This window comes from Uranotaenia lowii, chromosome 3, assembly GCF_029784155.1.
Source record: "Uranotaenia lowii strain MFRU-FL chromosome 3, ASM2978415v1, whole genome shotgun sequence".
NCBI classification, from domain to species: Eukaryota; Metazoa; Arthropoda; class Insecta; order Diptera; family Culicidae; genus Uranotaenia; species Uranotaenia lowii.
This window is the reverse complement of record NC_073693.1, coordinates 331,875,812-331,947,900: the sequence shown is the minus strand read 5'-3', so window position 1 is coordinate 331,947,900 and position 72,089 is coordinate 331,875,812.

Genomic DNA, 72,089 nt, shown 5'->3' with positions numbered 1-72,089 from the left:
GGAGATCCTACCTAGTTATGTGTGTGCTCGTAGTGCTACCGGTAAACAACTGCAACTTCAACCAATAGTGCAGGTGTGTCAAGTAGCATAGCAAAGTAAAAATAATAACGCGGGGTAATACCACAATAGATCAACTTAATGGTCGCAGTGGACTCTCTCCCCAACAGGAAAAAAAAAACCCCTCCCTATAGTCAGATCTTCCTGAAACTTGGCATGTGACCTTTTGGTAAGCTAATAAATAATTTTGACTTGGTGCGAGTGAGATTTATCATGTTTCATTCTTCCTATACTATGATAAATGTACTGCGGTTCGTTAAATTATTAAAAACTACAAAAATTACAGCTATGGTAAAGTAGCCATAACTTCTTCAAATTTCAACCTATTTAAATAAATAACCACTTGAAATCTTTGTTTTGAATTGACATTTAAGCGCCAAAGAAAATCAGATTTTTTAAATGCTACCATTGAGTCAAAAACTTTCGTTGAAACAAAATTTTCTCTAAAAAAAATCGTTTTTTATATTTTTTTCCCTCATAAAGTCACTAATATCAACAATACTGTTGGTCAAACGCAAAAACAGTGTTCAGAAGATCGATAGAAAATTTATTTACCTTTAATATTCAAAAAAGTGATTTCAAATTACTGTTATGCCGTCCGAGATATTTTAATCTAAGTACAAGAACTTTTTTTAATTTTTCCGAAATTTCATGTTTGGAGCATAACTCAAAAACGGCTCTACTGAGATTTTTTTGAATTTCATTTTCGGATTCAGCGCCCGATTTTACATTAAAAATGTTGGTCAGTTAATCAAGTTCACAATTTTTTTAAAATTTTGTAAACTAGTGTTATTAATTTTGATCCACTTGGCAAATAAGGAACAAAATGACATGACAAAAAAAAACGAACATAATCAACAAAACAAAAAAAAATTGCTAAATACATAAAAAAACATGATAAGAAAAAATTAAGAATGACTAAAAATGATCAAAAAATGACTTAAAATTATGCAAATGATAAGAATTTTTTTTGTAGAAAAAAATAAGAAAAAATGGTTGATAAAAAAGGCGTTTGATTTTGGCAACATTAGATTTGGCAACACAAAATATTCGGGTGTGTTGTCAAAATCGAACGGAATCTGTTATACCTTTGGCATTCCGGCTTTTAATGAAAATTGAAGTAGAATCGTTAGACAGAGATGAATGTATTGATAGGGGCACAGAGCACAGACATACAAGCTAGCCCTCGACACTTGTGTAAAATATCCAACGACCGTTTTGACCCAAAAGGGAACTGTCAAAGCCAAACTGAGAAAAAAATTTTTGGTCAGTTTTGAACAGTCGTATGAACTGTTTGGCTTGTTTCAAGAAAATCGTTTTTGAACTTTCGTAAAATTTTTGTCACGTTGCATAATGGAAAAACATCTTAAAATTTAATCCCTTTTTCCTTCAAACTAGTACTAAATTTTGAACAATGGGATGCAAAAGTGATTCTCGAAAGTAACCCGCTTTGTGATGTCTAGAATTGGTTCTAATGGGTAAGACAGATCGTAAAGAATGTACCTAATTGACTGGATATAGCCGATTCGTTCTCTGACTATAAACGTCCAAGAAGTGCAAAAATTTATTCCTAAACTGTTAGTTATTTTGACTGCCTCAGTAGTGGGAAAATAAAGGGAAAGAAATTCTGTCTAATCAAAAGTAACTCTTATTGCATTTATCTAGTAAAAAAATGATCCCGTCTATTTAGAGCGGCATTAGTTTATTATTAATGTGTTCATATACGACAAGCCTTTTCGAAAACTGGCACTTGAAAATTTGATGTGATAGATAGATAGACTGCTTCAAGTCAATTTTTAACGTATTTTTTGGATGCCAGCATTTGAAATTTTACACACTTTTTTGAAGATTTTTTGTTCGAGCTTGTACGTCTGTTCTCTGTGATAGGGAGAATTATTCTGCAAGATTTAAGAGATAGAAATTGAGATTTTTTTCGGGTTTCAAGGAGGAAAAGGTGTTCGTTTCGAGTGGTCTTTGGTTATTTGGAATAAATCAGTTTTTCATTCAACTAAGAGGTTCTTAACCCATAGGTTTTTATCTTATAAATATAAAAAAAAGATCTTAACAAAACAAGAAACAAGCCAAACGACGTATCCCCTAGTTACGACCCTGTCGATCGCTGTTTAACCGTCAGGAGTCTTTGAACTGGATAGAATCAGGGCAATGTACTCTTACCGTTTTCTCACAGACTTGTTTGATTAGGTACCTTCTTTGCTTTACGATCTTCTGCCCCTCGGATGAGCAAAAATCTTCCAGAGTTGGCAATAAAACGGTGTCATTCTCAAGCAGGGAGACTTGTTGTCGAAGCTCTTTTCCACACTTTTCCGTTTCATCGATTTACTTTCGCTATTGGAACTACTACAATAAATCGATACAAGTCGTTCGTCGCTACCTTTCGTGCATACTTAAGTGAGATGGATAACAATAACTCCGGGAGAATCGGAATGAGTAACCATGTCAAACATCAGGGGACACCGGATGATTTCGGAAATATAAATTCTGTTGTTGCTGTTTTTACGGCATCTTCCTAAGAAGCAAAAACAAAGATTCCAACTTCCCCCCCCCCATTGATTGGCGGATATTGGATATTGGAAGGTAGAGATAAATAAAAAAAACACATGAAACGTGAGCAACATGACTCACTCATGTAGTAGGAAGATTGGACTTGATTTTTTCAGATAAAGGGATACGCATCGTTGTCGCAGGATATGTGCTACGGTTGATTGATAATGGCTAATGAAACAATTACTTCTAATTCGTTGGGCAAAATAATTTGGGTCGAACGACGTATTTTTCATTGATGTAAAGTAAAAAAATCCCCAGAATTGTTTACTAAAATCTGAATTACTTAGCTTACTTAATTCTATTTTGCCATCATACAGTGAAATATGACACCTTCTCATTGAAGAATTTAGTTATGTATAAAAAAATACAAAAGAGCCAAAAATATAAAAATACAACTCACATCAAAATCTATTTTTTTAACAAAATTTATTCTAGAGTTTTGGCAACAATGAATTATACAAAATTTATTCCGTTGTCAATAATATTTGTATTTCAAACTCTGTATAATTAAACTTCTGTTAAAAAAAAACAAATAAATGCTCATTAATATGGTGGGAGGGGGTTTAGTTGTAAACCACATGAGGGTCCAAAAAAGCAACCGAGGTATTCTACTCTACACTCAAACAAATTCATAAACAAGTTATGATAATAGAGTAAAGTTATTTAAGAGTAACAATCTAGACTAAAAACTAATGCCAAAACCTCAAAAACCCATCCTCAGATCAAATTTCTGCTACAGTTTTTTCAAAATTTTCTCACTAATTCATAGAAGGTCTGAATATTAAATTTTAAGTTAAACCCATTTCAGAGGTTCCATTTTCCCTTTATCAAATTGTATTTCTATTATCGTATTTCTGATTCTGTATACAGTTTAGGATTCGTGATTTTCAGCTCGCATAATCATAAGAAATTAGAAATGAAAAGCTGCTTTGAGATCCTGGTTCAAATTTGATTTAACATTTCATACCAAATTTGAATAATGTTTTTCGCAAATCATATGTATTTTCAATATTTTGAAAATAGTTATACTTATATGAGAAAAAAGAATTTTGTTTTATATTCGAAGTTCTTAGACTGAATTCATACATTGAAAGCTTCTAAATGGCGATACAAAATTGAAAAACTCAGATTCAAATGCATCTGGCTCTAAAACTTGGCTCATAAAATTCTCATCTGGAATTAAGATACGGTAATCACATTTTTTGTACATTTTAGAAATCGTATAGAAATTGGAAAATAGATTCTAAGTTCAACTTTTGAAATCAAGTTCAGAATTTAGATTCAGAATGCAGATTCAAAATTCAGAAAAATGGTTTAGCTTGTAAATGAATTTTTCAATCAACATTAAATTGTTAAGAAATTCAAGAGAACATGAACTTAAAAACTTGCTTGTCTATTCAATTTCCAGATGCTAAATTTTTATTTTATCAAAATTAGTTTGTACACACAATTCAGCTAAAAATCACAAATATAAAGAAGAGTTTTAGTTTATTTTCTAAGTTTTGTTTTATGTAAAAAATATCCTAATTTTAGTTAAAAAAATCATCCACAGGATTTTTACTATGGAATTGATTCTTTATGAAAAATATTTGCTGTTAAAGAAACATGTACCTGATCTTCACCAAAAAAATCTGCAGAAAATTCTATATTTTCTCGGTGTATTGCTTAACATAATTATTATTGCAGTATTTTAATGCCAACATTCAAACTAAAATCATAAATTTGGTTCAATTTTTTTGGGGGGCAAAAACTATAGATAAAAATCAATTACCGAACATCCGCTTCTCCTCCCCTCATGGATTGGTTCTTCATACGGCCCTGGCTTTATGTCAACATACCGTTTGGTTTTGATTGTTTGTGACGTTATTTTCCACTTATCACAACTACAAAAAAATTAGTTATGTAACTGGATTGTTTAAAAAAATAACCAAACGAAACGGAATTGCTAGCATTTTTCTTAAAGAAACACTTTTCTAGAAATGGAAAATTAAGGCTGAATTGGCCGACCAATTTTTTTTTAAATTTTTGTCGGATTGTTCTTTATTATAATTTTTGTAATTACAATGTTAAAACCACATTTTTTAAAGTGAAACTAAAAAAATGCTATGTCCAACAACTGCGAACACTTTTTCCAGTGTGTTCCGTATTAAAAATAGCTTTACTCGGCCTTGCTCGAGATCTCATTACGGTTCAAATCCATATCAAAAGTCCTATTTTTTGTGAATTCATTGCATGCTGTTATTTTTCAACCAGAATTTTAAGTAAGTACATGTTTTTTTTCCTATAAAGACTAGACCAAAAACGAAAAACGATAGATATAATATTGCTGGAGATGATCAACGTTTTTATTTCTGTTAAAACTAGTTTATCCCCTGTGTGCGCTGCATAAAAAACCCATTTAGGAAAAACTAAAATTAAAGGGTATAGAATTTTTTTTTAAATAAACTCATTGTCTTCTGCCCTGAAACTGTTTAAACTATTTTTATCTCTGTAATAAAGAGGATGCTAAACTTAAACTTTGCTTTCTAGTTGAATCTAGTTTAATCATTGCCGAAAAGTCCAAAAGTTCAAGCATATCGGTATCGATTTTTGAAAATGGCGTATGCGCCAATTGTAAACAAATCCAGTTACTAGCATAAACGTACCGTCAAACGAGGCATCATGCAAAAGCAGGGTTGGATGCAACATTTGTATACCACAACACTCGTTCATTTTTTATTTCAATATACTGTAATAAAGTTATCATTGAATGAATTAATAGAATGAATGTATAATAGAATATTTTGTTGTATTTTTTTACCCCTAAATGTATGCAGCAGATTTACACTTTTTTCTTAAAATCATTTTTGACAGAGAAAATGTAAAATTTAATTTTAAGAAAACCAAAAATTAATGCAATTGGTGCTTTATGCGTTATGACATCACAAATGTATCAAAAACTTTAAATTTTCAAACATTTTCATTAACTACAGAGTTTGTTGCAACTTAATTCTTTTTCTTAGTAGGGTGAAAATCGCATGTTTTTGTAAATTTAAAAGTAACTGGTAAAACCAATAATTTTTCTAACTACGTCAGTTTGGTGTCCCATCAACCTTAAAAATTTTGATGTACAAGAGGTATGATTTTCTGTAAGCATTAAGATTTTAGAAGCCATTGAAGTTAAAAAATGTTGCATGTTGCCCCAGTTGACGGTATTAAACTTTGTATTTTACATCTAAAAATATGATCCTTTTTAATTTTTTTAAGTCCCTTGTATTTAAATTTGATTTTTTTAAAAAGGTTTAAAATTTTTTTTATGAGTGTGCAATCGCGATGCTCTTTGCGCCATCTTGCTCTTTGCGCCCGGGGCGAAAAGTAGGGTCTTTGCGTGGATGTGACTCCCAGTGTATTTGATATTCCTAACACAAACAATTTTTTTTTTTCATTATTTATACCCCTTGATCTTTGCAACATCGTTAGCAGGGTTTCAAGTACAAGCATGGAATGAACCATGACTGCACGTTATTTAACACTAAACATACCGACACTTTGTATATACCATTTTATAACGCCGGAGGTCAAATGACCCCTAACACTTTTTCCGCTAAAAAAGAAAATTGTTTTTTGAAAGTTAACACTTATGATTCTGAATTTTTTATGGTTATAATTTCAAAATATAATTTTTGACTGAATTTATGAATAAACAACAATTGCTAAGCTTCCAAATGAAACCTTCAGATCAGCAATAAAATGATAGATGAGAAAGATATGAACGAGATAAATTTGCATCTTTTCAAAAAAATGATCCCAAACTTTTGGCCGATTCACCATACTAAGGGGTGATCCCAAACTTTTGGACGATAACTTAAGTTTCTATTTTATTAATCAAAAGTACATTCTTAAATTTTTGCACAATTTTTTTATTGTGTTTTGAAAAGTAAAGAATAAGGATCCTAATGCAACTCAAATTTTGAAATTTGGTCCACCCTATCCTGAGATGACTGGCTTCGAATATTGAGTGTGATTTTTTGAAAATGTTCTAACTTTAGGTTTAATTTAGGGTACAAAACTAAAACTTCATTTCTGGGCAAAATACCTCCGAAATAGCTATTACTCATTATCTTTCAGATGAGATCAGAAGATTTGCAATATGTTCTAAGACGGCGGAGATATGAACGATCAAAATTTGCATGATTTTTAGCGGGTGATCCCAAACTTTTGGCCGGCAGTGTATGTTTGTTTGTTTGTCCTCTATAGACTCAGCCGTCTTATGACCTAGAGAGCTGAAATTTGGCATGGATACTCATTAGCATGGATACTCATTAGCAATGATGAAAAATGTGTTTAGATCTTCGGATGGCCCCTTTTGAAGGGGGTCGTCCATACATGACAAATATTGTTTTAGCGATATTGGCGTTATTATACGTTGGATTGTGATGAAAATCAGCACATAAGTGTTTTGAGGGACAAGCAATCAATTCCAGGTTTCAAATTTAGGATCAGGGGTAGGCCAAAAAAATGTCCATGTCAACCTTTTGATGTTTTTGAAATGTTGACGTTATTATACATAGGGTTGAGATGAAAAATTCCACATTGGAGTTTTGAGGGACGCTCTATAGCTTTCAGGTTTCAAATTTTGAATTAGGAGTCGCTGAAAGGGGTCGTCCATATTATCTGTTCACAGTTTTTGCGATATTGTCTTGATTGTGCATAGGACTGTAATGAAAATTGGCAGATGGGAGTTTCACAGTAAAGGTAATTGATTCAAGGGGTCAAGTTTTGAATCAGTGTCCGAAAAAGAGGTCGTTCATGTTAGTTATTAACTGTTTCGCGATATTGTCGTGATTATGCATCGAATTGAGATGAAAATCTGCACATGGGTGTTTTGAAGGACGAGCAATTAATTTTAATTATCGAATTTTTAGTGAGGGTCCAACCAAAGGGGTCGTCCATATGAATTTTTCACTATCTTTGCGATATTGAGGCTAATACACATTGGATTGTGATGAAAATTTGCACATGTGAGTTTTAAGGGACGAGTAATTGATTTCTGGTCGTAATTTTGGGTCGGCGATCGGTAAAAGGGGTCGCCAATATTAATTGTTCACTGTTTTTGATATATTGTCGTAATAACGCATCAGATTGTGATCAATATTTGTACACTGGAGGTTTGCAAGACAATTTCAATTGATTTCAGGTGCTCAATTTTGGATCAGGGATCGGAAAAAAGGGTTATTCATATGAAATATTAACTGTTATCGCGATATTGTCATGATTATACATCGGATTGTGATGAAAACATATACATGGGAGTTTTACAGCACGGGCAATTGATGTCAGAAGTCTAATTTTGGGGCAGGGGTCTGCAAAAAGGGTCATTCCTATTAATCGTTTGATGTTTCTGCAATAATTACCTTACTATGCATCGAATCGAGACGGAAATTCATACAAAAGAGCTTTACAAAATGAACAATCGAGTCCTGGTTTCAAATTCTGAATCACAGGACAAAAATGGGACGTCATATAAACTGCTTAAAGTTTTTGCAGTAATATCGTTTTTATGCATTATGCAATCGAATCATGATTTCATAAGTAACAATATGTTTGACATTCAATCCTTTTATAGATCAATATTTAAACTTCTAGTTGCCGGTAAGTTTTCTTTTTCTAAATTTTTATACACAGTCACTTTTGTGTGAGCCACGTCACACCCATGTAACTTATCGAAAATCCTTTCTATACGCTCAGTGCTGCTCCCTTCTGAGTGGGGGTATCATAACAGGCGGCGAAAATAGCTTGTACACCCTCTTTACTACCTAATAGTTCGAGTCTTTGATAACGTAAACTTCAAAAAAGGTTAAAAAAAATCAAAGTAGCCGTTGTTTGAATTCGTTTTGGTAGCATAAATTTCAAGAAGTCATTCAACCAAAATGGGCCGCAAAAACTGTGCAGTTGTTGGATGTTATGCTTTCAAATCCGGAATAGCAAAGAAAACATTCTTTCGTGCATCTGGTAAAGGCAGGTAAGTGTTCTATTTTCAAAATTGATAAGATTCGGTTACATTGAATGATCTCGAACATTTCAGATCATTTGAGTGCTGGAAAAAGTTTAGCGGCAATCTAGACATGAAGCCTCACCACTTAATCTGCGAGAATCATTTCTCAGAGGATGATTTTATGATTTTTAGCCTAATTCAAAATGCGAAACCAACACTTAATGGCCCGAAGATTTTTGAAAACGTATTCGAAACCAAAGATTTTCCACCAGTTTTACCGGATGCTAGTGATATTCCTCGCGAAGTCGAAAGCTACCATGGTAAGATATTTTCGAAAATTTTAACGTTTTGAATGTATCCTTATTTCCTTGAAAACCACTTACTTAGAACGGTACACAGTATGTACCTGAATGGTTTTCCCTGATATTAATGTTTTTACAAAGTTTGAAGTTTGAATTTTGAGAGCCCCAGAAGGCCCACTAAGGTAAATTATTAATGTTCTGTTTAAAGATAAAAGATCAATTGATAAAAAAAGAAAAAACAAAATAACTGAGAAATCAAAAAAATTGAACATTAAAAAACTATGTACATCTATTATATAAGTATATTTAAGTATTGTTTATTTATTAGGTTAATTAGTTTTAACATTATTTGAATAAATAATTTGTAAATTTTGACAAAAACTAAAAAATGTTTGTTTTATTTGATTCTGCATATTAAATACTTTTCTTCTTCTACAAACCACGATAGTTTCGAAAAAGTTTAATGATAGTTTTTAATCCAGACAATCTTATTTCAATTTAATTGATTAACAGATTTTCAATTAACTCAACGAAATAATCAAAAATATTCTTCAGCTTGTAAAGCATGTAGATGTCGCTATTGTACTGACTGCCAACCATAATAACTTTGAATGCGATTTGTTTTCCCAAGACACACTTTGGTATCCTTAGTAACATGGTTGAGTTTTGTTGCCCCAACTCTTTAGATGGCGTTGCGAACATCGAATATCCATATAGAAGAATATATGTTCGCGGCAAAGCCCACTTCTTTATCTTGAAGTGACGGTATCTTTGGCCACGTGCACGTGAGTTTGAAACTATTCGGAGTGCTGTGATTGAAAGTAAATTATCCGCCCAGAAATTTGGTTCTGTTGTGATTTCTCTCAAACTCCCAACGGCCAAAAAATTCTTAACTCGCGCAATGAGGAATTAAAAAAAAAAGGTTTTTTTTCTTTAAAAAACAGTTAAGACATAGATTTTAAATTAAATTTTCTTTCAAATTCAATTGTTATAAATTATATCTTAAGTAAGAAATTCACGTTAAAACTGAAAGCAGATGATTAATGGGGCGCTTTGAAGGTAATATAATTTATGTATCACTATTATAAGGATTAAATTTTTGAAAAAAAAAAAATCCTTTCGAACTGTAAATAAACCTCGAAAGGTTTTATGTTCGATTAATGTTTTTCGTTTCTCTTTTTTATTTTCAAGAGCGAGTAAAGGCGCTTTATCCTTGGTCGATGACCTGAAATGATTATACACTGAAATCCAAAACAACCAAGAAAAATAATTCTTAGAATTTCTAAATCCTTTCATTGATCACTTAATATTTTTTAAATGAATTTATTCGTTAGTTTTGTGATTTCTGTGTACAAAATAAATCATTTCCAGCCGCAGGAGAAAGGTCCTAGTTATTGGTGAAGTTGCTTCACATTAGCATGGATTTTTCATCAAGGAGCATTTTTCTTAGCATGCTTCCAACGATATTGCCCATTTGAAACGTATGGTACTGGTGGTCCACGTTTCTTCTGTTCCTGTGTTCCAGATGTCTCTGCGTTCTCTGCTCCATGGTAGGCCCAACCATTTTATGTTTTTGAACATTTTAATGTTGTTATGTTAAAATGATGAAAGGCATAAACAAAGACAAGAAGAATAATAACGTACTCTTATTATTCTTTGGGACTCAGACATAAGTTCTGGCTGTGGAAGTACGATTAGTGATTAGTGATTAGTGATTATGCAATCGAATCATGATTTCATTTTAATCGTTTCATATTTTTTGCAATAATTGCGTGATTATGCATCCGAACAAGCTAAAAATTCGTGCACGGGGGATTGATAGACTATCCATACGAGTTAACATTAGTTTTGGCATAACTTATGTAATCACAAAGCTTAAAATACAGAGAAATCAAATTTAGATATAAAGTTTAAGTAAATAATAAGAAACCATATTTTTATTGCAATGCGGAACTACAGCTGCAGCTCTCATTTTAAAGTTTTTGCTTCTGAATTATGATGAGGCTTGCTTTTAAATAATGCATACAAAAATCAACATTTAAACAAATTTACAAATGACATTTATTTTTGAAAACTGTAGCAAAGAACATCGGGTCAGCTAGTAAATTTGTAGAAATGTGGTGCAGGTTAAAATACACTATTATCGAAGCCCACCTCACTGGCGACATGTTTGCGTATCACAGGCAAAATAAAAAATTGCGTTCATTCCTTCAGAGATTTTATTGTTAAACATTTTAAAGAAAAAGGACTACAATTTATTGTTTTTTTAACTCAATGTAAAAATTTCCTCTCACGTTAATCGTATGTTAATTGAAAGTAAAGAGCACTCTCAGAAAGCCTTTCTTTGAATCCGCGTTCCTATTTTCAATCGATTTCGTTCTACCACCCATTGAGCGTTCCTTCTCATACGTGACATTTGCCAAAGTCATCAACACATTACAAGCTAGGTACACAGCACCCACTTGGCGACTTTCAAGATTTGACCCCGTCTCGGGCTGCCGTTGATGATATACAACAAGCCACTTGGCACATGACGCTTCTTGAACAGGCCTTTGTACCACTCCGGAGCTGGAAGCTGAAGAATGAAATCTTTCGCCATTCCACCGGGATCCTTGACTGGTCTTTGTTCCGTTCGGATGTAACGATTGCACTCCCGGAGGCACTGGGATTAAGTGTTTGAAGCTGCTCTGAAGACTTCAAATGAAATTCAGAATAATCCATTTGAAACAGACGTTGTTTAAAAACAATCATCAAAAATTAAAAAAAAAACTCAAACATACTAACCCCAGCGAAGTCGAATTTTTATTTTTTTAAATTGACAATAAAAAAAATAGAAATTTAAATTATTAAAATTAAATTTAAGTTTTGACTTAACTTCTATTGATATCCAATAAAATTGATTCTCCTCAATTGACAGTTTAGACCCCATAAACAGTCCATCGAAAAAGCACATTATGATCTATTTTCCCAGTACAAAAAGTAGGTAAAATTCACGAGTGGAAGCTATTCCGATGAATCCAACAGAGCAAATCGCTAACCTTTAAGCCATTGCCAAGATCAACAGCAAGGTCACGACCTACGAAGGGGGTGGGAAGATCCGACCCTTTCAGTGCCGTGTTCCCACCAATTATGACTACACACTATTAGTAGGAGTTGGGGGAGTTCCATCTAGACGATGGGAAAAAATGAGAACGAGATGAATCCCCTGATGACAAATGGGGTCACCATCATCAGCATAAAGCTATCCTCCCCACTACGAAGGAAACCTGGGGCCAGACATAAATTGAATCCAGTTGCATACATTGCTAAGGGGGTTGGAGGTTGCTAATGACAAAAGCATTAGGGGAAATGGTTCAATTTTTGTAAGGGAAAAAGTTATTTTTGGTTTTGAACAGCTTATCGACGTTCTAGACTTGCAATAGATCAATTAAAAATCACTTGAAACCGGATTTTTTTCTTTTAGGAATAAACTGTCCAGTGTTAATAAAAGCCATTTTTATTGTGCACCGAATGTTCTGAAAAGAAGAATCGGCCGCAAATAAAACATTCCCGTCATGTCACGTTCCGTTTGGATCGTAAACGGTCGGCAGATAACGAGCAGAGCATTAACGTCAGATAGTCAGTCATTCACAGTCAGCAGCAGCAGCAGTGATCCTTCTTCCAGTTGCGGCTCTGGGAAATGGGTGCTCCTCACCGATGCCACCGATGATGATGATGGACCATTTTGCTTCACCGGCGATATGATAAGATTAAAACCAAAGCAAAGGTATATATTTATGCACGGAGTTGACCACGATGAACGGCGGAATGGAATTATTGCTAGATCTCTTCTCGGAGGAATTGAATTGGTTTCAATCAAGAGAGGGGAGGGGGCGTCCATAATTTACGAAAACTTTCAAAGGTTGATATTTCGTCAATTCGGATTTTTTTTTAAATTTTCCATCAAAAACACAGTACACCTACACCGCATCCATTTGGAGAATTGAGTCCCCAGAGTCTCTAATATAATGCAATTATAGACCAGCCCTCGATGTATTTACAACCTACTTATCCTCTAGAGAGTTAAGATCCGGCATCTCATCGTGTAGAAAGAGGTCCTCATTTTAGCGCAACTACTTGCTTTGCGAAACAGGTCCAAGAAGTCCAGAGACACAAAACGAGTTGTCGACGATACCTTTTCGGTCGCACACGCGAGTCAGGGGACAAGACCCCATGAACCACGTGTAAAACTCCTCCAATCCCTCTAGTGTTGACTTATAGGTCACCACTCTGCGCAACTACTCAATTGCCTGAAACGCAAATAAAGCTGTCGACCGAACTTATCCAGCCGTACACGCGATTTGGGCGCATCAATTCCTGATACGCGTGTCGAACCCTGACACCTCCGGCACTCCAGTGTGCCTCGTCTGACACCTCTTGTGCCTGCACATCTCTAAGTGTTGACATTCAGGTAGTTACCACTTTGCGCAACTACTCATTTAACGGGTCGGGTCTTGGAGGTGCCGAAACGTAAAACGAGTTGTCGATCACACCCCCTTCGGTCACATTAGCAGTTCAGAGACATGACCCCCCAAAAGCTTGTCGGGCTCTCACCGCTCACACCCGACTACTGGTACCCGACCTGGTCCGCGCAGATTTGGCAGATCCATCGACGGCCTCTAGTGGTTTTCTTGGTAGTTCTCTAAGCCGTAAATCTGCAATTGTCAACCCAGAGCTGCTCTAGTACCTTCCGAACCCGATAGGCAAACTCCAACTTCTCCATATAAACAACGAAATATGAAAAAATTGGCTCAATATCAGATCGGTGGAATGAAGGCTTAGTCAAAACCAGAACAAAACCAACACGCCTTAGTCAACTACAGTCTCATAACCTTTTTCGACTGCATGGGCAATCTCCTCTAAAAATGGTCAATCGACGACTACTTTTCTTTCTAGAATCCAAAGTTTAGACCGGTTCAGAATTTCAGAGATGCCATTCTCTACCGAGAAAGACGGAGAACGGAGAATAAAACACCCCCGTGCGATAGCTGCAAATCACCCGGGTGAGAGTTTTTGTTTCTCTCCACACATTATTCGCACCCCGGTTTCGAAAGCCACACACACCTAATTTCAATAGCTCCGGCGTGCGACAATTTGTCACCGTAGAGCACCCCGGTGAAAACACAGAACCGACTGGTTCAAGCCACAAAAAAGCAAAGACAAAAACAAACACGATGGTGTGCATAATAATAGCATCAACAAACAATGAATGTTTCGGGCCAGTGGTTCAGCTTCTATGTATTGGTAAACGCAACAAGCCAAGTCAGCTGCCGTCGCTGTTGCTCTCCGTGGTGAAAACATTTTTTCACTGTAGTGTGTGTTTGCTCTGTCGTGTTGTTTTTCAGATTCTCTACAGATGTTCGGTTAAAAATCTCTGCGGTGCGTTTCAGAGAATCTCTACCGAGAATCGAAAACCGAGCACTTCGGTCATTCTCTGTAGAGAAATTGCAAGCCTGCAGAATTTTGTCCACCGGACCCGGTTTTCGCCCAGATTTTTATTGTCTACGAAACTGCTCTCCTCTCCATACATCGAATCGCATTTCGGAGCTCTCCAATGCATTCTTTGCTTCTTCCATTATCGCCAACTGACTTAGCGAAATGTTGGATACACGAAGTTTTGGCCTTTTTCCGAAGAGATGCTTCTCATTTTTATGAAAAATATGAAAATTGGAGCTCAAGATACAAAAAGTTTAAAGTTAAACTGCCAAACTTTAGTGTACTGCTAGGTCATGATCAAATATCCGCGGTTTTGGCCCATAAACCACGTTTGCTGATATTCTTTTGGTATTTCGTCCTTGGTTTTGTGAACATTGGGTTCTTAACTTTGTTTCAAGATTTAAAAGCTACATTGATATCGTAATGTTTGAAATTTCTTAGCTTAGCTTAGTTGACTACTCATATCCACCTTAAATCATTGAACTTAAAGTGCTTATCATTCATTTTAAAATTCAGATAACATATTTGATAAGACTTTGTTCAACTTACGCACTTCAAACTCCAAGACCGCTGGCGTGGCTAAGCAGAACAAGTTCTACCTCGCCTACCTCTACCTACACCGTGATTGATCGAGGCGATCAGCTTTGTGCAAGGAACAAAATAATGGTGCTTGGGACTAGCAGATCATTCACAACAAATCTCATGCTTTCCCTTTGAAAATGATCAATAACAGCGCTGGCCACGTCCTTGTGGATAAAGGAAGAATTGTTAGTAGAATACTTCATAGGAACAATTAACAACCTTTTGTCTCTTTATATTCCAAAGATTAATTTTGAAAAATTCATAAACAATTGTAAGTCAATATCACCAACTATAGAAACCGTCTATACGTCAGCGAATCTATATTCATTTATCCATGTAAAGGGTTTTGTTATTAGGGAAAAGGTTATAGATCAGGATCCATTTTGGTTAATGGTACGATCGAGTTTTCCTACACCTCCTATGCTCCTAGATTTTTCTTAAGGAAACTCCTATTTCTAAATTTGAGGCAGTGGAAAAAAGTTTCATAGTAAAGTTTAAAAAAATGTATAAATTTTCTTTAAACTGACTTATTTTCCTAATTCTTGCTCCTGATACACTAATGTGTTTTCAAAAACGATCCTTTAGTTTGAAGATACTTCTATCAAACTTCGAAATTTTAAAGTTATTATAGTTGTGTTAATGGATGTAGTGATTTTCCTTTTCGTACCTTTTAATTTTAATTTGTTATGTAGGTTGTGATTACTGAATAAGATCGTTTTTGTAAACACATCAGTGCAAATCAACTCTTTGCCTCAGTTTGGTTTCGCGATTGCACGAAAAAAAAAACAAATCTACCAAAAAAGTTAGTAGTTCATAGTACAAAAAAAAATACCAAAAATCACAGCAAGTGACAAGAATGACAATAAAAGCAAAAAAAAATAAAAACAAAATCACAAATTTGATCAAAATATTTAAAAAAATGACAATATGTCGAAAACTACAAAAATGATCAACATGGCAAAAAATGTAGAAACGTACAAAAAGAAAATTCAAGTAGGTTTAGAATGCTCCCATATACTAAAATACAATTTTTTAAATCTTAAAACATACAAAATCAAGAAAAATAGCCATATTTCCATACAGTGATTTCAACGCATGGTCATAATCGTTAGAATTCACGATTCAACAATGAGCAACACTTTTACAGTCCTAGATTGGAGTGACTAAATTTTTTTCGAAATGTTAAACCTCCCGTCCACAGCTAATTTTATTATTTTATTTTTAGAAAGATTTTCTGGATAGCTGGTCTTTGCCAGATTTAGTCTTTAAATTATGAAGCTTTTGGCGAGGCGCGACTAAAGTCCTACAGTAAAAGTGCGGCAGACTGAATTTCTCATCGATTTGGCAGCACTGAAAAAGCTTCTGTACATAGATTACAATACTTCCCACGAATTTGAAACGGCAAAAATGGTTATGCTCGATTGGAACGACTTTTGACAGTTCGATTGGAACTCCGCGGTGACAGTCTGCCGCACTTTTATTTTAGGGCTTTAGGCGTGACTGGCAAGGAATATTTAAATAAGGTAGTGTCGAGAGCCATATTGGATTTTTTTTGTGACGTCACAAAAACGATTGTATCGAAAATTTACGTGAGAATGGTAGAAATTAAAAAAAAAAAACACATTTTAAAACGAAATCGAATTCCAATTTCATTTTGATTTTGTTGTAAGGCCTCTATTTCACTATGTTATGAAGTTTTTTGGTCCTTTGAAGATTGCATAATGTTTTTTTTTCATAATTTATTAATAATAGCAATGTCGCCTTGATGCTAAAACGTGCAAAAATGAAGAAAATATCAGCTTCGAAAAGGTCTAGCTGGTAAATATTGAGTGTTCAACTGATTGTAATGATTTTAATCCAACCGGTTTAACATATACAATTCTTATGTAGAACAATTAACATCTATTCATGATTGTTAACTCAGTTTACTAAAATGCCAAGAAAAGTTTGTGGTTTTGTATAAAAAATTGGATTTTGATCACTCAATTGGAATTAGGGGCTTAAACTGCACTGACTTGAACATTTTCATGGAAGACTTCGAACTAATTTTAAAGTTTTGCAAATTTCAGTGGTGAAAATCCACAATTTTTTCGATCTTCGATGGTCTTTTTTAAAGAAATATTATTCGGAAATGCAACTTTTTTTTGCACTCATCTTGAAGAGCAAGAACCCTTCTACAATAACATGTTTTCAAAGTGGAAAATTTCCAGCAGATTCTTCGAATTATCATCGAAAAAGAAAAATTTCCTAGTTAATTAACAGATTTTTCGTGATTGTGACGTCTCAGCCTGTACCAATACTAGAGCAGGGTTGCCTTGGCACTACTTTATTTAAATATTCCTTGCGTGACTGGTAGCTTTTCTTGTACATAAACTTGTATGCAAGTTTCAATGAAATTTGCTTCATGAAATGTTTAATAGCAAATATTTCATGCCATTCTTGAGCTACCGCTACTCAAAATCTAGTTTAAGCTAAATTATAGATTTATGTAAAATATATCTAGGATATATCTACAGACTTCAATCATAATTAGGGAGATAAAATTAAGGATAATTGTAACCACTTATCTTTCGATCCGGATATTAATGTAAAGAGCTCCTAGAAGACATTCCTATTCTCAACGGCAGCTGGAGACTAAAAGTTAGGTCAGGATGGTCCTCGGGCGTAACTTCAGTCCTCTTCACTTTGGAATTTTAATTTTTTAAACCGAAATGAATGCTATTTATTGCTAATTATTTCACTGAAATCTCACTTTCTTATCTACAAAAACTAATGAGGATTCAAGCGGACCTAAAATATTCACTTTAAAACCTGTTCAACGCTTAAATAAAATAAAAATTAGAAAGGCGCGAAAATTATGAAACTTCCAAATGTGCAAAAAAAAAACTATTCAAGAAAACCAAGTGAAAAAAAACGCGGCGTCTGAAAAATCATGTCCGTTCCCGAGCACGGCTTGCTGCGACTCCTATCGTATTGTAAAAAAATTTCTGGCTAAATTCTCACCTCTACCTGCACAGTACGGAGTTCAAGTTTTATTTAATTGAAGGTCCATTGAAGAGGAGCGAAACGCTAAAAGTAGCTCGTTTGGACCAAGTGATATGTAAATTTGTTTTATTTGGCACCGAAAAAATTCTTTGAAAAAAAACTAATTGTTTCAACAATTCACCGTAGCAATAGTTCTCTTTGCCGCTAGTAGTATTTGTGTCATAATCCAGGGTGTTCCACTAAAACTTTTTTAAATTTGGGAAAATAATTGGATTTGTATCACATATGGCTAAAAAAGTTTTGTTTTCTAAAGCCTAGTCCACACTAGGCAACTTGGACTGCGATTTCGGTTGCTGAGACTTGTTTATGTTGGCGCCTTATTTATCCTATAATATTTTGAAAAGCCTATTTTATTTAAACAAGTTTATTTTTTTTATTCTAGTTTGTAGTGGTAATTCAGGCAAAATTTTTTTCGAGAAATGATCAATTCATTTGAAGAAAATTCTGGGGAATGGTTTATTTTGCCGAAAATCTTTGGGGAAATAGGATACAACACAAATTTATACGTATTAAAGAGATTCCGGTAAATGGTTTTCCGGTAAATGATATAGGCCGGAAATGGAATTCCGGTAAATAGTTCAGTCCGGTAAACAGTATACAACCGTTGTTATTATTGACTTTTCTATCAGTCGACTGACTTTGACAAAACAGACCTATAAAATCTATCCCAGTCAAATAACACATGTGATCAGTTTAAGTTTTTTTTTGTTTCGATTATAGTCGTTTTACCATCTTTATGGCATTCGCGACTTTATCAACGTCGCGGTTGGCGGACAGTTATTGAAAAACTAATCCTGTTCAACTGTGTTCGATGTTCACTCTTGGGCTCGAACTCACGAACATCGGATCAGTTTAAGTACATAACATTATTCTGTTTGATGGAGATCTTAGTTAGAAAACCATCATACAACGTAATTCAATAATACTTAGCAGTTTACTCTGTATCATAAGACTGTTTTATTTCACCTAGCCGGAGGTCATGAGGTCGAGTCTTGGTCACGGTATACATAGTACTCTTTCTGTGGGCTGGTGGTGTTAGCATTAGTAAGATGCTAGCCATTTACATCCCTGAAAGATGTACGCTTTAGTCTCAAGTAGAAATTAGATCTCTTCAAAGAAACATGAAGTTTCACTGAGATCCTATAAGTGTGTGTTCGTTTTTTTAAGTAATAATTGTAGCTTTATTAACGCCAGCGCCACTTCGTAAGAACTATAGCATTAATCTTCATAAAAAGCTAAAGCGCAAGACTCTAAAAAGCTGAAATTTGGCACGTCATCATGACTGATTTTTTAAATCTTCGATAAAATCATTATGCTGTAAAATTTTTGTTATCCATAGCTTTTATAAAGCTGTATAGCAAAATTCGGCTTTTTCTAGTTTAGCCCTTTTACTCAATACCCATATTGTGGGGGTTTCAAGCGATTATCAGTATTTATTATACTCGGACTTGTACTGCACAGTGAGATTCAATATAACAAAAAAAAAACATTACTGAAATAAAGGCCCTAGTAGCTCTAAAATAACGTTGTGATCATGTGTTATACACACCATCGTTCGCTTTGTTTTAAACAAATCTTCTAAGCCAATAATAAAACATCAGTCATCATTTAGGGATGCTCCCTCGTCTCAGTTGCAGAAAGCTACAGCCTCCGGCCAACCGAAGGTTCATCGCTGATATCACCAGGGAATTTAAGCTCGGTAGGATTATCCGATGATTATATTCATCTGCAACTTTTTCATGGGCAGCGCCCAACTTTGTTGGCCTTCGGCCGAGGGAATGGCAAAAGTGGCCGGCCAGAATTGGCAGAAGGTATCCTACTTTCCGTGGATTACCGGATACGATGCCACATGGCCGCTACGTGGAAATCAATCCTAAATAATGCTACGGTAGGCTGTACTGTGTGATTAGATTGATTGTAGAAGGTTATCATTTTTATTCATCTCATTTCCTATTTTTTGTTTAGGACCAAAACTGCGACAAAGTTGACCTCATTCGCGAAGAAGTTGTTTTTTATTATAAAATGCCATGTTTTCTTTTAAAGGGCGATTATTAGCTACTCGTTTTGTTTTCTAGAGTGCTGTTAATATTTAGCCTTCCGCAATCATGGTCATTACTAGCCGTTCAGCTAGATTTATGACTCAATTTAGGTCACATATTATGTCTCACTAAGATTAGTCTTTATCGGCTCGCAATCTTATAATGGATATTACGATGAAGTAACTCACAGTTGATTTTAAAAAAAGGAAGCAGTTTTGCACAAAACATTTGAGAAAATTTAAAATTATGCATCTCATCGCTTTTTAAAACTGTTTACTATGTAAAGTAATCATCAGCACGTATCGTTTAGGCAGGAGTTGGAGGAGTCAAAAGTTAAACGAGAAAATGTTGCTTTTAGATCATATTTCTTCACCTTGAGCAACTGTAACCTAACTCTTCTAAAGAAAATGCAAACGAACGGTGTCGCCATTATTTACCTGAGTTTTAAATGACATCGTTAAAAAACGTAATTTATTTTGATAACCATCCGCGGCAAGCATAAACACGTGCCCCGTACTTGCTTACTCCAACATGCACGAGGCTCCAAGTCCTTTTTCTAGCATCCCAGGCCCATGGAACATCTCATCACTTTCTCAATTCATCCGTCGTATGCGGCCGTATTTTTTCCCTCTTCTCACCACGGCTTAATAAATAAGCATGAAAAGTTACAACGAAAAGTCATCATCAGTGAGCTGGAAATTCGTCTGCTGCCAATGTCTACGAGCGAACTGAGAAAATCCACAGCTGCGAAGGCGGCAAGTTGTTGCTGTCATCGTCACCCAGAAGCAGAAGCGTGTCGTGCTCCTGTTCTGTCGTCGTTTAGTAGACACCACATCTCCCCCCTGAGCTTCCCAGCATGCGAGACGCGGTAGATCTCTTCTTCAATCAACCACACAGAGCTTCCGCGGGCGAGAGCATGAAGCCCATCAACCGCAAAGCCTATCATGAGCTACACGGAATAATCTACATATAGTTAGAGCAGCGACAGACAGAGAGCCTTAGAAGAGCCCAAATTAGATAGGAGACGTGATCGAGTTGATAAATCGTTGAGCCGCACGCCGCGTGACACAAAACGCTTGACAGCTACCGGAAAATCGAAAAGCGCAAAACCGCAAGTTGAAAGCATCGACGACCCTTCAAAGTGGCACGTGACAATGAAGGTGATATCAGTTCTTTTGATGCAAATATTTGCATGGCAATTTAGAGAAAATCTAACAAGTGGATGATAAAACCGTAGTCAAAATTGTCAAAATTGTCAAAATTGTCAAAATTGTCAAAATTGTCAAAATTGTCAAAACTGTCAAAACTGTCAAAATTGTCAAAATTGACAAAATTGTCCAAATTGTCAAAATGGTCAAAACTGTCAAAATTGTCAAAATTGTCAAAATTGTCAAAATTGTCAAAATTGTCAAAATTGTCAAAATTGTCAAAATTGTCAAAATTGTCAAAATTGTCAAAATTGTCAAAATTGTAAAAATTGTCAAAATTGTCAAAATTGTCAAAATTGTCAAAATTGTCAAAATTGTCAAAATTGTCAAAATTGTCAAAATTGTCAAAATTGTCAAAATTGTCAAAATTGTCAAAATTGTCAAAATTGTCAAAATTGTCAAAATTGTCAAAATTGTCAAAATTGTCAAAATTGTCAAAATTGTCAAAATTGTCAAAATTGTCAAAATTGTCAAAATTGTCAAAATTGTCAAAATTGTCAAAATTGTCAAAATTGTCAAAATTGTCAAAATTGTCAAAATGGTCAAAATTGTCAAAATTGTCAAAATTGTCAAAATTGTCAAAATTGTCAAAATTGTCAAAATTGTCAAAATTGTCAAAATTGTCAAAATTGTCAAAATTGTCAAAATTGTCAAAATTGTCAAAATTGTCAAAATTGTCAAAATTGTCAAAATTGTCAAAATTGTCAAAATTGTCAAAATTGTCAAAATTGTCAAAATTGTCAAAATTGTCAAAATGGTCAAAATTGTCAAAATTGTCAAAATTGTCAAAATTGTCAAAATTGTCAAAATTGTCAAAATTGTCAAAATTGTCAAAATTGTCAAAATTGTCAAAATTGTCAAAATTGTCAAAATTGTCAAAATTGTCAAAATTGTCAAAATTGTCAAAATTGTCAAAATTGTCAAAAATGTCAAAATTGTCAAAATTGTCAAAATTGTCAAAATTGTCAAAATTGTCAAAATTGTCAAAATTGTCAAAATTGTCAAAATTGTCAAAATTGTCAAAATTGTCAAAATTGTCAAAATTGTCCAAATTGTCCAAATTGTCCAAATTGTCAAAAGTGTCAAAATTGTCAAAATTTTCAAAATTGCAAAAACTGTCAAAATTGTCAATATTGTCAAAATTGTCAAAATTGTCAAAATTGTCAAAATTGTCAAAATTGTCAAAATTGTCAAAATTGTCAAAATTGTCAAAATTGTCAAAATTGTCAAAATTGTCAAAATTGTCAAAATTGTCAAAATTGTCAAAATTGTCAAAATTGTCAAAATTGTCAAAATTGTCAAAATTGTCAAAATTGTCAAAATTGTCAAAATTGTCAAAATTGTCAAAATTGTCAAAATTGTCAAAATTGTCAAAATTGTTAAAATCGTCAAAATTGTCAAAATTGTCAAAATTGTCAAAATTGTCAAAATTGTCAAAATTGTCAAAATTGTCAAAATTGTCAAAATTGTCAAAATTGTCAAAATTGTCAAAATTGTCAAAATTGTCAAAATTGTCAAAATTGTCAAAATTGTCGAAATTGTCAAAATTGTCAAAATTGTCAAAATTGTCAAAATTGTCAAAATTGTCAAAATTGTCAAAATTGTCAAAATTGTCAAAATTGTCAAAATTGTCAAAATTGTCAAAATTGTCAAAATTGTCCAAATTGTCAAAATTGTCAAAATTGTCAAAATTGTCAAAATTGTCAAAATTGTCAAAATTGTCAAAATTGTCAAAATTGTCAAAATTGTCAAAATTGTCAAAATTGTCAAAATTGTCAAAATTGTCAAAATTGTCAAAATTGTCAAAATTATCAAAATTGTCAAAATTGTCAAAATTGTCAAAATTGTCAAAATTGTCCAAATTGTCAAAATTGTCAAAATTGTCAAAATTGTCAAAATTGTCAAAATTGTCAAAATTGTCAAATTGTCAAATTGCCAAATTGTCAAAATTTTCAAAATAGTTTAAACTGTCAAAATTGTCAATATTGTCAAAATTGTCAAAATTGTCAAAATTGTCAAAATTGTCAAAATTGTCAAAATTGTCAAAATTGTCAAAATTGTCAAAATTGTCAAAATTGTCAAAATTGTCAAAATTGTCAAAATTGTCAAAATTGTCAAAATTGTCAAAATTGTCAAAATTATCAAAATTGTCAAAATTGTCAAAATTGTCAAAATTGTCAAAATTGTCAAAATTGTCAAAATTGTCAAAATTGTCAAAATTGTCAAAATTGTCAAAATTGTCAAAATTGTCAAAATTGTCAAAATTGTCAAAATTGTCAAAATTGTCAAAATTGTCCAAAATAGTCAAAAATGTCAAAAATGTCAAAATTATCAAAAGTGTCCAAATTGTCAAAATTGTCAAAATTGTCAAAATTGTCAAAATTGTCCAAATTGTCAAAATTGTCAAAATTGTCAAAATTGTCAAAATTGTCAAAATTGTCAAAATTGTCAAAATTGTCAAAATTGTCAAAATTGTCAAAATTATCAAAATTGTCAAAATGGTCCAAATTGTCAAAATTGTCAAAATTGTCAAAATTGTCAAAATTGTCAAAATTGTCAAAATTGTCAAAATTGTCAAAATTGTCAAAATTGTCAAAATTGTCAAAATTGTCAAAATTGTCAAAATTGTCAAAATTGTCAAAATTGTCAAAATTGTCAAAATTGTCCAAATTGTCAAAATTGTCAAAATTGTCAAAATTGTCAAAATTGTCAAAATTGTCAAAATTGTCAAAATTGTCAAAATTGTCAAAATTGTCAAAATTGTCAAAATTGTCAAAATTGTCCAAAATTGTCAAAAATGTCAAAAATGTCAAAATTATTAAAAGTGTCCAAATTGTCAAAATTGTCAAAATTGTCAAAAATGGCAAAATTAGCAAAATTGTCAAAATGACAAAAATGACAAAAATGACAAAAATGACAAAAATGACAAAAATGACAAAAATGACAAAAATGACAAAAATTACAAAAATGACAAAAATGACAAAAATGACAAAAATGACAAAAATGACAAAAATGACAAAAATGACAAAAATGACAAAAATGACAAAAATGACAAAAATGACAAAAATGACAAAAATGACAAAAATGACAAAAATGACAAAAATGACAAAAATGACAAAAATGACAAAAATGACAAAAATGACAAAAATGACAAAAATGACAAAAATGACAAAAATGACAAAAATGACAAAAATGACAAAAATGACAAAAATGACAAAAATGACAAAAATGACAAAAATGACAAAAATGACAAAAATGACAAAAATGACAAAAATGACAAAAATGACAAAAATGACAAAAATGACAAAAATGACAAAAATGACAAAAATGACAAAAATGACAAAAATGACAAAAATGACAAAAATGACAAAAATGACAAAAATGACAAAAATGACAAAAATGACAAAAATGACAAAAATGACAAAAATGACAAAAATGACAAAAATGACAAAAATGACAAAAATGACAAAAATGACAAAAATGACAAAAATGACAAAAATGACAAAAATGACAAAAATGACAAAAATGACAAAAATGACAAAAATGACAAAAATGACAAAAATGACAAAAATGACAAAAATGACAAAAATGACAAAAATGACAAAAATGACAAAAATGACAAAAATGACAAAAATGACAAAAATGACAAAAATGACAAAAATGACAAAAATGACAAAAATGACAAAAATGACAAAAATGACAAAAATGACAAAAATGACAAAAATGACAAAAATGACAAAAATGACAAAAATGACAAAAATGACAAAAATGACAAAAATGACAAAAATGACAAAAATGACAAAAATGACAAAAATGACAAAAATGACAAAAATGACAAAAATGACAAAAATGACAAAAATGACAAAAATGACAAAAATGACAAAAATGACAAAAATGACAAAAATGACAAAAATGACAAAAATGACAAAAATGACAAAAATGACAAAAATGACAAAAATGACAAAAATGACAAAAATGACAAAAATGACAAAAATGACAAAAATGACAAAAATGACAAAAATGACAAAAATGACAAAAATGACAAAAATGACAAAAATGACAAAAATGACAAAAATGACAAAAATGACAAAAATGACAAAAATGACAAAAATGACAAAAATGACAAAAATGACAAAAATGACAAAAATGACAAAAATGACAAAAATGACAAAAATGACAAAAATGACAAAAATGACAAAAATGACAAAAATGACAAAAATGACAAAAATGACAAAAATGACAAAAATGACAAAAATGACAAAAATGACAAAAATGACAAAAATGACAAAAATGACAAAAATGACAAAAATGACAAAAATGACAAAAATGACAAAAATGACAAAAATGACAAAAATGACAAAAATGACAAAAATGACAAAAATGACAAAAATGACAAAAATGACAAAAATGACAAAAATGACAAAAATGACAAAAATGACAAAAATGACAAAAATGACAAAAATGACAAAAATGACAAAAATGACAAAAATGACAAAAATGACAAAAATGACAAAAATGACAAAAATGACAAAAATGACAAAAATGACAAAAATGACAAAAATGACAAAAATGACAAAAATGACAAAAATGACAAAAATGACAAAAATGACAAAAATGACAAAAATGACAAAAATGACAAAAATGACAAAAATGACAAAAATGACAAAAATGACAAAAATGACAAAAATGACAAAAATGACAAAAATGACAAAAATGACAAAAATGACAAAAATGACAAAAATGACAAAAATGACAAAAATGACAAAAATGACAAAAATGACAAAAATGACAAAAATGACAAAAATGACAAAAATGACAAAAATGACAAAAATGACAAAAATGACAAAAATGACAAAAATGACAAAAATGACAAAAATGACAAAAATGACAAAAATGACAAAAATGACAAAAATGACAAAAATGACAAAAATGACAAAAATGACAAAAATGACAAAAATGACAAAAATGACAAAAATGACAAAAATGACAAAAATGACAAAAATGACAAAAATGACAAAAATGACAAAAATGACAAAAATGACAAAAATGACAAAAATGACAAAAATGACAAAAATGACAAAAATGACAAAAATGACAAAAATGACAAAAATGACAAAAATGACAAAAATGACAAAAATGACAAAAATGACAAAAATGACAAAAATGACAAAAATGACAAAAATGACAAAAATGACAAAAATGACAAAAATGACAAAAATGACAAAAATGACAAAAATGACAAAAATGACAAAAATGACAAAAATGACAAAAATGACAAAAATGACAAAAATGACAAAAATGACAAAAATGACAAAAATGACAAAAATGACAAAAATGACAAAAATGACAAAAATGACAAAAATGACAAAAATGACAAAAATGACAAAAATGACAAAAATGACAAAAATGACAAAAATGACAAAAATGACAAAAATGACAAAAATGACAAAAATGACAAAAATGACAAAAATGACAAAAATGACAAAAATGACAAAAATGACAAAAATGACAAAAATGACAAAAATGACAAAAATGACAAAAATGACAAAAATGACAAAAATGACAAAAATGACAAAAATGACAAAAATGACAAAAATGACAAAAATGACAAAAATGACAAAAATGACAAAAATGACAAAAATGACAAAAATGACAAAAATGACAAAAATGACAAAAATGACAAAAATGACAAAAATGACAAAAATGACAAAAATGACAAAAATGACAAAAATGACAAAAATGACAAAAATGACAAAAATGACAAAAATGACAAAAATGACAAAAATGACAAAAATGACAAAAATGACAAAAATGACAAAAATGACAAAAATGACAAAAATGACAAAAATGACAAAAATGACAAAAATGACAAAAATGACAAAAATGACAAAAATGACAAAAATGACAAAAATGACAAAAATGACAAAAATGACAAAAATGACAAAAATGACAAAAATGACAAAAATGACAAAAATGACAAAAATGACAAAAATGACAAAAATGACAAAAATGACAAAAATGACAAAAATGACAAAAATGACAAAAATGACAAAAATGACAAAAATGACAAAAATGACAAAAATGACAAAAATGACAAAAATGACAAAAATGACAAAAATGACAAAAATGACAAAAATGACAAAAATGACAAAAATGACAAAAATGACAAAAATGACAAAAATGACAAAAATGACAAAAATGACAAAAATGACAAAAATGACAAAAATGACAAAAATGACAAAAATGACAAAAATGACAAAAATGACAAAAATGACAAAAATGACAAAAATGACAAAAATGACAAAAATGACAAAAATGACAAAAATGACAAAAATGACAAAAATGACAAAAATGACTAAAAATGACAAAAATGACAAAAATGACAAAAATGACAAAAATGACAAAAATGACAAAAATGACAAAAATGACAAAAATGACAAAAATGACAAAAATGACAAAAATGACAAAAATGACAAAAATGACAAAAATGACAAAAATGACAAAAATGACAAAAATGACAAAAATGACAAAAATGACAAAAATGACAAAAATGACAAAAATGACAAAAATGACAAAAATGACAAAAATGACAAAAATGACAAAAATGACAAAAATGACAAAAATGACAAAAATGACAAAAATGACAAAAATGACAAAAATGACAAAAATGACAAAAATGACAAAAATGACAAAAATGACAAAAATGACAAAAATGACAAAAATGACAAAAATGACAAAAATGACAAAAATGACAAAAATGACAAAAATGACAAAAATGACAAAAATGACAAAAATGACAAAAATGACAAAAATGACAAAAATGACAAAAATGACAAAAATGACAAAAATGACAAAAATGACAAAAATGACAAAAATGACAAAAATGACAAAAATGACAAAAATGACAAAAATGACAAAAATGACAAAAATGACAAAAATGACAAAAATGACAAAAATGACAAAAATGACAAAAATGACAAAAATGACAAAAATGACAAAAATGACAAAAATGACAAAAATGACAAAAATGACAAAAATGACAAAAATGACAAAAATGACAAAAATGACAAAAATGACAAAAATGACAAAAATGACAAAAATGACAAAAATGACAAAAATGACAAAAATGACAAAAATGACAAAAATGACAAAAATGACAAAAATGACAAAAATGACAAAAATGACAAAAATGACAAAAATGACAAAAATGACAAAAATGACAAAAATGACAAAAATGACAAAAATGACAAAAATGACAAAAATGACAAAAATGACAAAAATGACAAAAATGACAAAAATGACAAAAATGACAAAAATGACAAAAATGACAAAAATGACAAAAATGACAAAAATGACAAAAATGACAAAAATGACAAAAATGACAAAAATGACAAAAATGACAAAAATGCCAAAAATGACAAAAATGCCAAAAATGACAAAAATGACAAAAATGACAAAAATGACAAAAATGACAAAAATGACAAAAATGACAAAAATGACAAAAATGACAAAAATGACAAAAATGACAAAAATGACAAAAATGACAAAAATGACAAAAATGACAAAAATGACAAAAATGACAAAAATGACAAAAATGACAAAAATGACAAAAATGACAAAAATGACAAAAATGACAAAAATGACAAAAATGACAAAAATGACAAAAATGACAAAAATGACAAAAATGACAAAAATGACAAAAATGACAAAAATGACAAAAATGACAAAAATGACAAAAATGACAAAAATGACAAAAATGACAAAAATGACAAAAATGACAAAAATGACAAAAATGACAAAAATGACAAAAATGACAAAAATGACAAAAATGACAAAAATGACAAAAATGACAAAAATGACAAAAATGACAAAAATGACAAAAATGACAAAAATGACAAAAATGACAAAAATGACAAAAATGACAAAAATGACAAGATTGTTTCAAATTGTCAACATTTTCAAAATTTCCAAAATTTTCAAAATTTTCAAAGTTTTTAAAATTTTTAGAGTTTTCAAAATTCTTAAACTTTCAAAATTTTCAAAATCTTGAAAAAACTAACAAAATTTTCAAAATTTCCAAAATTTTTAAAATTTGCATAATTGACAAAATTGTCAAAATAGTCAAGAATAACAAAAACTTCTTAGACTTTTTTTTCAACATTGTGTCAAAAATGCATGGAATCTATGTCATGATTTTCGTATGATTTTATATTTAAAAATGTTTGAAGCACACTAGAAAACCCGCTTCGAAACTAGCAAGCTAACAACCTAAGAAAGGTTCAATAGCCTTGCTTCGGTTGGAGATTCAATAATCTATTCTTTGAGGTGGCATGGCTTGGAACGGCTTGACTGAGGTAGCGAACTTTTCCCCGGAGGGCATCAGGCGAAAGCTCATTCTCCTCCTGGTTCCATCCATGAGATGTTGTGGCAGCCCCACTATTTATAGACTCATAATTTAGTCGGTACATCGGATATTTATCATTACTCCCCGGTTGTATTTAGCGCTCGGGGTTTTTTTTCTCTATACTTCATGCACAAGATCCCCATCAAAGCGGTCCATCTTACTCGGCGACCTGAAGGAGGTAGAACTCACCGGCTGGGGGTCATGATCGTCGAGAAACGTTCCAGCCCTCCTAGCCTAGGCCTAGCAGATGTGCACAGATTCCCGCCATTGATGATCGTCGGGACTCGAATAGAAAAGTGGTGCGGCCAACCGAGAGGGAACGCTAAAAATGGTCAATTATGTGTGGTCTTTCGACGGCGAGTGCCATTGTAAAGTCAATCGAGTGCCGCACCGCGCCGCCCTCCCGAGAAATGAAAAACGAGAAAAGCATTGAATCAAGCCGCCCGCCCATCTATGTTGTTTTGTTGTGACCATTCGCTGCTACGGTACGATCCAGGCCGATGATGAACTCCCATAGATTGTGAAAGTGCTCTCCACATTGAGATAAGAGTTGTTTCTGCTGCTGCTGCTCCTGGACGAGTTATGGTCAACGGTTTAAAAATAGCTCCCCGGACCAAGCAGGATTCAATCCGTTCACCATCCGGGGCTCCCGTATAACTATTTGCTGGGGTCAACGACGGCTAGCCGGCTGGCTTAGAAGAAAAAAATCTCACCAAAGCAGAATCGCGCATGATAAACTAGCATCCGCCGGGGCCAAACAGAAGCAGCTACTTCTTCTTCGGCCGGACGGACGTCATATACAAGTTCAAATAGCATCGGCCGACCGGATACCTGAGAGCAAGATTCCGACAAAATAAATTGCTGATTAGAGTCACTCCCTCCCGTGCGATGGTCCTATCTTGCGATCTCCGAAAGGGAGCTCCAATGATTTTTTTTAAAGTCATTGTGCCGCTCGACCTTTTTTCCAGAGGGTACTTCTGATGCATTTGTTAGCTTCTGCAGAGTACTTTGGCGTTAATGTTCAATTTTCTGCGGAAGTTTATCAGACCCGTTGCATCAGTGTCAATAACTCATCTTGAAGCTCAAATCATTAAAACGCCAAAGAGTTATTTTAATTCATATGGTTTCTATCAAAAGTTTGCATAGTCAATTGACGCATACTTTTCTCGCATGTAAAATGTAAGTATAACGGTTCTTTTTCTTGTGGAATCTCGAGAGCCATGTTTTAGAATTTTCTCGAGATTAATGCATTTTTATGTCAGGAATTCACAATTAGATTGCATTCTTCTCTAGCTAATGCATTACTGACATTCTCGATCTCTAGTTACTTGAGAGCTCAGTTATTCTAGCGATTGCTATCGCTGATGTTCAGAGCAAGGTGGCCAATGTGCTTGATTTTTCAGGATTTGCTTGATTTTTCGAGGTCCATCCTGATAACCTGATAAGCCTCAGTTTTATCCCGATTTTCGGAAAGAAGCCTGATTTTGCCTGATTTAGTTATCTTCAGGGAAAACTTTTTATGGACCTTAGGCTTACATCCTACTGATCCCGATTTATAAAATTGTTACGGAATCCGAAAGAAATGACCGACCTGAACCTTTGGCGACGACTTTTAGCATGAAAACACGGACACGAATTGGAACTTGTAACGTTTCAACCCTTGCCCAACAAGGCAAGCTGGCTCAACTTTCTAGAGAAGCTAACCGTCTCAAGCTTGAAATTCTGGGACTTAGCGTTGTCCGTTGGCCTAACGCTGGAGAACACAAGACCCAGTCCTGGCAAGTACTGCTTTACTCTGGCATACGATGAGAACACGCCAACTGGATGCAGGGTATCCTCGTAAAGGTCCCGAAGAAAGGAGACCGGACAGAGTGCGGTAACTGGCGAGCCATAAGTATTCTGCAAAGTGGTCCTGAACAGGATCCAGGAGAAAATCGACGCTACACTCCGATGGTAACCAGCTGGGTCGATCCTGTGTGGACCACATCACAACGCTACGAATCATTCTGGAACAAATCAACGAATTCCTGGACTCTCTTTTGCTGGTGTTCGTTGATTTCAAAAAAGCATTTGACGACTTAACCATAAAAACATCTGAGCGGCTCTAAGGCGACGAGGAGTCCCAGAGAAACTAGTCCATCTCATCGAAGCACAGTACGAGACATTTTCGTGCAAGGTCTTGCACGACGGTGTCTTATCCGATCCAATCCCGGTAACTACTGGAGTAAGACAAGGATGCATCTTATCACCGCTACTTTTTTCTAATCGTAAGGAATGAGATCGGATATGCAGAGCAAACTCGACGACCTTACCGAAAGCTCAAGGTGGCTCCAGGGCAGCAGGTCTTAAAGTGCAAATATGCGAAGAGAACCAAACAAAACCTGCAAGTATTTGTAAACCACTGCCTGTGGAATATCATCCGCGCTTGGTGGCCTGGCAACTGGATCTCGAATGAGGAACTACATCGCCGGTATCATCAAAGGGCGCTAGAAATCGAGATTCGGGAACGTAAGTGAAATGGATTGGGCACACGCTGCGGAAAGATGAAAACGAGATTTGCAGAGAGGCGCTAGATTGGAATCCAGAAGGACAACGAAGAAGAGGCAGACCCAGAAACTCGTGGCGGTGAAGCCTAGCCGCTGAAATCCGAACTGTCGACGAGAATCTTGACTGGGACCAGGTGAAGACGCTGGCCCCGGATCGTCAACAGTGGAGGTCTTTTACCACGGCCCTATGCACCGGAGGATCAGCGCGGGAACATTAAGTAAGTAAGTTAGCTGCGAGACCTGGAGAACAGGTTATTCGCTTCCCATTCGGCACCACGGGGAGGTTGAGATAGGAGTTGTGCTCGGCTCCCATTTTAGCCAACGAAGATGACGTGATCTTAAACCTCGGCGGATTGTTTCAGGACGATTCTTCAAGTATTGGAGGAAAAGCCGACGCTGCTTGGGTTTCATAACTGGGACGCAACGATCTTGGCACTTGGGAGGCCTCAAAGCCCCACGATTCAGTCGAGCAGTTTCCAGCCAGCGTCTTCAGCCGTCCCAGCCCTAAGTTCGATAGTGGCAATGAGATCCTCCAGTCTACTTTTCCAGTCAAGTACTCATATTCTTCTGGAACACTTTCTCTGTGTGATGAAATTTCGTCTTACTCCATCAGTTTCTTCTATCAGAATATCGGCGGTGTGTAAATTCGTGTGTTGTCGATTACCTGCTTGCTACATCGTGCTCCAGCTATGACATCATCGCCTTCACTGAAACATGGCTGAACGACCGCACGCTTTCCAGTCAGATTATCAGTCCGGACTACGGAGTCTTCCGATGCGACCGTAGTCCATTAAACAGCCAAAAGTCAACTGGAGGTGGAGTGTTACTTGATGTTAAATCTGATCTCCCATCTATGCTAATCGAAGACATATCCTGGGAAGATTTAGAACTTTTATGGGCCCGCATCAATCTCGGTAACCGGAAACTTTACCTGTGCGTAGTGTACGTGCCTTCCGATCGTTCCGGAGACCAGGTGTTAGCTAAATCTTTCTCGCGCTGCCTCACCAAAGTTAGCTCTATGTGCTCTCCCGAAGATGACATACTCGTTATTGGTGTAGCTATCTCCCTGTGTAGCTATCTCCCTCATTCTGGATTCTATCAATTGGGAAAATGAACTAGTTTTCTCTGATCCTAACGCAGCTGCCGAAAAATTTTCGAATATTCTTAAATACACCATCGATCGCCATGTGCCAAAACGCAGCGTTGATGGTAATCTACGAACTCCCTGCGGCGACAGAAAACTGCTAAAAAGTGCGCTCTCCGAAACTACAATAAGCACAAGTGCCTGAACACGAAAGAGAAATACCGCAAACTGAACTCTGCTTATACGAAAGCCAGCAAACGTTGCTACCTAGCATATCTGAACCGGTTACAACAAAATTTCAAGAGTAGTCTGAAGTCTTTCTGGAAATATGTCAAAAACCAGCGAAAAGAATCCGGACTTCCGTCCCACATGTACCTGGACGGCGATATTGCTAGCACTGACCCTGGAATCTGTAATCTATTCACAGAGAAATTTGCGAGCATTTTCACAACCGGGTCCATTTCTGCAGAACAACTGACCAGGGCTGTGAGTAATGTCCCATGCTCTTCTCTAAATTGTATTCTTGTCGATGCAGCTATTTTAAGAGCAACCGCCAAACTCAAAAACTCATTTCGATCCGTGTTAGTCGTTCAGAACGGTTGTGTTTCTCGTGCAAGTATCGTGTATCGTGCAAGTGAAGAACTGATTCGAGACTGTCCGTTGTATCCGGATGTGGACGCCGTGAGGACGGTTTGGCAGGGGTACGTTTTTATCCTTTCTCCTGATAAGAAAAAGTTAATTGCGCGAGTGAATTAATACAATTAATTATCAACATCGAGTGTCGCTGACTTTTTAGTGGATCATCATCATTGTCATCACCCAGCCGAAGACAATAGCCCCAATAGTCGCCAGTCAAGTCAACACAAAAGGCCACGTTTGTTGGCGGTGGTTGGTATAGGGTGTATCCAAAGTTTTACAGATTTGGTTTTTTTTTTGTTACTTTGTTTTTTTTTGCTTCTTGTTTCTTCTTATTTCATCCTTGATTTTATAATTACTTTAATTTTTGTTTTTTATTAATATTTCCTAAGGTTTAGTTCTCCGCTTGTACCCATTAGCTCGGAAAGTTTCCGGCTAATGGTTGACGATGGCGAGGGAGGCAAAGAACCTCCCATCAGGGAAGAACATATTTCGAAGGAAAATGATCCCGACGAAACAGACCTCGAAAACATAGTCCATGTGCCTATGTACGTTTCGGACACCGAAAACTCCCCCGTTCCCTCTCCTCAGTATGTATGTATGTATGTAGATAATCCACCATGGGTGCACGGATTCACCGCAGTTTCGCCAACGTATGCGCTAAATTGCATTCTTTAGATTATTAGTTCGGCCAATCTTCAATGCAAAATACCACATACCCGACACCATGGCTTCGTTTGAACTGTCATGTAATGAATGTAATTCGTGTATGTGTATGTCTTATTTGTAGAACAAGCAAACAGTTTCGCAACCGTATAAAATTCGTAACATTTTCAGTGTTATAAATCTTTGACAGGTATTCCGCATGCGTGTAGATACCTGCCCAGCTGGCAACTGATTGAACGTTCTTATATAATATAGTCAATAAATGAAATAGTTATACAATAGAATAACCTTACCTTTATACCCATCTTACCTCAAAACACTCTAAGCTTACCTTTAGCTGTAACCGATCTATTCAGTATCATAACCATATTAACTTGCATATGATCTAAAATAAACAATTTTTATACTATTAAAAAATTGCGAAGCAAAATATTTGAACAAAGTATCGAAAATGATAAATTCAGTTTAAGTACAAAAAACTAAGAACAGTAAACATGACCACGCCCTACAAATAATCCTTCTGGGAAGTTATATTGTCAAAAAAAAGGAATAAAATAAAATGTTATTATCAATGTTTGCATTACGTTGGCGTTGTACATGCTTTAGGAACTAAGAAATTGAACTACATGAAATTTAGAAGTTAATATCAATATAAATAAAAATTAAACAGTGAGGCTCGATGAAAGAGAATCTGCATGTACTAATAACTGAAACTATACCACAGAGACTCCCCCGTTCCCTCTCCTCAGCCCTATATTTTACCAGTTTCACCGAAACCCTTTACATTCGGTAACTCTTCATCCCCGCCAATGATTGGAAATAACCCCTCAACATCTAACTCCTCTCTTGAAAAAGCCAACGAGCTGCTTGAAGCTGCCCCTCGCCGTCGGGTTTACCAAGCTGAATCGAAGGGACCTTGGGTGGTTTACATCCGGTCCAAAACTAATGGGAAATCACCCAATGTGATTTCAATTGCACGGGACCTTGATCGATCTTACCCTTCCGTAATAAGCTACCAGCCTATGAGACCGCACAAGATGCGCATTGTTGTTGGTAGCTTGAAGGAAGCAAATGCCATTGCTTGTAACCCGAAGTTTACGATCGAATACCGCGTTTACGTTCCCGCTCGTGACGTGGAAATCGACGGAGTGGTAACGGAAGAGGGTTTGACCGTCGATGATCTGGTGAAGTCCGGGGTTGGCCGATTCAAAGACCCTGGTCTTCCGACGGTCAAGGTGTTGGACGCGCGTCAACTGAAGTCAGCATCTGGCGAGGGGGAAAAACGGAAGTTTTCCCTGTCGAACTCTTTTCGGGTTACCTTTTCCGGCACTGCACTTCCTGATTACGTTGCGATCGGGAAGGTTCGTCTACCTGTGAGACTTTATGTGCCTTCGGTCATGTTCTGCCAGAAGTGCAAGCAGTTGGATCATACGGCCGCCTATTGCTGCAATCAGGCACGCTGCTCTAAGTGCGGGGAGAAGCATGCGGAGGCTTCGTGTACAACACAAGCAGCAAGCAGGTGCTTGTATTGCACTGGTGAAGCCTCTCATGCTCTCTCGGCGTGTCCGAAGTACATATCGCGCCGGGAAAAAATCAAGACTTCTTTGAAAAATCGTGTAAAAATGTCCTATAGAGACATGGTTCTGAAGTCTTTGCCAATCGTCTCAGAGAACCAGTTTGACCTTCTAAGCGAGAATGAGTCCGAAGGGGAGGATTCATGTGAAGGGACATCAACTGGGCCATTTTTTAATAATAATGTTTCACAGGCTCCAAAAAGGAAACGCACCACTAAAACACAAACCACATTGGCTGCCAGTAAAATTAAAATTAAAAGAAATCCTCAAAGTGGAAATAGTAATTCTTCCCCTCCTATTCAGAGTCCTCCGGGCTTTAATCCGTCCCCGAAGGACTTCCCTCCACTTTCTGGAAAGTCGAAACCCCAGGCCTTCCTTCAGAATTCAGGCCCATCAGCAGCTAACATGAATGCAACAATTCCCAGAGAAACTGCATCTGATCCATCATCGAATAGTTTTCCCAGCTTTTCGGCTGATGGTAAGATGAAATTCTCGGAAATTGTTGCATTTATCCTGGACTTTTTCAGCGTACCAGCAGGTTGGAGGACTATGATTAATATGTTTATACCCCTTTTGAGAGAATTTTTGAAAAAGAAAGCTCTCACCATGACCCTCATCGCAGAAGCAATTTCTTTCGATGGATAATTCATCCAATGAGGGGAGAGAAATTGCTTCTGTATTGCAATGGAACTGCAGAAGTATTTTACCAAAATTAGACTCATTTAAAGTATTGGTACACAATTTGAATTGTGATGTGTTCGCCTTATGCGAAACTTGGCTCTCTCCAAACGTAGATTTCTCCTTCCAAAGCCACAACATTATTCGCCTGGATCGTGATGGTCAAAGAGGGGGCGGCGTTCTTTTGGGGATCAAGAAATGCCACTCTTTCTATCGTATTCCACTACAACCATCTCCAGGTATTGAAGTCGTTAGTTGCCAAGCTAGAATATAAGGTCAAGACCTTTGTCTAGCCTCGGTTTATATTCCGCCATCTTCAAGCGTGAGCCGGAACCAACTGGCGAATTTTATTTCACTTTTCCCAGAACCCCGGCTAGTTCTGGGAGATTTTAATTCCCATGGCGTGGGCTGGGGTAGCTCACGTGATGATGATCGTGCAAACATTATTTATGAGCTGCGCGACGACTTCAACATGACTGTCTTAAACAATGGGGAAGTGACTCGAATTAATGGATCCCAATCACAGCATAGTATTTTAGACCTTTCTTTAGCTTCTTCCTCTCTGAGCTTGGATTGTACGTGGAAGGTAATCCAGGACCCCCAGGGAAGCGATCATTTGCCTATCAATATTTCTATTACCAGTGGTAGTAGTCCACCCGAAGAAATCAATATTCCTTATGACCTCACAAGGAATATAGATTGGAAAAAGTATGCATCATGTATCATTGAAGCCATCGACTCAACGGATGAACTGCCTCCGGAGGCAGAGTACAGTTTCATTTCCGGGACAATTGTAGACTGTGCAATCGGGGCACAGATCAGACGGATTGACAATTCGACGATACAGAAACGGCCTCCCACTCCGTGGTGGGATGGAGACTGCTCACGTTCGCGAGGAGAAAAGTGCAAGGCGTTTGTCGAGTTTCGCAGAACTGAATTACCAGAGAAGTTCCAACGTTACTTGGCCTTGGAACGGAAGTTCAAGAACTTGATCAGGGGCAAGAAACGTGGGTACTGGCGGCGATTCGTGGATGGGTTATCTCGAGAAACGTCTCTGCACACGCTTTGGAGAACAGCACGAAACATGCGAAATCACACACCTTCGAACGAAAGTGAGGAAAACTCGAGTCGATGGCTGATACAGTTCGCGAAAAAGGTCTGCCCGGACGCAGCACCAGCTCAGAAAAACTATCGGGATACAGAGAATAGTTCTGAAACGGAGGATCAATTCTCGATGGTCGAACTTTCACTTGCGCTCTGGTCTTGCAACAATTCAGCTCCCGGACTGGATAGGATTAAATTCGACTTGTTGAAGAATCTGCCAGACTCTGCTAAAAAACGTTTATTGAATTTATTCAATAAGTGTTTGGAACTGAACATTGTTCCGCATGACTGGAGACAAGTGAAAGTCATAGCCATCCAAAAACCGGGAAAACCAGCTTCTGAGTACAATTCGTATAGGCCGATTGCTATGCTCTCGTGTCTCCGGAAATTGCTCGAAAAAATGATTCTCTTTCGGCTGGACAAATGGGTTGAATCAAACAATCTGTTGTCAAGTACACAATTTGGATTTCGTAGAGGCAAGGGTACGAACGACTGTCTAGCATTACTTTCCTCAGACATTCAATTGGCGTTTGCCCAAAAAGAGCAGATGGGGGCAGTATTTCTGGACATCAAAGGGGCATTCGATTCGGTGTCCATAGAAGTGCTATCTAGTAATCTTAACTCTTGCGGACTTTCATCAATATTGAATAATTTTCTTTATAACCTGTTGTCTGAAAAAATCATGCATTTTAGTCATGGAGAAACCAACGTTGAACGAATAAGTTACATGGGTCTACCCCAAGGCTCATGTTTAAGCCCCCTGCTATACAACTTTTATGTCCGAGAAATCGATGCTTGTATGGCACAAAATTGCACGCTTAGACAGCTTGCGGATGACTGTGTTGTTCATATCACAGGTAAAAAAGGCACTCAAATTAAACCTCCGTTACAAGAAACTCTTAATAATTTATCATATTGGGCCAGGAATCTAGGCATCGAGTTTTCGCCTAGTAAAACCGAGTTAGTTGTTTTTTCAAGGAAGTATTCCCCTCCTAAAATAGAGCTCCTTATGATGGGTAGAACTCTAACTCAATCACTTAGTTTTAAATATTTGGGTGTCTGGTTCGACTCTAAATGCCTCTGGGGAAAACATATTAGGTACTTGACACAAAAATGCCAAAAGAGAATCAATTTTCTTCGAACGATTACTGGAACCTGGTGGGGTGCTCATCCACAGGACCTCATCAGGTTATACCAAACAACGATACTGTCGGTCATAGAATACGGAAGCTTTTGCTTTGGGTCCGCCGCGGATACCCACTTGATTAAACTAGAACGAATACAGTATCGTTGTTTGCGTATTGCCATGGGTTGTATGCAGTCGACACATACGATGTGTCTCGAAGTACTGGCGGGAGTAATGCCGTTGAAAAATCGGTTCTTCGATTTATCGCTACGTTTCCTAATTCGAAGTGTTACTATGAATCCTTTGGTGATAGAAAATTTGGAAAGGCTTATGAATATTAATCCGCAAGTAAAATATGTCAATAATTATAAAACTTTTAGGCAATTAGAAATAAATCCTTCTTTATTAAATTCGGACACGAGTCACTTTTACCCGATTAGCAGTTCCTTAATAAAATTCGATCTGTCCATGACCGCTGACATCCGTGGAATACCAGATCACGTCCGACCCAACATCATTCCTTCAATCTTTGCTTCAAAGGTACGTGAAATTGATCCTTTAAAAATGTTCTTTACTGATGGTTCTAGAATCGACAACGCGACTGGCTTCGCAGTGTATAATGAGGGCTTTGAAGCTTCGTTCAAGCTTCGAGAGCCATGCTCCGTTTACACTGCTGAGCTAGCCGCTATTTACTGCACCTTGGAACACATTCGCACACTGCCCGTAGACCACTATTTCATCTATTCGGATAGTCTCAGCTCCGTTGAGGCGATTCGATCGATGAAACTGATGAAGCGCTCTTCCCATTTTTTGCTGGAAATTTCAGGGATATTGGGCGCTTTGATCGAAAATTCGTACAGGATTACCTTAGCTTGGATCCCGTCTCATTGTCTTATACAAGGCAATGAGAAGGCGGACTCATTGGCTAAGGTGGGCGCGTTACAAGGTGAAATCTTTGAGAGGATTATAACTTACAATGAATACTTTTCAATACCTCGCACTTTAGCGATTAACGCTTGGCAGTCTAGCTGGGATAATGGCACAAAGGGACGTTGGCTCCATACGATTATCCCTAAGGTTCCGACGAAGGCATGGTTTAAGCATTTTAACTTGAGTCGCGACTTCATTCGCGTGATTTCTCGGCTCATGTCAAATCACTGCCGGCTTGACGCGCATTGGTTTCGTATACAACTAGCTACAAGCAATGTTTGTGTTTGTGGGGATGGCTACCACGACATTGATCATGTTGTGTGGACGTGTGAACGGTTCGATCGATCGAGGGCTTGGCTACTGGATACCCTTAGGGCCCGACGTAAACCACCTGGTGTTCCAATTCGAGACATCTTGGCAAACTTAGATTTAGAATATTTGTACCCCATCTACAAATATCTCAAACTGTCTGACTTGGTCGTCTAGTCCTCCTACCTTTTTTACCACTCCACCGACCCCCACCCCCCCTGTATTTGTACCCTATTAATGTTTTCTTTGTCTAATTGATAGAGTAATCTTCCATCCGATGGGTTCGACAAACTCCACCAAAAGGCTGGCCAGGAAGACGACTACCTGGGGTAGCTACTGCAACCGCAGCTACAGAATGCCACCACCGAACGCAGATGGAAAATAGTTTTATAGTAAACCCTACACGTCCCCCTTTCCTCTTCCAAACTAGAGTCAAAGCTAACGTTGAGTCGCCGCGACTATTACGGCTCCCCCTCTACTAACATAGATTAATAAGTGATCCACTCGGCAAAATGAAACTTTTTAAGTAAAATGCCTTAATAAACATACCTTTGATTAAAAAAAAAACAAACTCAAAAACTCTATTTCTAAGGACCCGGATGGAATACCAGCTACTTTTTTAAAACGGTTTATGCCTCATCTGCTAACACCTATGAGGCATATCTTTCAAGCATCGCTGGACGGCGCAATCTTCCCCGCTTTGTGGAAAGAATCATATATGTTTCCTGTTTACAAAAAGGGAGATAGGAAAGATATTAACAATTACCGTGGTATCTCAGCTCTGTGTGCTGTGTATTGCAAAACTGTTTGAGCTGGTTGTGTTGGATCCCATTTTTTCATTCTGCAAGCACCACTTTCCAAACGATCAGCACAGTTTCATGCCTAAACGATCAACTACCACAAATTTACTGACGTTCACATCTTTTGTACAAGAAAGCTAAGCCATGAAGACCCAAACCGATGCTATTTATACAGATTTATCTGCTGCATTTGATAAAGTGGGATTGCTCTCGCAAAGCTAGGTCGCTTAGGCTTCTGTGGATTTTACTGGAGTGGTTTCGAAGTTACTCAACGGGACAAAAGTTGTCCGTTCGTACTGGAGAATCCTTCTCGAGACAGGTTCTCGGCTGTTCCGGAGTGCCGCAAGGACGCCATTTAGGACCAATAATTTTTGTCATCTATTTCAATGATGTTCTCTCGCTTCTCGATGGCCCAAAACTCGCTTATGCCGATAATTTGAAACTGCATCACACCATCAATGGTAAAAACGACATCGATTTCCTGCAACGGCAGTTCAACATTTTTGCTGACTGGTGCGACAACAACTGCCTGCCCCCTTTTTATGCGGAGTACATTCTCAGTATAAATCCTTGAATACAAAATGCAGTTGCACAGTTGAGTACAGTTGAACATTATCCACCATTCGACAATTTTCGGCAATTTTCTAGCATTGTTTTTTTCTTTCAAACTTAGTAGATTAACAGCGATATTTTACTCCGAGAGTTTTAAAACAGGATGAGGAGTATACAGAACTATGTAAAAAAGATTGTTAATGTATTGGAGCATCATTCTCATTTTCAAATAACAAATTAACAGTACTCATGCACCTATTCGAATCACCAAAAAATTCGAACCAAAAGGATACTTTTTGGATTCCATTAAACCAGTGGTTTTCAAAGTGGTCTCTACCGCCCCCTTGGGGGCGTTGAAAGCTTCCAGGGGGGCGGTGAGCTCAATGTTGGAATTTGGGGGGCGTTGGAAGGGCTCAGGGGGGCGGTGAGGTCGTGATCCACATTTTCACAAATCACGATACAACATAGATTTGGAATAATAACGAGTAAGTTCGATGCAAAAAATGAAATTACTTTACAAAACTAGACATCAGGTTGGAGACTAAAATATTTATGATTTCACATAGCTGCAAGCAAATTTTTTGTTCCATAGTATCTCAATTATTATTTTTTAATGCCACTAAAAGATTTTTTTAACTTGTCACTGATTTTGTATATGCTCTACATGTTGATTTTGATTGATAAGAATATTTTGGGTTATACAAGAACAAGAATAATTTTAGATGGCAATGCTTGATAATCTTTAAAGTGTATTGTCTAAAAAAATCTGATAAACAGAAAATACCTTCGAAAAAATTTGTATTCAAAGGCGTTATATGTGATTTAGTGATGGTTATTTTTGAAAGAAATTGTGTAAGAATTATTTTAGATCAGAGAATTTTTATTTAAAGTTCTAATGCAAATTAATGATAAATAGTTTTTTTTACCAAAATTTAAGATATATAATTTGATGTCAAACTTATTAATAAGTTTATGTAAGTGTCCAGTAAACTTTACATAGAATTAAGTGTTTATTGGAGGTTTGAAGCAATATGAGGCCCTTGGAACCAAATAAGTATAAGTTAAGGTAGCCAGATTGCCCGGATATTTATTGCAAAATTCGTCGAAAGTTCGGTCCGGCTCGGTTGCTCGGAATTTTTCACTTCATTTGCCAAAACAAACAAAATAAAAACAAATTGTGTTGTGAAAATTTTTATTTATGATTCCGAAAAGAAATTTTTTGAACAAATTTTAAGGAAATAACCATGAAAAGTTTTTTGAATGCCTGAATAAAAACTTTTGATAAAATATGACAAAAATAAGTTTTTTTTTTGATATTTTGTTAAGAAATTTCTGGGTTTTGAGAAAATTTGCCTGGATATTATCCGGATTCTTGGTCGACAATTTTGAAATCAAAGGCCCGGATTTTACCAGGATTTTAGATAAAATATGCTGGGAAAATTCTGTCAACCTTAGTATAAGTGAATCAAAGCAAATTTCGAGAAAACACGCTTCTAATTTGTTATGTTCAGTAATTTTCCATATATTTAAAAAAAATGCTCTTTTCTTTCGAACAAAATAGTATGCAATTAAAATTCTTAAAATCTGAAAAATCATGAAATATAGTTCGAAATATAAGAATCGTTTGACATTATTAAATCAAAATCGACCATTTTTACACTTATAATACCTTTTTGGATCTGAGGGCCTCATATAAATTTGAATGAATTTTGAGTTAAGCATTACAACAACATCAAGCTAAAAGCTAATGGCTTTTTAACGATCCCAATTTTCATTTTTTCAATAGATTTTCTGAAAATTTGCTCAGGGGGGCGTTAAGCTCGAAAATTTTGCAAAAGGGGGCGGTAAGTGAAAAAAGTTTGAAAACCACTGCATTAAACTAATCTGTGGGATAATTTTCAAAACCGACTGTCTTTACTATACTTATTTTCTCTTTGAGCACTTTGAACTTTTGAAAATAACGAATATTCTTCCATAGACGAGCCAGCCGAAGGCTGGAAGTCTCTAACATAAAGACAATAAACAACGAATATGCTGATACTACAGTTGCGATTGCCTAAATATTAGAGGTATAGCTTTAAAATTGGCATACACCCTGTAAATTTCATTATGTCAAGAAAAAACTTCTTAATTGATTGACCTATCCTCAAAGCAGCTGCAGTGATTTATTTAACAAACCACATCATGTGCATGTATCGGATTGCCCAACGGTGTTTCTCAAATTCCAAACAATTTTCCTGTCCGTCCCTTCGGACTAAAACGGATCCCATAAATAGCGAGCTAGCGGAACGGCTTCCTATAAATGGGCGAATATGTAAATCCACCGGGCGGAGCGCGAGCAATTCTCAAACACCAAATCTCCGGTGCCATCCCAGGGACCAAAGAAGGAATGCGCTATTTTTTCCAAGGAATCCTCCTCAGCCACATTCATATTCATGCATAGGTATATCGGAAATCTCAACTTTTGCATTCGTATCACAGTGCAAGAATCTCCTCTCCCTGGCACTGCTATCTTGCTTGGTTCTTGAACTTTACCTACTGCCAGCTCGCTTCTGTGAGGGTGCCTTCCTTTCGTCTTCCAAGATTTTATGAAGGAACCAACCGAAAGGCGCACATAATATATGTAAATTTGTCCCAGGGTTTCGGTTTTTCCGTTCCGTGCTCGTCGTAATATAGCTATACTCACTATCTTCTCCTGGAGTATAGGTACCTTTCAAGTGTATCTACACCTATATCTCCAAAGTCGGGGCTCAGTGTAACTTGATTTGAGGAAGTTGGAAGAATTTTGAATCGGAAGCCACCAGTCAAGGCAAGAAGACAGCAGCGGCAACGACGACGGTTTTGGAATAAGTCTACGTCTCGGTGCCTTGCCATTTCCTCAGACGCCCGGAAGACTCCAATGAATGCGGCGCACGAACGGAATTCAAAATGCTGATTTTACCACCGCTTGCAACTGGTTATTACTCATCTTCTGTGTTGCTTTTATCCCCGAAGAAAAGTAATCGATCAAATGTTTCTTAAATTTAATTTATTTATTTGGATAGTGTTTGATGAGTTTTAGATACTAAACGACTTTTAAAAAATCTACAGATCTGTATTAAATTTAAACCATATCAAATTTTATTTTAGCACATTAAGATCCGCGAAAAAATCTAAGCAGCAAAACACTGAAGTTCGGTATAGTTTATCTTAAAAATCACTGGACAAAATTTCACAAGTTTAGTAATTTTTGTGAAACCAATAGTTTCGGTGTTCAATTTTGCCGAATATAGTTTAATTTTTAATTTATTACATTTGAGCTAAGCTTCAAAGCTTCAAATATTTAGTATAAAATTCGGGAAAAATGTGGTCCGGTTGCCCGGATTCCTTAGGAAAAGCTCGTATTTTGTCCAGATTTATTCTCATTCTCAAATCAAACTTAAAAAAACAAATTCTGATGTATAATTTTTTTTATTTATGTATGCACAGCGAAATTTTTTGAGCAAGTTTCATAAAAAAATATGGAAGGTTTTTCGAAAGCCTGAAATACAATTTACAATCTGAAATGCAATACAAAATTGAAAATTACATTCTGGAGAAAGTGATTTTTTTTCTCATGATTTTTATACATACAGTGTCCTCAAACGTCAGTAACGATTTGAATGACCGATTATTTTTTTTGTGTAATTTGCATTCTTTTTCATAGCAATTTAACCGGTTTGATTTATTCTTCCTTAAATCCCATGTACCGATTATGATTTTGAGAAGCATGTAAGATACTACACTGTTCTAACTTTTTTCGTAATATTCCTGTCAACCTCAGCTCGTTTTGCCCTCTTTTGGGTAAGAAGGTATTCTGTTCATTCTTTTATTCCAAATTCACTAATCACTAATCACTAATCGTACTTCCACAGCCAGAACTTATGTCTGAGTCCCAAAGAATAATAAAAATTGAGTTATTATTCTTCTTGTCTTTGTTCATGCTCTTGATCATTATAACATTAAAACATTAAAATGATCAAAAACATAAAGTGGTTGGGCCTACCATGGAGCAGAGAACGCAGAGACATCTGGAACACAGGAACAGAAGAAACGTGGACCACCAGTACCATACGTTTCAAAGGGGCAGTATCGTTGGAAGCATGCTAAGAAAAATGCTCCTTGATGGAAACCATGCGTTATTTGAAGTAACTCCACAATTCACTAGGACTTTTCTTCAGTGGCTGGAAATGATTTATTTTGTACACAGAATTCACAAAACCTAAGAATAAATGCATTTTGCAGAATTTTATGTAGTAAACATAATTATTTTAAAATTCTAAGAATTTTTTTTATTCAAATGTTTTGGATTTCGATGCACAATCATTTCTGGTCATCGACCAAGGATAAAGCGCCTTTACTCGCTCTTAAAAATAAAAAAGAGAATAAGAAAATATTAGTAAAACATAAAACCCTTCGAGGTCTGTTAAGAACTCGAAAGGTTTCTTTAAAATAAACCCTTATAATAGAATCAAATAAATATTAATAATCTTTAAATTCAAAACTTTCAAATGGTTCAGTTTTGTCCTGGTCACCAAAACTAAAAGTTAAACTTTTTAAAAGAATCGGTAAAAATAAAAACGTAATAATATAACACACTCAACTTCAACCATGAATGAACAAAGTTCTGGAAATTGCTAAGCCAGAAATTTCAGGAATCAATTCCCTGCAGATGATTACCCTTAAGTTAAGCCTAAATCCGGAGAATGAAGGGTGGAAACACTCAAAATATATTTAACCCTTATTCTAACTTCATGTAAGTAAAATAATCATCATGGAACGAACTCACCAAATAAAAGTAAAACATCTCGCCTGGGTTCATTGGTGAATTTTTCTTTCCAGTCTGCTCTCCACGATTTCTAGTCCAGTTTTGTACAGCGAGTAAGCGGAAAGAAGCTTGGAATTTTCATCCCACCACCCTTGACAATCACACTCAACTATTGATGATTCATCCTCAAAATTCAAAACATGTTGAAGTTTTATACCATTTACAGCACTTGGATATTAATTGATTGATTGAAGTGCGTTTATCGAATGAGAGAAAAAAAAAACGCGCCCGCTGACCTTCCACAAAAAACTGCACACACAAGAATGAACGGCCAAAAGAAAAAATAATTGGTCGCAGCAAGCTGAACAAATGCATCGAGGCTCTTATTTAGTCACCGTTATCGTTAATTTTCAATTCTCGTTTGCTATCGTTGAGAATATTTACAAACAATATTCAAAATATTGCAATGATTCACACATTCAACACTGGAAAATTTTCTTCGGCATTTTCTCCAGGGACACCCATAATCAAACCACGCGGAAAACCAAATCGAAGAGCAAAGACGACGACACAAAAGATAACCCTTCATTTTTCGATCACCGTTGGTTTTTCCATTTTCATCCAGCGTATCCCCTCAAAATTCGATTTGTCCACTTAAAGGCATCTTCCATTAACACTCTCAAAGCTTTATTTTGTGATTTCTCAACACAATTTCACAAAAAACACTTAATTTTCAGAAAAATTCGACGGACGAGATAAAAACGCGTGTACTACGGTCAAGCCAAGGCCTACTCTCCCTGTTCATTCTTTTATTCCAAATTTCACCAAAACATCGAAATTGAAAAAAAGAAATCTTTTTTTAACTTCCAGTTATTAAAAAGCCTTTTTGTCCCCTCATGAATATGGACAATTAATTATCAATAATAAAACTCGTAGAATTTGAATCCCGTAAAATAACAAAAATGTTGTTTTAAATGTCAAATAAACAAACAAATTTAATTTTACTGGTCAAACACGTTTACTGTCACCCACCCGTATATTCGAAAAAAGAAACAGGTTAGGGGTAAAATTTATCATACGGTTTTTCAATACTAAAAGCCAGAGCTAATTGGATTCAAATTTAAGGTTAATTTGTTTGATTTATTTTTATTTTCTTTGGTTGCAAGAAATACTGGATACTTACCCCATGATAAGTGTACTGAGAAACGTTTTGTTGAAATATGTACAGTGTACTGCAAACATTATTCAAATATGCAAGTGTTCCAGTACTTGAACCGTGATCAGTCTAGATGGTAAAAATATTTTAATCGCACGGGATTAAGGTAAGATAGGAATGGAATTGATCTTTCATCCTTTCTCTATTACAAACTTCGAAATACATAAATGATGGTTTCATGGTTTCACATAACATTCAAATTTCAATTTATAGAGTTTTGACTTTTCTTTCACTCGATATCATTAACATGTTATTATGTTGCATATAGACCAGTGGTGAGCAACTTTTTCGAAGCAACGGGCCACTTTTAATTCAACAAAATTCTTGCGGCCGGCCGCATTATATAAATATTCTGGTAATAATAGTTCGTAGAGATTTGCGTAATTTTTATAACGACAAATTTTTGACAAAAAAGGATAAATAAAACGAATTCATGTACTTACATAAACTTTTTTTTTAAATTTAAGGTGATCAAATCAGCCGGAATTGAATTGATTCATCACTTAATTTTGATAAATTTTCAATAATTTAAATGTTTCAATTGATTTGCAATGGTAAGCGAATATTCATTTTTTAACAAAAACCAAATATTCTTTGCTTCCCTTTTATTTATCAAAAACGCAAATTTTTGAAATTCTTTCTATGGTTCGAAAAAAAAACTTGAACTGTTTTCTGAGAAAACCCGTGTTTTGTTCGAACCGATGCGATGGTATTTTTCCTCATAACTTCCATTTTAAAGTTTCATTAAGCTTAACCATAGCGATTTTTTTGTGCCCATTTTTGAAATTTGTCGGGTAGCCTAATTTTTTTTTATTAGCGGTAATTTTTAAAAATTAGAATTTTCATATGAAATCATTTCATTGAGACGTTGAGCAAGGTTTCAAAACCATAAAAAATTCACAATTTCACAGAATTTTAATCAGGTTTGTCAATGTTATAGTTAACATATTTGATTCTAGATTTTTTTTTTGAAAGATTATTTAATTAATTTTATTAATTTAATTCTGGGATAGGCTTTCTAAGGCTGATTCATGAAAATCTTATGACTCAAATTAAAAAATGATTCACATGATATGCCTATGAATTTTTTGAAAATAGCATAACACATAACACAAGACAACAAAATTCATATTTTTCAGAAGTGCAAGAAATCTCAGAACTGATTTTGACTTATTCACACTTTGTTTACTCAGTCTTCATTATAAAACTTACCTTATTTCTGTCGTTAATCAAGATCAAAAGTGTTTCACTTCATCATACAATTTTAACTTTGCTTGAAACGAAATAACAATGACTTAACAATAACTTCTATATTACGTTTTTCCAATAAATAATATTGCATCTATGCCTTTGAGAAAACTCAATAAAAAGCATAAATCCTACAAAAAAGTCAACAATCTGGATGATTATGGAACAAATGCAACTGCGAACAAGTAACGTGCACATCAAGTTTTTGATACCTATATTTTTTTTTTGGTTTAGTAGGGACTTCTATTTTATGATTCTTGACAATCTATCGCAAAAAATCGTGAAATAACCGTGACTCTCTATTTATTTTTGACTATGCTTTCCAGCAGCGCTTGAAGACGATACCAGAGTGTGCATTAGACCGCTGCAAGCTTTGTATGGAAATTACAAATTCTTGAACTTTTCCACCTCCCATAACTTTTTTGGTTGTTTTTGCTGCCAGAAATAGAAATTAAAACTTTGGAAGCGATCAATTCAAACCTGAATTAGCGCAACGAGTTTTAATTTTGTATGGGAAAAACAAAATTTTTCATTCTAAAATCGCCAGAGACGTACTGAAAGTTCCAAAAAAATCATGAAAAATATTGCTTGATTCTTGCAGTACAATTCATTTGAACAAAGCACAAACTGAACATGTACCCCAGAAAAGTTATTCGATGTTATACATATTTTTTTCCCATTTTTTTTTTAAATTTTTGCGTTTTTGTCTGCTTATTTGAAAAATCTCAAAAAACTGCTTTGCATTGCCAGCAAGTTTATTGATTTAAATAACCTGTATGTATGTATGTTGGTTATCCACCATGGGTGCACTTTCACCGCAGTTTCTGCCTAAGTATGTGCTCACATGCATTCTTAAATTATTAGGTTCGACACATTTCCAATGCAGCGCGTACACCATACCCCCCATGGCTTCGTATGAACTGTTATTTATGGAGTAAATGTGTTGTGTTGATGTAGGTGTATTTTGAAAGAACGAGTCAATCAGGTGGACTAGTTTACTTACAGGTATTCCGGCATCCGTGTATATACCTGCCCATCTGGCAACTGATCGGACATTTTCTTATTATATACAGTCAGTTATAAGAGGAAACACATCTTACCTGTCGGCTACTTATGGGATTCGAACCCAAAAGTATTCTTGCCGATAACGGGAATCGAACCCAGTACGCCAGGCATACTAAAACCAGACTCGCGCCAGCCTATCCGCTAGACCACATCGGCGCTTTTAGTTAATTGATTTAAATAACCTTTAAAAAAACAATGCAATTAATAACAGCTCTAGCAAGCAAAGTCTGCCATTTTTAAATACTTCCAATGGATTCGGTTTTTCTTTTTAAATTTTGAAATGGTTATAACTTTTTTTATGAAATTCTTAGCTGCTTGTCATGTTAGTAAAAAATGAAGCTTAAGAATTGTCAAAACCATAAATCTGACTTCATTTCAAGGTAATTTAAATTTTCTGCATGATTTAATCTGTAAAAATGTCTTCTTCCATACAAATTTCCATACAAAATTGAAACGCGTTGCGCTAACTCAGGAATAAACCAAACCATCTCAAATTTAACACTGATGCTCGGTGACCCAAAAGGCATAAAAAAACATATGGGAGCAAAAAGTCATTTTTTGCCAAGTGCCACCCAACTATCAAGGAAAAATGGGCTATTTCGCCGAATGCAATCGAGCTAAACAAGTGGATTAGATACTGATTTTTCTCACTGAGTATTTTTTCGTTTAATTTTGCAGGTTCGCAATACCGATGGTAGGTGGCGAAATTGAACAGAAAATGAACGAATTTTTGTTCCAAGTGTCATGCTCGTGCACTATGGGAGATCTCCATGCAAGCAAGTGGACAAACATATTTTTATAACTATTTCAACAATTTCTCAATCAACTTTTTTTTTCGCTATTCGTGTTTCTAAATAAGATATTTAAAAATTTTTCCGAAGAATTATCATTTTTCGCGCCATTTTTCTTCTTTATTTTCCAATATCTCGATCATGGTACCTCCAAAATTTTGAACCCTTTGCGTTCTGTTCATGTGGACCAGAGAACAGACAACGGGCCCTGACAAAAATGTGTTGAATCCGTGTGTATGAATTTGAATAGTCGGCCATTTTAAAACAGGTAAAATTTGCCTGAAAACTGCGTCACCTACTGGATGTTAGTTCACTTATTCACGTTTTTTTAGTTAAAAAGACATAAGCTTTATAAAAAAGTCATTTTTTTTGCTGTCACTATCATGGACCGGGGTGCCAGATGATTTTGTTGAAATGGAATCTTTTAAAATGACAAAAACGAGTATTTTTTGGGGGTATATATATGTATGTATTAATACACTAGTTTCTGATAAACAAAAAAAAATGAATTGGAAAGGTTCACAGAATTGTAGAATAACTTCACACAAATTTATTGTAGTCCATAATTACTTGAAGAAACTTAAAGCAAACCAAATGTGTTGTTATTGGAATCCTAAAAAAAAAAAATAAATAAAAAAAGCGTTATTTGAAAGCTAAATTCGAATCCCATAAGGGAGTGGAAGATAACTGATTTAATGTAGATAATATTATTAACCAGTTAGATAAATGAAGTTTAATTTTTTAATCACTTTATTTGATAAGAATATTAAAAACACTCTTTCATAAAAAGATCCATATTTTTAGATTCTTATACATTAGCGTTAATTTTAGGGCATATGATGACAGGGATTTAAGTGTGATTGAAATATGATTTGCAGGCACAATTTTCCCGTATGTTTGGATAACGTGCTGCTATTAAGCCTACCCCCATTCTACATTGTTTTTAAAATCATGATGTTATCCAAAAAATAATACAGTATTTTTTTATACAAAGAATTGTGTTACTGTCCTAGATTGAACTGGCTGGCCTCCTTATTTGAGTCATGCAATACCTCGCAAGGCACCCAGCACTGGTGTCTATTGAATTTATTGTTTATCAATGCCAAAAGACATACCTCTGTTAAACTGCTAATAACTTTTTTGTCTAATAAGATACAAAGTTACGGAAAATTTCCTTTGAAAAATTTATAAATTGGCACAAAAACCATAAGCAGGCTCAGTTTCACAGATGAAACAAAAATGACGTTGATTTTTCAGTACAAAATATTCAATTTTACAAATTTACTCATGTAAACGTTTCTTAAAAATTCTGCAAAAAATCATGGATGAGTTTTTAACCAAATCAAAGCATTTAAGACCCCAGGGTTTGCGAAATTCAAAAATGACTCCAAATCGACTCAGTCTATTACCTCAATAATTTTATCCAACATGGTGATACATTTAAAAAATAAATATTAGTAAAATATCTCTATTTATTTCAAATAAATATACATTTTTGAATGAATTTTGTTTTTATTTTTAGTGAAGAAACCAATCAAACCAACTAGCATTTACCTTTTATATCAGTGAATGGAAAAAAGGTAAAATTTACCTTTTTGCATGGTGAATTGAAAAAAGGTAAAATTTACCTTTTTTGCTAGGAAAAAGGTAAAAAGGTAAATTTTACCTTTTTTTTTATTTTCCGTGTCTGTTCTCTGTGATGTGATTCCGGACATGTTTGGGAGCATAGAGTGACCAAGTAGACTACGCAGTAAAATACTACTTTTTTGTTCGTTAAGCCAGTTTCGACCCCCTCGATGTCCAAAATCTACCACACACAAATTGTCAAAAGGATTCAAGATAAGGATTTTGGACGCTCCTACCGTTTGAATGTTGCTTAGACGTCTCGAATTAATATTCCTACCTTGCCCAAAATTCAGACTCCCTCCATATTATTCACCGTGTTTACCGTGAATAGTGGCTTATAGACAGAAGATGATATCTGTCCTAGAAGTTTGGAGAACCCGTCCGCTGCATTAAAGGCACTTTCTCTAAAGCATGGATCACGCAAAATTTGGACGCATTAAAAAATTATTGCGATGTTGTTTTGATGAAATTTCGAACTTTTCGTCGAGAACCACTTTTCATAGTTTGGACACCCTATTCAATGCCCCCAGCGGCCATTTTGTTCCACAATCTCTTCATCTCTGTTGCATCCCGAGTCGTCCTACCATTCTTCTTCATCTTCTGCTTGAAAATTACCCAAATTTTTTTGATAGGGTGGAATTGAGGGCAGTTAGGTGGGTTGGTGTTCTTTTCGACAAAATCCACACGTTGGCCTGATACCACTGTAGTACCTCTTTGCTGTAGTGGCAGCTTGCCAAATCTGGCGAAAACTTTACTGGTCCTTTGTGAGATCTAATGTACGAAAAAAAACCTTTTTCAGGCACTCCTACTTGTACATTTCGGAGTTTATGGTCTTGTTTTTCACAAAAACCGGTGTTTTTCGTCCGCAGCTGCAAATACCTTGCCAGATCAAACACTTTCTTGCAAACTTATCAGCGAAAACGAATTCGAACTTGCCGGGGACATCACCCTGACCAGTTCAGTGCACCACTGCAGTGGCTTTATAAAATTTTTGGTCAGGAAGCTGCCCAAAATCCATCTTCACGTACGTTTCGTCATCCATGAGGAGGCATCCCTCATACTTCGTAGGAATCCTGTTGTATAACTTTTGGGCACGTCCTTTGACTACTAAATTCTGCTTCAATGTCCCGTTTGGTTGCTTACTGGCCCAATAGGATCGTATTCCTTCGCATAGACGAATCATTCTGACGGTGCACCGGTCGGTGTTGACGTGTAACTTTTTTGGAACAAAACAAATCGTAATAAAATTTTCAGCCCTGATAGAGAACACATTTCCGAACAAAGTACTATCAAAACATTCCAGATTCGACCACTAGGAGCGCTATAGTATAATAAACAGTTCGTCCAGATTTGTCGTGATCCATGCTTTAAGCCCAAAAAAGCCTCGAACGCGCCCAACCAGCATATGCGCACAAGGATATTGGCGCACATACAGGACCAGATGGCAGCACCTGTAACGCCTAAGGAGTCAGCGTTGAACACACCAGCAGATCACGGAGGCTGGTGGATAGGGGAGCGGGGACGGAACGCCATCGACCTTCAAAAAAAGGGTAATTTTTAAGTTACATCTCTGAGCGCGTATTACGGCAAGCTAAAACATCCGAGAAAAATTCATTCCGCATTGCAGATACAAAATCCATGAGACATGCCCGACGTAAACTACAGTCAACTACCAGAAAAAGTGCAACAAGCTCGTTTGTTTGTATGAAGAGATCTACCAGGTAACTCAAGATCCGGAACACCATTTGTGTGCCCGACCTAATACTTTGCCGCTGCCATGACCCCCGTAATTTACACTTGAGTTCCAGTTACGGTTCCCGAGGCAGCTCACCTGAACGCGAATTCCTGCTTCCACCCGTAACGTGGACGGCCCGCTGGCTTACACTTGAGAGCGTCGTTACTTACCACCACGTAGTTATCAACGTGCCGCGTATCAGCCATCAGCGGCGTGTGACACCGCTGAAAGCCGCCTAAGTAGCGGAGACAAACTTCTTAAACTTCTTCAGGCTAACCGAACCCATCCTACAATTCGTTAGCAGTTCCAAACGAAGAGGAGGCGTACGTAAGAAGAGGGGCCTGAAAGCTGACGCGTGAGGTTTACTGAAAATCAAAAATACCCAAACTTGAGAACTCCCACCCACCCATCCTGAGTTAAATATTGACAACTCAAGTTTGTGAACAAATCACAGCTTCCAATACGCCAAACTTGCCCTTCAAGCGGAGAACTGTTTTTGGGGGTTTTTTGATATTGGTAAATCTGATTCTACTACCTCCATCGAGGCAGATTTACGATTGGGGGGTTTAGTTCAAAGCTGAGAACTGTTTTGTTGGGGTATAATTTTTATTCCTACTTCGTTCTTAGAAAGTCTCGCATATATGTAAATACGTTGATGTAGCTGCCTATCACAATAACTCCTTGGTGATCGAGCGGTTAGCATCTTGAGATGGTAATCGAAGTGTCACTGCGGGTATGGGTTTGATTCCCAAGGGAAAGTTCCCAAGTTTGGTTATTTTCAAGGTTCAGTGTAGAAGAATGTGTGCCATAATATTGTATTAGTCGACAAGAGCCTTTTTGTACCGTTGTGGAAGGGGAATAAAGTGGGCGAGCAAAGCTCGAAACTTAATTATCTAGCGTTTCCTTGTAGTGTTATTTTTCGAAAAGACGACCCTGAGGCAATAATTGACTCCCTCAATTAGCAGTGCTGGGTAGTGATTCAACCATATAGGTTACATATGTGCCTAAAGCTGGAAGAGTTAAAACTAAAATTAGTACTGTAAATAGGGCAATAAAATCCTCCATCTAATATTGACCCAAAGCATGCAATTAAGTTAAAAATCAGGATTGTTCGATTGGCATGGTCCAAAATAACGGTAGGTGCATCCAAAAGCCACATTTTAAATACTTTTGACAATTTGTGGTCAATTTTGGACATCAAGAAACTGACTTCACGAACAAAAAAGTGATATTTCACTGCATTGGGGTCTATCTGTTCACCTTATTCCCCCAAAAACCTCCGGAATTACATAACCAGTATGCAAAGAGTTGCCAGTTGAATAGTTCAAAAAGAGGGTTAAACCATAAAAAGTATCGATCGAAAAGTGCCTTTTTAATTTTTTTTTTAATCATTTCATTTAATCATATTGAAAAGTTATGTCAAAGCAAAATTGTAGGTTGTCTTATATTTTTCGCGTACTTTTTCAAAAAAGTTATTGTATTAAAAGATCATTCAATTTTAGGATTTCTTAAACACTTTGAAGTGAATGATGCTGTTTGTAACGTTAATTACTATGCATTGAACAAATAATAGCATCGAATTTTCATCCCTTAAATAGGTGTTCCAGTTTAATTCGATTTTGGTGAGAGGGGATCTTAAAGTTTTGTCCGTTACTCTATGAACCTTCGAAAATATTTTAATTTCTTATTATAATATCTTACATTGCCACAAAAGAAAGGACTTTCCCAGAACTGTTTGAAAAGTTCGAGATTTTCCAGAAATCACCTCCAAAAAACACTCCTACAGCAATCGATCAGTCTGGCCCCGAAAACCGCCTCCCCAAAACTGAAGGGTGCTGCATGTGTATTCAACCGTGGTTGTGTACACCGTGAAAGGTTTATTTCCCGAGAATAATATTAGGAGTTTCTCGGTGGAGGAAGGATTTCTTTTTTCGGGAAGCCGTGGCGTTATGATGATGTTCACTGATAGCTACTCGCGCGCAAATGTTAAGGTTGTTGTCGGCTGATGGGTTACGCCTAAGTGGTACTTTGCAAGGATTCCTTCTGAATTATTATTATCATCACGGCTCTTTCGTTCATGCATGTTCAGGTTTGGGTTGTTTTTTTTTTGGGATTTGTGTGATTGCAAGCTTTCGTTCGTTTGTTCGAGCAGAACAGTGGCATCGAGAATCGTGACTCAAATCGTGTGTTTAGTGCAGCAACTTCTAACGTGTAGTTGCAACTTTGTCCAGGAAATTAAAATTACCTTTATTTGAGGTCTGAGGCCATTGTAAATGCGATTGATTTCAAGATTACAAGTTGTTGCTTCTTTGACCCAGCTGCTATATAGAGTTATTGCGTTTTTTCTTTTTCTCAATACAATTTATGTGCTCAAAATAAGCCCTTAGGCAACATTACATTCAGCCAACCACAAGAACGCTCAAGGTAAAAGCCCATCATTAAACAAATAAAAGAACGATGGCCGGCATAAATTGAGCGAGTCCCTTCAACAATTTCCATTCCAGCAGCCAGCCCATCATTATCTAAGTCCGCTGTCCTTCATCGTCACATCTGTAGGGAGAAGCAGGAGGAAAAACAGCGAGAAGCGCGGAAAAAATAAGATGCTTCTGCTCATTCATCGGGTAACGGGATAACTTCTTCTGGATTCTGGACCCGGGAGTCTGCAGCGGCATAGAAAAGCGAGCTAAACTGCATGAACTCCCGGGTAACAAAAATACTCAGATGCGAGATACCGGAGGCCCTCATCCATGGCCATCGAAGGCACAGGGCCTGGGCAAACCAGTCCGAACTCCCGGGGACCGGAGTGTTGTCGTCGTCGTCAGACAGCTTCAGTGGCAGCGTGAAAAATTGAAAACAATTACCGGGAGATGCTGCATCAAATACTTTCAGGCCATCCCATCCCCGATACCTTCTTTGGGTTCTCGTTCAATCTTTCCTGGGCTTGATAATGATGGTTAGTAAAAACCACACTACACTGTGTACCATCTCTCGACATCGATCAGAGGGCTCTCTTTTATCTGCGCCAGGAAACACCAAATAGTCATGCAATCTCATCCTCCCATTATCGGACACATTGACATGAAATATGACGGCGTGATTCGCGAAACGCTTGAAGTTATCCATTAACAAGCATCGCTCGTATGGCTACTGGCTTTGCGGATTCTGAAAAAACAATAAATTTTACCTCTCGTGTGATTTTCCTGTGATTAAAAAATCAATGAACTGATTGTTTGGAAGCGCAATTTAAAAAACATTAAAAAAAAACTAGTTTTAATCAATTGAAATCCAAAAAATAAGATCATCGCTAAAAATACTTCAAGACAATCGTGAATCACCGGCAACTGTTCCAAAATTTGCAAATTTAAACACGGCAATAAACAAGCCGGCCGGCACTCTCGTTGGACCATTAAAAATTAGCATTCCTACAGTATGGTTCAATTGATTTCCTTTCTTCCTGTGCACACTGAAAACTTGTTCGATTCTCGAACCTCTCGTTCAAGGGAACGTCAACAAGAGGGCGGCTGGCGCTTTTTGATTATGGCAACATTTTTCAATCACCGCCAATTTACAAAAACCGAAAATAGAATGACGCGGCCACCTGTTGCTTGCTGACCGAAGTTCGTTGAGCTTTAACGGGGCGTTAGAAGGGCTCACAGATGTAATCTTATTATGGGCGAAAGGAATTAATCTTATTTATTTCTACACTTTGACGTGGCTAAAATTAACATTAATTTTCGATTTAACTGAATATTTGAATCTGATAAAATCGTAGGTCATCTTGATAGGTCCGTGTGAAGAACCTTTAATATTGGTCAAATCGAAATTAGATTTTTATCGCTTATCTTAGCCTAACTCTTGTGTGCGTTGTAACAATAGCCTTAAGTAAAACTAAAATCAACTGATAAAAAAGTTTTACTTCATAAATTTGTTTTAATTTTCACAAAAAAGATGCGCTCTATAAACTGTCTAGTCAAGTTTGTAAATGTTCTTAAACTTAACATTTCTTGAGAGCTGGGGATAAATTAGGATTTTATTTACTTTCAAAAAATCGATTTTTTTATTTTTTTATTTTCTTATTGTAAAACATTTCAAGAATGTTGTGTCAAATTTTCAAGTCAATCGAAGCAAAACTGTAGAAATTTTAGGCTTTTATCTCCTCTTATCTAATACTGCAAGAGAGAGAGAGAGCAGAAACTTCAAACGCGTTTTTCTCGAAAGCACATTTTTAAAGTCCGTGGACATCGTCATTTGAAAACTACTTATCCGATTCTTTTCAAATTTGGAACATATTTTCTACATATAAAATATCAAACCCCAACGATTTTCTTTTTTTTTTACTTTGGGGAGATTTTACAGATAAAAAATGGCGGATTTTTTCGTGAAAAATCGTAGTTTTTACTTCAAACAGCCACAAAAATTTCATAAAAAAATTTTTAAGTTAAATAAAATCGTTGGGGTTCAGAAAAACATTTATTAAAAATATTTTGCTCTGATTTTTTGACTTCAGATGATTCTGTGCAGAGATACAGTGTCCACCGCAAATCCTGTTTTCTAAAAGGCATCCTAGAAACTGCTCCGTCACCGGCTCCTTTTTCAATATTTTTTTACGAAAAAATTACTAAATGTTCTTTTAACAATGCTTTGTATAATGCAAAAAATTTGAATACATTTGTTTGAACGATAGCTCTAAAAAAATTCGTAAAAATTGTGTTTTTTTTTTACCCATTAGACCCTACTCCTCCCTTAATGGAATCTTTGTTCTTGATCCGAAGTTTATTTGAATGCTCGATTTGCAACTCCTACCAACATTTTTTTTTTGTGGATTTTGAAGCATACATTGACGGTGATCATCAATTCAACACTATTTATTGCTGGATGGAACGAATGAAATTCAGGGAGTGAAGATGAGGAAAAATCGAAACTTAAAATTGTATTTCGGTTGCTAGTTTCAAACAAATTTTTTCAAATTCCTCTCTCCATTTGAGTGAATGATACGGATTACAAATTTGTGGTTGGTAGACTTAGTTTACACGCTATAACACTGAAACCACAGAAAGAATTCTTTTCAATGACGGAGATTCGATATCTAAACCATTGGCATAGCGGACTTGAGTTTTATCCACTATGACATAGTCGCTTACATTTGAAATCAAATTTAAGGCAACACTTTAAGTTAATAGTGATCTAAACATGGTTTTAATGTTCAAATTTTCTAAGAAAATGGGTTTTTGAATAAATATTTGTTTCAATTTGATCAAAATAGTAACAAAATGTGTTTAATCGTTCATTGAACCATTTTATTGCATCTAGTTATTCATTAAATGATGGAAATGTGACTTTTCCACGAGAAATGAGAGGGCGATGCTATCAAGGGTCTACATTACATGTGCATCATGAAATTTAACAACGTAAGTATCTGTAATAATTCCAGAAATGATGAATTGATAAGGAGTGTATTCGAAAAAAAGCAACACTTTGTTTTGTGAATAACTTTTGAATGCTTGGATGGAAATTGATGAAATATTCAGTGAAGCTATCTAGTAATGTAATATATGCACGTGTGCAAAATTTGGTGATAGTTTTAAGATAGCGTCCAATACCGAAGTTCAAGACAAAATTTTTTGTGCAGAATCGAGAAAAATCCAGAAAAGTTCATCGAATTGATTTGGAAATCAACTATTCGACAAAAATTTACATAGTAAATCGTTTGAGGAGTCCTAGAGGATGCAATAGTGAGCTAAAATTTGAATAAAAGTGAAGATGATTCATTCCATTAGGTGAGAGGAATGTGAACGATTTTTCCAAGCTCAACCCAAAAATATGAATAGAGAAAGTGATAAAAATGGGAATTTTTCTATCTGGTTCGTCTAGCGGATTTACAATTAGGCCTGACTTCATTTCTACAATGTAGAAAAGCTGCTCACCGGTAAAATAAACAAAATACGGTGGTCAAACTGTGCGCAAAATATTTGGACTGCTTGGACGGAGGTATTTTTTTTTACTAAGGGGTTTAAACGGTTGTACTCGATTTACTCGAAAACCATTGCCCAGAATGAAAAATCCCCAGAATTTCAATCGCCAGAAAGAACCATCCCCCAGAATTTTTTTCCCCAGACGAACCATTTACCAGAAAAATTTTCGCCTGAATGTACTAATTTATTCACCAGAATGTACCATTTACCACAAATTTTTTCGCCTGAAGAACCATTTCCCAGAAAATTGAAAACATTTATCCTTACTAGAAATTATTTAAAAAAAAGGGAGTTGTTACAAAAAATGGGGTTTCATAACTTTATTCTTTTGCGGCAAAGCCGCAACCAACGAGGATGAAGGGGCTGAGGCGGCACAAAGCCGCCGAAGCTCCTAAATCCGAGGTGGCCGCCGACCCGCCGCCGTCGGAAGCGGCGGCCCCATTACATTGGTCTAGGTCTGCCGGGGCTTCCTAGGTCTGCGTAAAAGCTAGGGGTGATCCCTTAGCCCCGTCCGCCACGCGACAGCGTGAAGGACAATATTTTTTTAAAGTTCGAACGCGCAGCGTGAGGAGTCGGATACCAAAACGGAATACTTTCAAACAATTGGTTTCATTTGAAAAATCATTTTGAAAAATTTAGTTTTGAATCATTTGAAATTTACAAGAATTCATTAGATTTAACAGCACAAAAATAAAAATAATAAATACAAGAGGAAATAATCTGGGATTTGTGTCATTCTGGGAAATGTTCTATTCTGGGGAAAAAAATTCTGGGAAATGTTCCATTCTGGGAAAAAAATTCTGGTAAATGGTGCATTCTGGGGAAATTTTTTCTGGGAAATGGTTCATTCTGGGGTTTGATTTCGAGTATTTTTCATTCTGGGGAAAAGTCATTCTGGGCAATAGTTTTCGGGTAAATGGGATACAATCGTTTAAACAAGAAAAATTTTACCATAGTATCGGTGAATTACTTGACCTTGAAAAGTGTTTAAAAATAAGTGTTAACATACGAGTCAGAAATTTGGAATTTAGCGTTAAATCACCCTAGGCTACACAATAAGACATTTACGAATTAAAACTAATTTTTATTTGTAAACTTTGATTAGCAATTCAATTAATCTTTTGTATTGAAACTCAAGGTTTGACATACAAAATCCATAGCTCGTCTTTATACTGGGTTTTTTTTTTAAAGAAGTGTAACTAAACAAGAACCTAGTTTTAACGATCCATTTCATCTTTTAAAATTAATCAATCGAATACTAATTTCATAAATCGACACGTTGGAAACCATGTAACAGGTGTTTCACGATAGTCAACAGAATTAGCAAAAAAATCCAAAATACAATTTCCTCTACCTTATCACTTAAAATTTTGATTTAAAAAAAATCATTTACCTATGTCATTGAAAGTGTTATGCTGATATGGAATACTCTTCAAGAAATTAATTTCAGTCTCAATATTATTTTGTGTTTCTTGTTTTTGTAAATGCATCACATTTGAAAAAGTTTTAATATATTTCACAAAGCCACAAAATTTACATTTTTCGAGGTGCAATGAATTTTGACTAATTTGAGTGCCCTGACTCTAAATACGCAATTTTATTATTGTTATTGGATTCGGTAGGCTGTGACCGTCGATGACGGAAGTGTTTTTTGTGCTGGAGCAAATTTTTTCAAGAGTTTTGAAATGGAGTTTCTGGTTTTTCTGAATTTCAAAGTTAATGTTCAATCCGAAGTTCAATCCGAAAACCGAATACTAGCGCTACGCCTTCCGGTACAACCTTGGAGTGTTGTAAAGCTGTTGGAGAATGGAATTCACCTACCGGACGGATGAACATTATTTCTCAGATAAGTAGTTTGTTTCATTTTTTTGCATATAGTTGAAGAAAGGTTTTAGGGGATTATTTGGGATAGTTTAGTAAACAACATGAAGTCAAGCAGGAAATATTTCATTGCATGGTGTATTATATTATGAAAAATAGTGGAATCTTATAGTGTTTTGCTGCTAGTTAATGTAATTGAGTTGGGATAGGAGTCAATTAATTTTTTTTAACACGCTTTGTGAAGTTCGGATTATTTTAGAAGTTTTAGTTTGAGTTTTCTCAAATTAGTTTTTAGTTTTAACTAGTTCTTGATTCACCTAAGAAAATTTAATAACAAAAGCATGTTCGTTCGCTTAGATAATTTCAATTGTAAAAAATTAACTTGTTTAAATGTCTCAACAACTTATGGTTCATTTTTTTAATTATTATAAGCTGCCAAACATTTACCCAACATGATCCGAAATGTATAACCTGAATCGCTTCAATTAGCTTCTCAAGATACAAAAAATAAAAGCTATATCACACTAGCATTACCTTAGAAACAGAAGATTACCTGTGGATATATAATAAAATTCTAACTAAAGCTTAGTTCTTTTAGAAATGGGACACTTTCATTTGCTAATAGCTCGTTAACTAGTTATTGGATATTGAAAATTTTGACAGCATTTTGTTGCCTGTAAAAAGTACTATTCGACCTATTTTTTTCAAAATTTAAAATTCACGCGTTTTTGAGATATGTACGATCCAAGAGAAAAAGAAAAAAATAATTTTGCACAGTTTCCTTGAAAATACGTCATTATCAAATGGATAGCTGACAAAACCGTTGATTATTCAAAGAATTACTGAGTTTTTGTGGTGGATAAGTATGCAAACACTGTCAATAATGTCCACAAAGTTCAAATCAAGCATTGGAGAGAAGCACATGATCGGCAACAACGGTTAAGGATCATCAAGGAAGTCAAGTCTCATACCAGCATTTTTAATTTTCAATAAACGAAAAACTAAGGGTAGATCGCTGAAATGTCCAAAACAATTTTCTCCGATAAGCTGAAAGTGTTGCCTAGTGATGACTCATTGAAATCCAACCTCAAACAACCATTTTTTGATAGTTCCAAAGCTCTTAAGCTGTAAAACCGGTATCGAAAAAAAACGTTCAAAAATGTGGTCAAAAATAATAAAATTTGTTCATTTCGAAACAACTGTATCCACTAAAATGCTTCCAGTTTCCAGTTTCCAGAGAAGTATTGGACCAAAAAGTATCAGGAATTTAAGAAGGAGGGTGAAGCCACCTAAAATATAGATTTTACGAAGTATAAGTTGGAGAAACTGATCAATATCATGACTGAAAAAAGTGTGCGCCGGCCAATGGGAGATACCAAGAATAAAGTAGAAATTTCTTTAACAAAAAACGGTAAATATTTTTTTTCAAATTTTTTCATGAAAGATCATAACATTACCTTCTTTTTCTTCATAGAAAGTATTTCGTTCAAACGAATGTTTTTTTAGATACAGGTATTCGTAACTGTCCCATTTCTAAAAGAACTAAGCTTTATTATGAAAGTAATCTGATTCCCAAATTCATAAATGTGACATAAATGTCACAGTCGACAGCTCACAAAAAAACTAGAAAAGATTGCGCTCTACAGATGGTTGAGATTACGGCAAGCGCTGGCGTTATGGATAGAGTTCATTTATTAGGTGATGAAGAACATCTGCATTATTAAAACTATAACCATTCTATCTAAAATTAGAGATTATTAGTCTGTTACTAAATCGTCAATCAAAACATGGTCGGATTTTCATGTTCATTGATCATCGATATACTTGTTGCAATTCAAGTTAGGTTTTTCATATAGAGCGCTCAAATAAAAAAATGGGTTAACCGTCAACTTGATATGCCATTGGATTATTAGACTATATATATATAAAAGAATTATTTTTTTACAAATTTATTTTTACACTAAGTAAAAGTCGTTATTTTTTATCGCCATTTAACTTAACATACACATGCTTGCTTATGAACTCGAAGCTTTCTATAGGAACTTTATTAGTTAGGATAATAATATATACGGTTCACCGTAACACTATTCAAAAGTGTTTCCCAATCAATTCCTTTAAACGTCTCTGCCATCCAAAATTATTTTGCTAGGATGCAGAGGTGATCTCGGTCCTAAAGCACAGAATAGATCTTTCATCCTTTTCTCTATCTTTCAATCTATCCATTGACTACTAGGACGTGGCCGGCGCCGTTATTGATGTTAAAAGAGAGAGCATCAGTTTTGTGCAGTGTGAATGAGTTGCTAGTCCCAAGCACCATTCATTTGACCTCTGAATAAAATTGATGGCCTCGGTCAATCACGGAGTAGCAACCATTGGCGATGTGGAACTCGTTCTACTAAGCCACGCCAGCGATCGTGGAACTCGAAGTGATTGTTATCATAATTTGATTTTGGAACAAGTCATGCATACACTTTCTTCAACCATGCATTTCGGGTTTTACGGTTTAAGGTAGTTAATCAAGCTAAGGTAAGCTAATTTTACTATCAGCTTGGTTATTGAAATAACTTTTGAAAATAGGTTAAAACAAAACATTTTAAACTAAAAGTTTTAAATAAATTATCAACTTTCCTCAAGACTTTAAGAAATTTTGAATTCTCCGGAAAATGTTATAGGAGTTTTCTATTTGTTCATTTTTCCTCATTTAACGAATTTTTGAAGAATTTTTCACCACATTGAATTTAAGATACTATTAAAAGCATTAACCTAATCGTTTTGCGTGAAATCATGTTTTTTAAACTGTCTGCAGTTATGTCAAAAATTGTAATTGTAATTGTTTCTTTATTCAGTAACGATAACCTTTTTGTAAAATAAGATTATATCAGGGTATATTTTAATGAAAAAAAAAAAACTTCAAATTTCAAAATGAGTTATCGATGATTGATTTCACTTAAACTGACACATTTCAAAACTCCGTATAATCGAAACTTAATATGATAGTTAAAATTTGATGAAAGACTCGAGTTTAGGACACTAAAATCTTCTATATCAATTAATTTAAAATTCCAAGTACCATAATGTTGTTCTTTAGAGTTACCAAATAAATTTTATGAATAAATGATCCATTAAAAAAATCCATCTTGAGTGTTTAAAAAAACTTTGCCTTTTCCTCTTCATATTTTCTTTTAATTTTTAAATGAATTTACCAAATGTTTTTGTTTGTTTTTTAATACATTTATCGAATTTTTAAAGTCAAGCTATTAAAATTTTTTAGAAATGTTTTTGATTAGTTTGTCTTTGTTTTGAGTTTTTGTGTTCGAAAAACATAAACCAAATCGCAATTTTTTTGTTTTTTTATCATCGTCTTGGATTCTGGGATTCGAACCTAAACTTCTGTGACGGTTTTCTGTGACGCTATATTTTTATGAAGTGCATCGGAATATCATGGAACACATTTTACAGTTTTTATAGAAAAAGATAAATTAACATTTCCTGGTTTTCAAATTTTCATGAATTAGTGTCAGAAATAAAAAGTCAAAAATGACATAGAAATCTATAATTTTGGATATCTGTACAAAATTTCGTTCTGTGATCTGTGACACAGATTCTGTGTGGAAATTTTGTCCAAAATCCTGTGATAATACAGATTTTTCTGTAATTTCGCCAACTTTGACTACAGCTCTGTAGAACACAGTTTGACTCTATCTTTTCAATTAAAAAAGTTTTTATGTTAAAATAATAAAAAAAATCACACGTCCATAAATTTGATACTGTACTATTGAAGCCTTATAATTAGCGCAACGAGTTGTAATGTTGTGTGGAAATTTGTATAAGGGAACAAAATTTTTCATTAAAAAATTAGCTGAAATGTACTGAAAGTTCAGAAAAATTATGTAACTTAGGATTTTAAATATTCCATGATTCTTGCCGTACATTTTATGTACTCCGTTAAAGATATTCGATGTTTCAAAATATATTTTTTTAAATTTCAGAGCTTTTGACTGTTAATTTGAATGCTGTATCGTGGGATAAAAATGAAAAATCACAAAAAAACTGCATTGCAAAGCCTGTCTCCCTGTGCTCTAGAAAGCATAGCCTGTCATTTTTAAACACTTTTCAAAGGATTTAGATTTTTTATTTTGAAATGGTTATAACCTTTTTCATGGCAGTCAAACTTCATTTTAAGCTTCTTTGAATTTTGTGGATGGATTAATGTAAACAAAAATTTGGATTAATTTTGCAAAAACTCTACCCAAAAGATTTTGTACAACATCTGAAAGCAGCTTCTTCTAAACACAAACCAACGTTTTTGTCATTTCTTCCTCATAATTGATCTTATTGAGATGCTTACTGAGTGCTTGCTTCAAAATAGCTCGGAAAGTATTTTTCAATGGGTCTTAGCATAGATTAACAGATGAAAAAGCTAAGCCTTGAAACGTGTGTAAAATCCTTAACGGACACTTTTGAATCAATTTTATGCCTTTTAGTTGAGCCACCAGATGTCTCCAAGAACATTGGAGAGAACTGTCAAAAAAAAAAAAATTTAGTGTAAACAAAAACAAATTTAAAAATCTAGTCCGTTTTAAACGGATCGTATGAGTAAATTGTTTTAAAAATGTTGTTTTTGATAATTTTTTTTTACGATAAAATTACCGACGAAGTTCAAAAACACATTCATGATTAAGCACTTGATCAGTATTAGTCTAAAACTTTCGCTACTTATTTCGAACTTGCTTTAAGAACAATAAGAAAAACAGAAATCACACATGAGCTATCCAGAAACAGTGCCATCTATTGCGCCGTTGAAAAGTTATAAATCAAGCAATAGATGGCACTGTTTTTTTTGTCAATTTTTAACGGTTTCTTCAAAAGAGAACATTTGAAATTTTACTAAGGTTTCTGGATATTTTTTGTTCGAGCTTGTACATTAGGGTGGCCCAAAACTGCACTATGTCTGGGATTTTGGGGGCTCAAGCTTCAAATGATAGCTTAGGGTGTAAGATACAATATTTTATATGGAGGCCATTTTTTCGAAATTTTGTCCTTATAATATTTTCAGATCTTGAAAAGGTATCAAACGTGTGTCTCAAATATTTTTTAAATTTACTTTATAATGTAAGTTTTAAACTTAAAATTTATTGGGACTGTTTTGGACTCTCAATTTGTATGTATGATATTTTAAATTACGCAATACTATGATTTTTTGTAAAAAAATAATTAAAATTAACAAAAAAGTGTACTTTAAATTAAGATTTTTAGTCAACGTTGAATTCAAAAGATGCGCGTTATGGTGTGCAACTTTGCAGAAGAAAGTGTTTAGCTATGACTTGTCGTTTCAAAGTTATTCAGGTTTCACTGTAAAAAAAAGTCACAATTTTCAAATTTTTGCTTAGAATTGTTTTATATTACGATGTGGATAAGTTTCAAGCAATCTAAGAACCAAATAACAAAAAAATGAATTCAATGTTAATCAAAAATCTTAATTTAAAGTACATTTTTTGTTAATTTTAATTATTTTTTTTTACAAAAATTCATAGTACTGCGTCATTTAAAATATCATACATACAAGTTGAGGGTCCAAAACAGTCCCAATAAATTTTTAGTTTAAAACTTACATTATAAAGAAAATTTAAAAAATATTAGAGACACATGTTTGATACTTTTTCAAGATCTGAAAATATTATAAGGACAAAATTTCGCAAAAATGGCCTTTTTCCAAAAATCGAACCAGTGCGACCTCTAAACATCATTTTTCTGAGTCGCCGCCACATAAAATATTGTTTCTTACACTCTAAGCTATCATTTGAAGCTTGAGCCCCCGAAATCCCAGACGTAATGCAATTTTGGGCCACCCTATTGTACATCTATTCAACTGTGATTGAATGTAAGGTACTCTGGGCCAAGTGCAAACGGATTTCACCATAGCTCAACCTTTTTTGAAAAATATGTAGAACTACAAATAAGTTTACATCTGTCCTTCCATCGGGGGAAAGTGCAAATGCAATGATTTTTCGAACAATTCACAGATACGTCCATGTACCTGTTGGTTTTTTTTAATGTTTTGTAACAGAGAAAAGTTGAACGTTCGCACTTGCCCGGTGTACCTTATAGTCCCGAATCCCTAAAACCTTACATAAATTAAAAAAAAAACACGATTTTGAGGAATTTATTGAAAAGTATCTACTAATACTTCATCGTTCATTACACGTTTTAAAAATCATCCTAAATAGGTTTTTTTTTTCATATTTCTCATACATAAATTGGTGCTACCTTGTTTCTTCATCAAACGAAAGATTAGAAACTTGAAAAAAGCTCATTTTTTAACTTAAAGACAAAAATGTCCTCAATTTGGTTATTGGTATTCTAATTTAGTCCTCATTACCAGTTTTGCCGGTTTTGACGAAAACGGATTACCGATTACCGGTTTTGTGAAAATCCTCGCATTCTCAAACAACCAAAAGTCTCATATTTACTAGAATGAAGGCTTTGAAAGTTACATATAAGCTGACAAAAAGAATCAACTGCCCAATTCCCTTGAGTGAACTTTATGTACTAATTAATGAACTTGAAAGTTGCAAAAATTATTAATATGTACATTGTATGTGACTTATTTTGCTCAATTTCCATGAGTGAACTATATGTTTTCATTAATGAGCTTGAAAGCTTGATTTATATGAACGTTGTAAAGGACTTAAGTCGCATAAAGAGCATAAAAGTGTTCAAAACGGGATTTACTAAGTCACAAAAAGTGCATCGAAGTGCTTTCTTCCTGGCTGGCTGGCTGTCTGGTTGGGCGGGTGCGCCTACTGGTAAAGCTTAGTTCTTTTAGAAATGGGACAATTACGAATGCGTGTATCTCAAAAACCTTTCGTTTGATCTGAAAACTTTCTATGAAGGAAATGAAGGTAATTTTATGATAATTCATGAAAAAATTTGAAAAAAAATATTTAAAGTTTTTTGTAAGAATAAATTCTACTTTATTCTTGGTACCTCACATCGGCTAGCGCACACTTTTTTCAGTCATGATATTGATCAGTTTTTCAAACTTTTACTACGTCTAATCTGTATTTTAGATCGCTACACCCCCTTCCTTCAATTTCCGCTACTTTTCGGACCTATACTTCTCTTTTAAAAGAAACTGAGGGCAATTTAGTGGATACAGATGTTTCGAAATTAACAAATAAGATTATTTTTGAGTCACTTTTTGAGCGTTTTTAATAGAATTTCTGCTGGCAAACTCTGGCAATAACGAAGTAAAACCATCATGAGATTAAACTTAAAGTATAATCGGTAAGTTTAGATCGTAGTTTGCGAAGAGTATGTAAAAGATTACTCTTTTTAGGCTTTTGAAAACAGCGAAAACCATAGTTTTCGTTTTGAATATTGTTATTTCTTTCCACAGGAGACAAAATTTTGGCAAATTATAATATTTCATAAAAAATAACCAGCAAATACATACTTTAATATACTCGGGACCTTGCCACGAGCAGACATGGTATAGGACTAAACCGCTGGAATTTGTTTAAAATAGGGTATTTCAAAAGTTTTGTCGTTCATCAGAAATCATCTGTCCCATAGCCTCGGAACCGGCTATACAGCTTACGAGATCTGGAACTAGCAAAAATTTATTGTTTGAGGTGTTGTTTGAATGACTCATTACCAGGCAACACTTTCAGCTTATCGGAGAAAAAAAAATTTGGAAATTTTAGCGATCTACTCTTAGATTTTCGCTTTTTGAAAATTAAAAATGCTGGAATGAGACTTGATTCTCTGATGACCCTTAGCCGAAGTTGCCGATCATATGCTTCACTCCAATGCTTGATTTGAACATTGTGGACATTTTTGACAGTATTTACATACTTTTCCACCATTTACATACAGTAATTCTTCGAAAAATCAACGGTTTTGTCAGCTATCAATTTGATTATGAAACTGTGCAAAATTATTTTTTCCTTTTTCTCTCGCATCGCAAACATCTCAAATATTAGAACAACATCTAGGCGTGGTCTTGTTGTAGCGTGTCCGATTCTAACCACGAAGATCGGGGTTCGATCTCCAAGCCGGGCAATTTGTTTTTCGATAAGATTATGTACTTAACTTGAGTGACCATTCTGATGCGTTATATGTAGGATATGTGGGAAAGAAGCAATCGAGCAGCAAAGTTTTGTGAGTTTGGAATCTGGCACGTGATATCATGGCGGCACCATGTACTGAGCATAGTGAATAATCAAGAGAAGGGGATGTGAGCTGATGCCAAAAGGCAATTGAGTTAGACAGAGAATTTTTTTTGCTCATTTTACGATTTTTTGGAAACTGAATTAAAAGGCCGCTGGAAGCTGAACAGAAGGACATTTAGACTTGTTTGGAACTTGATAGTATCAATAAGAACTTAAATTTTGAGCTGCATAGAACGTGCTTCAGATCAATAAAGTTACTGTGAAAGCTTTTTTGTATCTGTTTTATGGGACTTTTTGTTGCTTGGCTTACCACCCCTTGGTTGCTAGCTTTTGTCTTAGGTAGGCTTACTCTTGAAAAATGTTCTATTTTTTAAATATCAAAAATTTATCACAAAATGAGTACAAAAAACACTAAATCTCTACGTATACTAAGGAAGAAAGTAGAACTTTCACATAAAACAATCCTTTTGCTTCAACATACTTTGATTTCAACAGGAGGGGTGATTTTTGGAAAACCTTCGAAAAAATAATTATTTTAAGATTTTAAAATTACATTCTTACTCATAGCCACAATTAAAAAATCAACTCAAATTTTGCTATTTGGAACTTAATTTAAACGCTTTCAAATGTAGAAAACAGCTTCTGTTATTCCAACTTTTGACTAAGTTATTCATGATTGATAATGTGGAAAAATTTCATGTTGATCAAAGTGAATCCGGTGATAAAAACTCCCGTTGACGGTACTTCAAATTATTCTTTTCTTTTATATTTTATTTATCTATAAAAATCTTAACCAACTTGATCATTTTTCCCTTATATTTCAAAATACTAAGTGCTTTTTTTGTTCACCGGTTAATTATATGGATTCTATTCTTTGGTTTTTTTTTTCTATATATTCTTTGCTAGCTTTATATCTCAATGAGAACAATTTAATGATTCGGCTTAGTAATTTCTCAACTTAAACTTTTGATTTCGATAAAAACCAAATATCGAATATTATATTTTAAAAATGATAGTATCAACCCTATTTTCATCCGATTAAGATGTAGTATGGGAGAGTGCGATGATGCACTTCTCCATTGGCTTCAGTATAACTAAAACACACGTTAGATCTTTGAGTGTTGAGTATTCTCGTCTTTTTGGTAAATTGAAAGCTTTTATCGACTTTTTTTCTTGTCACAGGACTAGATTTTTGACCTGTTTTTATTCAGAAACTTTAACTTTTTGACAATGCCAAACAAACTTTGAACCAGCACTGGCTCGGATCCGCTGAAGAACCTGTCGCCTCACTTAGCTCTGTTTTTTTTACGGGGAGCGATGAATCCCTACCAACTTTACCCGGATTTCTTCAAATTGTTTGCCTAAGCACCGTGCCTGACGGAAGTTGGACATGAGCCCGGGTCGTGGCTCTTGAGAAATTTATTTTTTCTAAAAGTAGATTCTCCTAATTCGAAAGAGTAATTTCCCCGCACAGTTTGTAGACATTTACCGAAACTTTTAGGCTTGATTCCTTGAAGCGGAGCTAATTCATTTCGGAAAACTTTTCTGGCACGTAATTAACCGGAATGAGCTGTGATGATGACTGTTTTCCTAAAATGGCCACTCTTGAAACCGAAACCGGGATAATTGATCTCGATATAATTTTGGCCGGAAATATTCACGCCTTTTCTCTTTCCCGGAAATAGATCCAACTGTTTCTTCGACTTTAAAATGTTAATTCCTGTTCGGGGTTTTTCCAGCTTGGAAAAACTTTCACTCGAAATGTAAGTTAGTTGCGGGCAGTCAAAAGTTCGCTCTCAATCCGAATGGAAAACTTTCAACTTTTCCCAATCGAACACAGTTTCCAAGAGTTCACATGTGTTTATTTGGAAAGTGGAAAAAATCCGAACAATCAATAATGGATCCCTTTACATCGAAGGCATCGAACCTTCATCATTGTGGGGAAATAAGTTATTCAGACGAATATTATATTAGATAAAATGGCCGCAAATCAACAGAC